The sequence below is a fragment of the Ictidomys tridecemlineatus genome, chromosome X (assembly GCF_052094955.1).
Source record: "Ictidomys tridecemlineatus isolate mIctTri1 chromosome X, mIctTri1.hap1, whole genome shotgun sequence".
NCBI lineage: Eukaryota > Metazoa > Chordata > Mammalia > Rodentia > Sciuridae > Ictidomys > Ictidomys tridecemlineatus.
The window spans coordinates 109,482,686-109,554,774 of record NC_135493.1 but is presented as its reverse complement, the minus strand read 5'-3'; the positions used below and the strand labels follow the sequence as shown (position 1 = coordinate 109,554,774).

At 34.5% G+C, this 72,089-nt stretch overlaps 1 protein-coding gene across 1 annotated transcript; it reads left to right on the top strand.

Moving 5' to 3' along the window:
- The first annotated feature begins 40,178 nt into the window (after positions 1-40,178).
- Ddx53 (DEAD-box helicase 53) lies at positions 40,179-42,593 on the top strand. Its single transcript, XM_040288093.2, has one exon. It carries the CDS (start codon positions 40,273-40,275, stop codon positions 42,526-42,528), a length of 2,256 nt encoding a protein of 751 aa, XP_040144027.1. The 5' UTR covers positions 40,179-40,272; the 3' UTR covers positions 42,529-42,593.
- Positions 42,594-72,089: the final 29,496 nt, after the last annotated feature.

Below are 72,089 nucleotides of genomic sequence, written 5' to 3'. Positions count from 1 at the left end.
TGTGTTTTTCATTTCAGGAATGACACTTCCCATTGCAGACCAAACTTGCAATAATTACACTGGCCTGTATATTTCTGCTTCCCTCGGAAATTTCATTTTCCATTTCTGACATTGGTTGTGCTCTTATCAATTCTAGTAAGAGTTTTCTCATGTAGTTCTGAAAAAAAAAATAGCTCCAAGTTTCAGTTGACTACAGGAATACAGTGAATACAAATTTCCTAATACCCCAAAGATCAGGGGCTTTTGCTCCTCCCCCAACTTTGTCTGTAACCACAGATATCACAATTTTGATTTTGATTATACATATTCAGATACTGTTCTTTAGGGGGGAATTGTTATTTGGTTTGTTCATTCAGAACATTAAAATCAACTACAATTGTCACTGGTATCAGAACAGAGCATGAAGCCTAGTCTTCCTTGAGCTCATATTGTGATTACAAAGGAATGATTTACAAAATGCCTGATGCAACCACTCTTGACCTCAGTTAGGGCAGAGATCCATTGGGATGGGTGTGTGTTCTTTACCTCTGTCATTAGGAAGAGGGTACAATCAGAGAGGGCTGCAATCTGAAAGGGATCAGTCAGCTAATGGATTCAGAAGTGTCAACCAATAATGAGTGGTCAATAAAACCATGATTTGGAACCATCTGGAATGGAGGAAGTAGGTGCATATCAAGAAAAGCTGTAATTACAAGGAAATAGGAGAAAAAGTGGATCTGGATTTATTCCACATAGAGCACTGTACCTGAAAGTCATTTGTATGAACTTTCAGGCTCACTTTTCAGTGGAAAAACTAGATGTGTTGACAGACAAGGGAAGGAGGTCAAGAATAATGGACAATGTAATTAACAATGTCTGATTTATAAAACAAGTGATGAAACCAAACACATATGCACTAATAATAAATAAAACGTGTGGTAAATCTGGCTTCAACTCTAGTTTTGCCTCCAAAAGGAAAGGTGAAAACCTTGGCCAGTGCAACCTTACCCCTCCTCTTCTCTCAGTGCCTTCGTCTAGGATCTCACTACTTCTCTTCTATGTCTTTTATTTATTTACATGCCAATTTGGAGTGGTCTCAGTTTTGTGAGATTGATAATTAACCAATTCCACAAAACTCTCAGCCTGTCATCAAAAGTCTAAAATTTAATAGCTCCTGCCATTTCCAATTAGCTCCAACTCAGCTCTGTGCTGTGTTGAATATAAGCAGATTTTCTCTCTTCCTGTATTCCTTGGAAACACAGATTCTAATAACTTTAGTTATCTTAGAATGGTTCCTCTCTCTGAACAGCAGTGTAGGAGATGGACTTCTCACTTTGATTGCTCTAAATTTCTGAAAGGTAGAACAACATTCTAGCATGTGTTTTATTCAAAAGAACCCTAGTCCCAAAGTCACTATATCTAATTTTCTTGTCACACAAAAATTTTCTCAGCTACAGTGAAGTTTGTAATTTAGTCACTTTATACAAGATCATGTGTGTACTAGAGTAAAATGAATCCTATTTTCTGGAAGAAGAAGAAAAATAAAATTAGAAAATGGTCTCATGGCATTCATTCCCCATCTACAGGATCAGCAAACTGTGGAATTCATGATTCATTTTGTCTTCTGAACACTCACTGTGGGATTCTCGGGATCACTGAAGTAGGTGCTAGGAAAGGGTGATGATAGAGAAATTGGGAATATTTCTGAGTTAATTTCTCATCTCAATGGACAGACAGTACTAACAAACCCACACATTTTGTCCAAGAAAAACATACAAGCTCTGTAAGTTATTTATTAATTCTCCTTCAGCATCAAACACACCCTTCTGTATAATGGTTTGTGATGTGGGGGCTGGGACTCTGACATTCACATTTATGTTTTGTTGATTGGAGCCTTACAAGGGTCTACTGGAGACTGCAAAAAAGAAGGGATTATCTCCTTCCTGTCTGCTTTCTGTGAGGATTTCTCTACCAATACTTCTTCACCACTGCAGTGGCTGTGCCATCCCATGATAGATGCTGAATGCAGTTTGCAAGTTTTTCTAATCCTATAGAACCAGCTTCATTACACTCCCTGTATAAACACCAGAACCAACCTTCCTTAGAGGTCTGGGCTTCCCCTCCATGGAGATCCTCCTTTGAGTGACTAAGTTTTAAGAATAAGTATTAAGAATTCCAACCTCTTCCTTTTGTTTTCCTAGAATCAGGGATGGGAGCTGCTACTTGTAGTTTTTCCTTTAGTGATTCCTTAGTGTTTTCTTTATATCTTGTTAACAATTCTTTATACCTACATACAGATTTTTCCTCTTAAAATAACTAGAGATTTATGCATCCTCACTGAACCCTGACTGATACAAAATCCCAAGTGTACCCAGCTTTTATGATGCAACAGGTTTTTAGAAACCTTCTGGAACAGTCGGATTGCTACAAAAAAATGCCACTAAGTTCACATACAGGTGAATTTTCCCTTGTCTAGCCAAATGCAACATCTTTAGCAATTTCAGGGTGAGTATACATAGTCATGAGATTTACAAAGACAGTAACTTATAGCATGTGGTGATATACAAAAACTCAAAACTATGTATACAAATATGGGACTTCATGCCAATTAGTTCCCAATTGATATCCCAGTGCTCCACAGAAGACACAAAAGGTTTTCAACTTATCTTTAATAAGAACATGCCGGATGGTGTTACTAGGAGGCCCCTGGACCTGTAGACATTTCCTGGATCCCACAGGTATGCCCATTCCCTATTTTTATGTTTTAGTTCCATGACTCAGTTTGTTTTACCTGTTGGATTGAGACCTAAAATAATTTGCCAGCTTTCTTTCCTGGAAACCTGGATCCTGTTTTTTTTTTTTTCTTAGTTTGTTATATATGGCAGCAAAATGCATTATAATTCATATTACACATATATAGCACATTTTTCATATCTCTGATTGTATATAAAGTATATTCACACCATTCATGTCTTCATAAATGTACTTAGGGTGATGATATCCAACGCATTCCATCATATTTTTTACCCTAATGCCCTCTCCCTTCCCCTCACACCCCTTTTCTCTATCTAGAGTTCTTCTAATCCTCCCATGATACCCCTCCCAACCTCACTATGAATCAGCCTCCTTATATCAGAGAAAACATTCAGCATTTGGTTTTTTGGGATTGGGTAACTGCACTTAACACTATATTCTCCAACTCCATCCATTTACCTGAAAATGCCATGATTTTATTCTCTTTAAATGCCAAGTAATATTCCATTATGTATATATACCACATTTTTTTATCCATGCATATACTAAAGGGCATCTAGTTTGGCTACACAATTTAGCTATTGTGAATTGTGCTGCTATAAACATTGATGTGGCTGTGTTCCTGTAGTATGCTGTTTTTAAGTCCTTTCTGTATGGACCATAGTGGGATAGTTGGGTCAAATGGTGATTGTATTTCCAGCTTTCCAAGAAATCTCCATACTGCTTTCCATATTGGCTGTACCAATTACAGTCCCACCAGCAGTGTATGAATGTACCATTTTCCCTACATCCTTACTGTTGTTTGTCTTCATAATAGCTGCCATTCTGACTGGAGTGAGATGAAATCTCAGAGTAGTTTTAATTTGCATTTTTCTAATTTCTAGGGATGTTGAACATTTTTTCATATATTTGTTGAGTGATTGTATGTCCTCTTCTGAGAGGTATCTGTTCAGTTCCTTGGCCTATTTATTATGGGCTATTTTTTTGTTTTGTTTTGTTTTGTTTTGTTTTGGTGCTTAGCTTTTTGAGTTCTTTATATACCCTAGAGATTAGTGCTCTATCTGATGCACAAGTGGTAAAAATTTGCTCCCAAGATGTAGGCTATCTGTTCACCTCACTGATTGTTTCTTTTGCCAAGAATAAGCTTTCTAGTTTGAATCCATCCCATTTATTGATTCTTTTTTTTTTAGGTATAGATGGACACAACACAATGCCTTTTATTTTTATGTGGTGCTGAGGATCAAACCTGGGTCCCGCCCATGCTAGGCGGGCCCTCTACCGCTGAGGCACAATCCCAGCCCCCATTTATTGATTCATGATTTTAATTCTTGTGCTATAGGAGTCTTATTAATGAAGTTGGGGCCTAATCCAACATAATGGAGATTTGGGCCTACTTTTTCTTATAATAGGTGCAGTGTCTCTGGTTTAATTCCTAGGTCTTTGATCCACTTTGAGTTGAGTTTTGTGCATGGTGAGAGATAGGGGTATAATTTCATTTTGTTGCATATGGATTTCCAGTTTCCAGCATCATTTGTTGAAGAGGTTGTCTTTTCTCCAATGCATATTTTTGGTGCCTTTATCTAATATAAGATAATTTAGGATAATTGTGATTATGTGGGTTAGTCTCTATATCCTCTATTCTGTACCATTGGTCTACCAGTCTATTTTGGCACCAATACCATGCTGTTTTTATTACTATTGCTCTGTAGTATAGTTTAAGGTCTGGTATAGAGATGCCACTTGCTCCACTCTTCTTGCTAAGGATTGCTGTAGCTATTCTGGGTCTCTTATTTTTCCAGATGAATTTCATAACTGCTTTTTCTATTTATATGAGGAATGTCATTGGGATTTTGATTGGAATTGCATTAAATCTGTATAGTGCTTTTGGTAGTATAGTCATTTTGAAATTTTTGCATTTTGAGAATGTAGTATCTGTTGTGATATTTCCTTTTTCATCACTTATGTTAGTGATTTTAGTTTTCTCCTCTTTGTAGCATGGCTAAGGGTTATTTTTTCAAAGAACCAACTTTTTGTCAATTTTTTAAATTATTTCTTTTGTTTCAATTTCATTGATTTCTGCTCTGATTTTAATAATTCCCTGTCTTCTACTGCTTTGGGGATTGATTTGTTCTTTTTCTAGGGCTTGAGATATAGTGTTAGATAATTTATTTGTTGATTATTTTCTTCTTTTAAGGAAAAACCTCCATGCAATGAACTTTCTTCTTAGTACTGCCTTCATAGTGTCCAAGATATTTCGATATGTTGTATCAGTGTTCTCATTTGCCTCTAAGAATTTTTTAATCTCCTCCTTGATGTGTTTTATAATCCATTGTTCATTCAGTAGCATATTAGTTAGTTAGTCTCCAGGTGTTTGAGAAGTTTTTATTTTAGCATTGATTTCTAATTTAATTCCATTGTGATCTGATATAATGCAGGGTAGTATCTCTACTTTTCTATATTTGTTAAGAGTTGCTTTGTGGCATAATATATGGTTTATTTTAGAGAAGGATCCATGTGCTGCTGAGAAGAAAGTGCATTCACTTGTTGAAGGATGAAGTATTCCATATATGTCAGTAAAGTCTAAGTTATTGATTGTATTATTGTGTTCTATAGTTTCTTTATTCAGCTTTTGTTTGGAAGATTTATCCAGTGATGAAAGAGGTGTGTTAAAGTTACCCAGAATTATTGTGCTGTGGTCTATTTGACTATTGATTTTGAGGAGTTTGTTTGATGAACATAGCTGTACCATTGTTTGGGGGATATATATATATATAATTATTACCTCTTGTTGGTGTATGGTTCCCTTGAGCAGTATGTAGTGTCCTTATTTGTCCCTTTTGATAAACTTCAGCTTGAAGTCTACTTTATTTGATATGAGGATGGAAACCCTTGCTTGCTTCCATAGTCCATGTGAATGGTATGTCTTTTCCTAACCTTTCACCTTCAGTCTTTGTATGTCTTTTCCTATGAGATGAATCTCTTGGAGGTAGCATATTGTTGGGTCTTTTTTCCTTGATCTAATCAGCTAGCCTATGTCTTTGGATTGTGAGTTTAGGCCATTAACATTCAGGGTTGTTATTGAGACATGATTTGTATTCCCAGCCATTTTTTTTATTTTTGTTATTTAACTTGACTTGTTTTTTCTTTTGATTAGCATTTCCTTCAGTGTAATAACTCCCTCTGCTGATTTTCATTGTTGTTTTTCATTCCCTCTTCACAGAATATTTTGCCAAGGATGTTCTATGGTGCAGGTTTTCCAGCTATAAATTCCTTTAACTCTTGTTTACCATGGAAGTTTTTTATTTCATCATCAAATGTAAAGCTAAATTTGGTTGGCATCCATTTTATTTCAGAGCTTCATATATGTTTTTCCATGATCTTCTAACTTTCAGGGTCTGGGTTGAAAAATCTGCACATAACATAATTATTTTCCCCCTATATGTAATTTGATTCCTTTCTCTTGTGGATTTTAATAGTCTCTCCTTATTCTGTATGTTAGGAATTTTCATTATAATGTGCCTTGGTGTGGATCTCTTGTGACTTTTATACATTTGGTGTCTTGTAAGCCTCTTAAATTTGATTTTCCAATTCATTCTTCATGTTTGGAAAATTTTATGATATTATTTCATTGAAAATATTGTTCATTCCTTTGGTTTAGAACTCTATGCCTTCCTCTATCCTGATAACTCTTAAATATGGTATTTTTATGGTATCCTATATTTCTTGAATAGGTTTCTTACCATTTTCATGGCGTGGTCTACATTCTTTTCAAGATTATATATTTTGTCTTCATTGTCTGAGGTCCTGTCTTCCAAGTGGTCTAATCTGTTGGTGATTCTTTCAGTTGAGCTTTTAATTTGGTTTATTGTTTCTTTCATTTCAAGATTTCTGTTTGGTTTTCTTTAGAATATCTATCTCCCTATTAAAGGAATATTTTGCTTCCTGTAGTTGCTTATGTAGCACTTTGTCAAAATGATCTTTTTCTGTCTGTATTTGCTCTTTTTTATCATCCTTTAATTCACAGAACATTTTAATTATGTACATCCTGAATTCCTTCTCTGTGTTTCATCCTCTGTGCTTGCCTTGCATTCTAATAATGTGGTATCTTGATTTGTTTAAGACAATATTTTCCTTTATCTTTTCATGTTGCTTGTATGTCTTCCTTTCAAGCTCTGTGGATCTGAGGTGTTACCATTTTTTTACCCTATAGACTTATAGTGCCCCTATAGGGTTCCAATACCTTACCTGGCTATCCAGTGTTCCAAACTGGTAGTTACTCTGACTAAAGATGATGATGGAGATGACCCAAGATGGAGGCAGCTGCTTTCAGAGATAGGGTGTTGGGTCAGGCAGGGAGAGCCGGGTGATGGTGTTGGAGGATGAGTTCAGAGACTGAGTCTGTGGTGTGCAGCATGTGGCTGTGGCTGTTTTCAGAGCCTGTGTAAAGTTGCCCAGTGCAGGTGGACTACAGCATGCGGGAGACTATCTCCAATTGCTGTAGAGTCCCAAGATGGATGTGACCAGGGGAGCCTCATGTTAGTAGATGGGGGTCCACATGGGAATGGCGACCAGAATCCTGTGCATGGGCAGTAGCTGAGTATCTTCGTGGGAGCAATGTCTGGGAATTCTGTCCTGGTGCTGATGCCAGTGATCCTGCTGAGGCACCTGTGAGACCTGTGTGGGCAAGTAGTCAGGAGTTGGGAGTCCTTTTGTAAAACTGAGGCCTGGGCCACACAGGCGGCCATGATTCCTGTGCAGGATCAGCTGTGGAGGGGTCCTCTATTGTTCTCAGCATAGCAGTATTCCCACTATTTGAGACCTGGGTCATGGAGCAACACAGAATGCTGCCTCCCTCTGGCCCACCATCTTGGATTCCCCCAATCAGATTCTGGTTCTTCTATGTGCTCCATGCTCTACCTAAACCCACATCAACTCCCCTGAAAAAAATTATAACCCCAATATTTTTGTTGCCAAGACTCTACCAACTGCCTAAATCCTCTGATGACAATGACAGTCCAACTCTTAACATAAATTTACTAAATCCTAAAACACTCTCTTCAGTTTAGCCAATATTTCTAAGGCAACTGGTTCTCTGAACATGTCCTTGTTCTTCCATGCTCAAAGACAGATGCCAAGAAAGTCTGCCAAATAATACCAATGAATTTGTGACAATAACTCCCATGATCAGTTCCCTTTTGAGCACAAAACTCATCTTTAAAGCCAATGGGATCTACAGTTCAAGGTATTGGGAAAATCCTCCATGCATGACTCAGGGTGTTTAAAAGGTTTTTTGGGGTTTTTTGTTGTTGTTTTGGTGGGAAGATATGATGTGACTCTCCAGCAAGTTTTTAAGAGTGATCTGGGCAACAGGTGAAGGGGTAAAGAAAATGTGGCATGTATACACACTGGAGTTTTATTCAGACATAAAGAAGAATGGAATTATAACATTTGGTGATAAATGGATGGAACTGGAGAACATCATGCTAAGTGAAATAAGATAGACTCCAAAAGTCAAGTGTTGTATGTTTTCTCTCATGTGTGAAAACTAGAGAGGAAAAAAATGAATAAAAACGGGAGCTCATGAAAATAAAAGGGAGACCAGTAGTGTAGAGGAAGGGGATCAGGGGAAAGGAGGAGGGGAGGAGAAATGGAGGTGTTGGGGAATTAAGTCAACCAAATTATTTATGTGTATCATGAATAAAGACTAAATTAAAAGAGATTTCCCCAGTAGTAGACCCAATCCCAGTCTAACTTTGATAACAATTAAGAAGTGATATTCATCTCACACTTCACTTCTCAACTTCAAGAAATAGTCAATGCTATGATCATCTCTGTTTCCCTCCTAGGTTCCCAAAAATGTGGAGGAAAGGGCTTAGAATTAATTCTAAGATATCTCTCAAATTCTTATTTTTTTCCTTATAATTTTATCTACCATACTACCTCTTGATTGATTGGTTGGAATACAGCCAGATCCATTCATTTACATAGTATTTATAGCTTCATTCCCACTAAAAGGGCATCATTTAATAGACATGAAAGAGAGTAGAGGGTCATACAAACAATAATAATCACTACTATATGGCCTTTTACAGAAAAAAATTTGTCAACCCTTATTTATAATCATTTAGAGATATATATTCCATTTTTAAAATTAGGAACAACTTAGTTTAGTTAACTAAAGCTCTACTGGTATATATTATAGGATCATGGTGCAGGACAGATGAAACTAATGATTTGATAGTAGCTGATGATATTTGAAACCTTAAAAATTGCTTGTCATTACCATTTCCTCAGAGTTTGCACTGCCATTCCTGTGTTAAGCACTCTAACCTGTGGTATTTCATATGCATTGAATAAACATAACACATTACTTATTTTATTTTTATAGATAGGAAAACATACTCAGAGAAGTAACATCAGCAAGATGATATAGGCAATAAATAAATGGTGAAAGCTAGATAAAAATCTTAAGGTAATCTATTATACATATTTTCTCAAAGCTTAATGTCCATATGTATCATTCCATGGACCTTGTTAAAATGCAGATTCTGATTCAGAAGGTCTGGGATGGAACCTGAGATTCTTCATTTTTAACAAATTCCCAGGTGATGCTATTGGTCTGCAGATCATACTGACAAAGCTGCATTTCATACTGTGCCTTGTTGAACCGACCTAACTTGAATATGCTCCAACCTTCTCACAAAAGCAAAGCCTAACTAACAAAATTAGTGACCAGTGGTGCAAGTACTGATTTAATAACAGTAGCATTAGGATTACCTAACATTCACATTTTATTATATACATGTTATGTCAATCATCTAGTTTTACATTCACAACCACCCTGGGATACAAATATCATTTTGATATCATTTTATGAGAGAGAAAACAAAGGCAAAATACAGTTCAGCAACTTATCCAGTGTTGCACAAATGTAAACAGAGGAGGCAAAAAACCAAATTTCACTCTACCTGATAAATTGCTATACTCTACATCTTACTTTTCATATATGATTATATAATAAAGACAAATGTTGGCTCAATTTATGAGTGGAATCAGCCTCTTTTATTTCCCAGCCATTCTTACCTGGACTAAGAGAAGCCTGATTCTTCCACCAGGCCTGACCATGATATGAATTTTATCAGCAACACTGGCCTAATTTCCAATAGGGCTAGAATCAGCTGCTCTCATATACACAGTATCAAGTGTTCCTCATGTGTTATGCCTCACCTAAATACCACCCTATGTTGAAACAGTCTGAGAAATAATCTTCTGTCCTGTTTCCTTCTACCCAACCTTCCAGTGTTTCATTGGCAACAAAAATCCCACCACAAACCATAGCCTCTTTGGGTGGTACCCTGAATTCCAAGGATATATTAGCACCCCTATGTTCACGGTAGCTCTATTCACAATAGCTAAGATGTGAAAATAACTTAAATGTCCATCAGCAGATGAATGGATAAAGAAAATATGGTACATATGCAAAATAGAATAATATTAAAACTTTAAAAAGAAGGAAATTATGCAATATGCAACAAGATGGATGAACCTTGAGGACACTGTGCATAGTGAAATACACCAGTGGCAGAAAGATAAATACTACATGTTTCTGCTTTCATGAGGTATCTAAAATAGTCAAATTCATCAAATCAAAGAATGAAATAGTGGGTAACAGAGACTGGTGGAAGGGGAAAATGAGGAGTTAGTAATGATCAGGCACAAAGTGTTAGTCAAGTAAAATCAATGATCTGTAGAGATCTGATGCATAATATTGTACCTATAGTCAACAATAATGTACTGTAAATTTAATTTGTTAAGAAGATGGATCCCATGTTAAATTTTCCTACCATAATAGTGCAAAAATTCTTCCATGTTTTGAGTTATTTCTGTCACTCATGAAATATGTGTCACAAATATAATGTTCAGATCAAAGTCAAACAGTATAGAAAATACCACTTGATGCTCTCTTGGAATGATCTTTAAATAGTCAGACAAATTAATTAATTTTCTATCATACTTGGTTGGGGTTGCAATCTTTTCCAGCAAATTGACACAGAGACTCCATAATGAGAATAAAACTATATGAAACACCATTTCAGCAAAAACTGAAAAACCAAAAGTAATCATATTTCTGAAGTAATGGTTATGTTGAAAAGAGTAAATGCCATCAAATGCATCTATTTTCTTGTCAAGTGCTATAATAAGAATGGCAGGAAAACAAGATGCCAAATTAATCCTCTCTTAAAAGCTGATCCCTTTCTTCCATCAATTTTCTACCTGTATCATTTAGGATTATCAGTAAACTTTCAAAGAGAAGCTCTGTCTGTTGTTAATATTGTCTCTTTGTGTTTCTCTGCCCCTACAATGATTCATACTAAAGACTTAAGTTACCTGCTATCTCTCTGTGTAGTAATACAGACTGCAAAGAACTGAGCATAAGTTTTTGCCCCAAATCCTCAATTTGAATGGTTTTCTCAACTACAAGCTGTTCTGAAATCCCAAAGGAAGGCACTAGAAACTTCAGTCACACCAGCTTGCTTTTTTAAAAATCCCAGATTTTCACAACTGAATATTTTTATTGGAAATAGTTTTCTTTTCTTGCTGTCCTCATATTTCTTTAGCCTACTGTTAATTTGCACCATGTATAGACAGGAAATCTGAGTTTAGGAAATCTTAAAACTGAGGACTTGGATGTACAAATATTAAAAAAAAACTTATTTGTATCTTGGTTTTCTCAATTGTAAACTGTTGATTTTAGAGGGAGAAATTGGATAATGAAATTAAATAGTATGTAGAAAGGGAACAAAGTGCTTAGCACCTGGAAATTCAAATGGTTCCACATATGATTTAAGAATGGATTGAGATATACTTCATATACCATGCAATTCGCTTAAAGGATGTTATTCAATAGATTTTAATACATTTTTAGAGTTTTGCAAAGATTAAACAATCACACTCTATAACATTTAATTATCCATAAAGAAGCCCTATAGAAATCACTACTCAACACCTTTCTCACCTTACTTCCAAGCCACTTTACCCCCTGTTCTCACATACAATATTAGGAAGCCAGTAATCTACTTTCCATATATATTCTGCTATTATGGATATTTCATATAAATTGAACAATACAATATGTGTTCTTTTGTTACTGGCTTCTTTTACTTAATATAATGGTCTCAAAAGTAATCTATGACTTGTTCATGATCTTGAAAACAAGCTGCATTTTTATCATTCCTTCATGTTTTATTGTAAAACTAATTCCAGGGGCTGGGGCTGTGGTTCAGTGGTAGAGTGTTTGCCTAGCACGTGTGAAGCACTGGGATCGATTCTCAGTAAATAAAATAAAAGTATTGAGTCCATCTACAACTAAAAAATATTTAAAAAAAACTAATTCCACACCATTGACAATGGATAGTAAATATATAATACCATACAACATAATATGATCCATTTTTTAAGGAAGATGGGTAAAAGAGTAACCTAATACATAATTTTTAACAAAATCATTGGTTAAATGAGGATTATTCAATATATAATAAAATAATTTTTGAATAAATTGTACTTTCCTAAAGCAATAAAGAAGTGATCTCTGATATAACACTAATCAATACTTCATTTATTTTTATTGCTGAATATTATTCCATTGTATGGATATAGTATTTTATTTTTCTATAAATAAGCTGATGGACATTTGGAATATTTTAACTTTTGTGGTTGTTATAAATAATATTGTAACTTACATTCATGCACAAGTCTTTGTGTAAGCACATTTTCATTTTTCTTCTATAATACCTAGAAGAGGTATTGCTGGGTCATATGGTAACCACATTTGAAAAATTTGCCAAAGTGTTTTCCAAAATTACTGCACTATTATGCATTCCTACCAGCAATGTATGAGAGTTCAAATTTCTCCTTCACAGTCTTGCCAACACTTTTTATTGTCTATATGATTACAACCATTCTACTTGGTATGAATTACTAAATCATTATGGGTTTGATTTCCATTAACTTAATCAATAACATTTGACCATCTTTTCATGTGCTTTTGGCTATTTGTCTATGTTCTAGGATGAAATGTCCACTCTAATCCTTTGCTCATTTTTCAGTCAGGTTACTTGTCTTTTTATTATTAAGTTTTAAATGTTCTTTATATTCTCTGGATATAAGTACATTATAAGAAAAATTTGTTTTTGCCCATTCTATGCATTAATTTTCACTTTCTTGAGAGCCTCCTTTGAAGCACAAACAGATTTAATTTTTATAAAGCACAATTTATTTTTCCTTTTGTTACTTTTGCTTTTGGTGCAAATAAAGCTAGTTTTACTTATTCCTTCACATCTGGATGCTTTCATTTCTAATTCTTATCTAATTTCCCTGGCCAAAACTAGACCAATGTTGTATAGAAGTGATTAATGCAACACTTTTATCTTGTTCATAATTGTAGGTGGAAAGGATTTTCTTTCACCATTAAACGTGATGTCAGCTGCGGGGGGGGGGCGGATTTTGCTAGATGCCTTTACATAATTGAGAAAGCTCTTTTCTATTCCTCTTTTGTTGAGTGTTTTTTTATCATGAACATGCTTGATTTTGTCAAATATTTTTATTTCTCTTTATTGGTTTTATTTTGTGTTTTTAATACTGGGGATTGAAATCAGGGGCATTTTACCACTGAACTACATCCCCAGCACTTTCTGATTTTATTTTTATTTTGAAACATAATCTTACTAAATTGCTTAAGGATTCTCCAAGTTCCTGAGACTGGCTTTGAATTCCAATTCCCCTGCCTCAGCCTCACAAGCCACTGGTATTACAGGCATGGACCACCATGCCCAGAATTTTTTTTTTAATATTTGGATCCTTGCAGATGATGTAATTTTTAAATCTGTATTATGTTGATAGAATATATTACCTTAATTTTTAGATGTTAAGACAATCTTAAAGTCCTGGTGAATAAACACTTGTATATATTGCTATATTTGATTTTATATAATTTTTTTTATTTTTCTACATCTAGAATCATAAGGTTATTGATTTATGGTTTTCTTGTGACATTCACCTGATTTTTTAATCAGGGTTAACCTCAGACACAAGTATTCCATCATCTTCTCTTTTTGAAAAGAATTTTAAAGAATATTAATTATTCTTTAAATATTTGATAATATTCACCAGTGAAACAATCTAAGTCTAGGTTTTCAACTGTGAGGAGGGGCAGAGCCGCCGCCCATGCCTACAAGGTAGGCAGACCTGTGACCTACCAGGAGAACAGGCCCAGCGGCCCGCCGGCGTGGTAGACACAGCACCCCAATTGGAGGAAGGGCCCAGCTGCCGCCCGCAAGGTAGGCAGACCATGCGTCCCAGCGAAGGGGCCCAGTGGCCCGCCAGCCTAGTTGAAAGATCACCCCAATTGGAGGAGGGGCATAGCCGCTGCACGCGCCTGCAAGGTAGGCAGACTTGCAACCTGGAGAACAGGCCCAGCGGACTGCCAGCATGACAGACAGATCACCCCAATTGGAGGAGGAGCACAGCCACCGCTCACCCCTGCAAAGGAGACTTTGCAACTATACAAGAGCAATATAAATATATAGGGAGAAAATTCAATAACACAACAGTTTCACCAAGCAGAAAGAAACGCAAGCAGTATGAAAAGACAAGGAAAGAAAGGAACACAAGCAATGCAGGTCAACTCAACTTTAGAAGAGGTAATAGCTGCAGCAGATGCAATGTCAGATAAAAAATTAAGGATTTACATGCTTCAGATGATCTGGAGTCTCAAGCAAGACATTAGACAGCAAAATCAGACAATGAAAGATCACTTCGACAATGAATACATAAACAAATCGAAGAAGCAAAAGATCAACTATACAGGGAGATAGAGGTTATAAAAAACAAACAGAAATCCTAGAAATGCAGGAAGCAATAAACCAACTTAAAAACTCAATTGGGAATACTACCAGCAGAGTAGAACACTTAGAAGATAGAACATCAGACAATGAAGACAAAGTATTTCAACTTGAAAAGAACATAGACAGCTCAGCAAGATTGTTAAGAAACCATGAGCAGAACATCCAAGAAATATGGGATAACATAAAGAGATCAAACTTAAGAGTCATTGGGATACAGAAAGGTATAGAGGTCCAAACCAAAGGAATAAACAATCTGTTCAACGAAATAATAAGAGAAAACTTCCCAGACTTGAAGAATGAGACAGAATCCCAAATCCTAGAAGCCTACAGGACGCCGAACGTGCAAAATCATAAGAGAAACACACCTAGACACATTATAATGAAGACGCCCAACATACAGAATAAGGAGAGAATTTTAAAAGCTTCAAGATAAAGGAAGCAGATTACATTTAGGGGTAAACCAATCAGGATAACAGCTGATCTTTCAACACAGACTCTGAAAGCTAGAAGATCCTGGAATAACATATTTCAAACGCTGAAAGAAAATGGGTTCCAACCAAGAATTGTGTATCCAGCGAAATTAAGCTTCAGGATGGAAGATGAAATTAAAACCTTCCACAATAAAAAAAGCTAAAAGATTTTGCAGCTAGAAAACCATCTCTTCAAAACATCCTTGGCAAAACATTACAGAAAGAGGAAAGGGAAAATAACAATGAAAACCAACAGTGGGAGGTAGTACAATAAAGCGAAAAAATAATCAAAGAGGAAAAACAAACCATGTTAAGTAACATAAATAAACAAATATGGATGGAAGAACAATCCATATCTCAATAATAACCCTAAATGTTAATGGCTTAAACTCACCAATTAAGAGACACAGGCTAGTGGAGTGGATCAAAAAATATATTCAACAATATGCTGCTTACAGGAGACACATTTGATAGGAAAAGACATGCATAGACTGAAGGTGAAAGGTTGGGAAAAATTATCACTCATATGGACTTCGGAAACAAGCAGGAGTGTCCATACTCATAACAAATAAAATCAATTTCAAGCCAAAGTTAATCAAAAGGGATAAAGAGGGACACTACATACTGCTCAAGGGAACCATACACCAACAAGACATAACAATCATAAATATATATGCTCCAAACAATGGTTCAGCTATGTTCATCAAACAAACTCTTCTCAAGTTCAAGAGTCTAATAGACCACCATACAATAATTATGGGAGTCCTCAACACACCTCTCTCACCACTGGACAGATCTTCCAAACAAAAGTTGAATAAAGAAACTATAGAACTCAATAATACAATTAATAACCTAGACCTAATTGACATATATAGAATATACCACCCAACATCAAGCAGTTGCATTTTTTTCTTAGCAGCACATGGATCCTTCTCAGAAATAGATCATATATTATGTCACAGGGCAACTCTTAGACATTATAAAGGAATAGAGATAATACCATGCATCTTATCTGACAATAATGGAATGAAACTGGAAATCAATGATAAAAGAAGGAAGGAAAAATCATGCATCACTTGGAGAATGAACAATAGGTTACTGAATGATCAATGGGTTATAGAAGACATCAAGGAGGAAATTAAAAAATTCTTAGAGATAAATGAAAACACAGACACAACATATCAGAATTGATGGGACACAATGAAAGCAGTTCTAAGAGGAAAACTCACTGCCTGGAGTTCATTACTTAAAAAAAGGAAAAACCAACAAATAAATGATCTCACACTTCATCTCAAAATCCTAGAAAAAGAAGAGCAAAACAACAGCAAAAGAAGTAGAAGGCAAGAAATAATTAAAATCAGAGCTGAAATTAATGAAATTGAAACAAAAGAAATAATTGAAAAAATTGACAAAACTAAAAGTTGGTTCTTTGAAAAAATAAATAAGATTGACAGACCCTTAGCCATGCTAACAAAGAGAGAGAACTCAAATTACTAGTATATGAGATGAAAAAGGCAATATCACAACAGACACTTCAGAAATACAGAAGATAATTAGAAATTATTTTGAATCCTTCTACTCAAATAACATAGAAGATAGTGAAGGCATCGATAAATTTCTTAAGTCATATGATGTACCCAGATTGAGTCAGGAGGATATGGACAACCTAAGCAGACCAATACCAATTGAGGAAATAGAAGCCATCAAAAGATTACCAACTAAGAAAAGCCCAGGACCGGATGGGTATACAGCAGAGTTTTACAAAACCTTTAAAGAGGAACTAATACCAATACTTTTCAAGCTATTCCAGGAAATAGAAAAAGAAGGAGAACTTCCAAATTCATTCTACGAGGCAAACATCACCCTGATTCCTAAACTAGACAAAGATACTTCAAAGAAAGAAAACTACAGACCAATATCACTGATGAATCTAGATGCAAAAATCCTCAATAAAATTCTGGCGAATCGGATACAAAAACATATCAAAAAAATTGTGCACCATGATCAAGTAGGATTCATCCCTGGGATGCAAGGCTGGTTCAATATACAGAAATCAATAAATGTTAGTCACCACATCAATAGACTTAAGGATAGGAACCATATGATCATCTCAATAGATGCAGAAAAAGCATTCGACAATGTACAACATCCCTTTATGTTCAAAACTCTAGAAACACTAGTGATAACAGGAACATACCTCAATATTGTAAAAGCTATCTATGCTAAGCCTCAGGCTAGCATCATTCTGAATGGAGAAAAATTGAAGGCATTCCCTCTAAAATCTGGAACAAGACAGGGATGCCCTCTCTCACCACTTCTGTTCAACATAGTTCTCGAAACACTGGCCAGAGCAATTAGACAGATGAAAGAAATTAAAGGCATAAAAATAGGAAAAGAAGAACTTAAATTATCACTATTTGCAGAAGACATGATTCTATACCTAGCAGACCCAAAAGGTTCTACAAAGAAACTATTAGAGCTAATAAATGAATTCAGCAAAGTGGCAGGATATAAAATCAACATGCATAAATCAAAGGCATTCCTGTATATCAGCGACAAATCCTCTGAAATGGAAATGAGGAAAACTACTCCATTCACAATATCCTCAAGAAAATAAAATGAAATAAAATACTTGGGAATCAACCTAACAAAAGAAGTGAAAGACTTATACAATGAAAACTACAGAACCCTAAAGAGAGAAATAGAAGATCTTAGAAGATGGAAAAATATACCCTGCTCATGGATAGGCAGAATTAACATCATCAAAATGGCGATATTACCAAAAGTTCTCTATAGGTTTAATGCAATGCCAATCAAAATCCCAGTGGCATTTCTTGTAGAAATAGATAAAGCAATCATGAAATTCATATGGAAAAATAAAAGACCCAGAATAGCAAAAGCAATTCTAAGCAGGAAGTGTGAATCAGGCAGTATAGCAATACCAGATTTCAAACTATACTACAGAGCAAGAGTAACAAAAACAGCATGGTACTGGTACCAAAACAGGCAGGTGGACCAACAGTACAGAATAGAGGACACAGAGACCAACCCACAATATTACAACTATCTTATATTTGATAAAGGGGCTAAAAGTATGCAATGGAAGAAGGATAGCATCTTCAACAAATGGTGCTGGGAAAACTGGAAATCCATATGCAACAAAATGAAACTGAATCCCTTTCTCTTGCCATGCACAAAAGTTAACTCAAAATGGATCAAGGAGCTTGATATCAAATCAGAGACATGGCATCTGATAGAAGAAAAAGTTGGCTACGATCTACATACTATGGGGTCAGGCTCCAAATTCCTTAATAGGACACCCATAGCACAAGAGTTAATAACTAGAATCAACAAATGGGACTTACTCAAACTGAAAAGATTTTTCTCAGCAAAAGAAACAATAAGAGAGGTAAATAGGGAGCCTACATCCTGGGAACAAATTTTTACTCCTCACACTTCAGATAGAACCCTAATATCCAGAGTATACAAAGAACTCAAAAAATTAGACAATAAGATAACAAATTACCCAATCAACAAATGGGCCAAGGACCTGAACAGACACTTCTCAGAGGAGGACATACAATCAATCAACAAGTACGTGAAAAAATGCTCACCATCTCTCGCAGTCAGAGAAATGCAAATCAAAACCACCCTAAGATACCATCTCACTCCAGTAAGATTGGCAGCCATTATGAAGTCAAACAACAACAAGTGCTGGCGAGGATGTGGGGAAAAGGGTACACTTGTACATTGCTGGTGGGACTGCAAATTGGTGCAGCCAATTTGGAAAGCAATATGCAGATTTCTTGGAAAGCTGGGAATGGAACAACCATTTGACCCAGCTATTCCCCTTCTTGGACTATTCCCTAAAGACCTAAAAAGAGCATACTACAGAGACACTGCTACATCGATGTTCATAGCAGCACAATTCACAATAGCAAGACTTGAACCAACCTAGATGCCCTTCAATAGATGAATGGATAAAACAAATGTGGCATTTATACACAATGGAGTATTACTCTGCATTAAAAATGACAAAATCATGGCATTTGCAGGGAAATGGATGGCATTAGAGCAGATTATGCTAAGTGAAGCTAGCCAATCCCTAAAAAACAAATGCCAAATGTCTTCTTTGATATAAGGAGAGTAACTAAGAACAGAGTAGGGACGAAGAGCATGAGAAGAAGATTAACATTAAACAGGGATGAGAGGTGGGAGGGAAAGGGAGAGAGAAGGGAAATTGCATGGAAATGGAAGGAGACCCTCATGGTTATACAAAATTACATATAAGAGAAAGTGAGGGGAAAGGGAAAATAATACAAGGGGGAGAAATGAATTACAGTAGAGGGGGTAGAGAGAGAAGAGGGGAGGGGAGGGGGGATAGTAGAGGATAGGAAAGGCAGCAGAATACAACAGACACTAGTATGGCAGTATGTAAATCAGTGGATGTGTAACTGATGTGATTCTGCAATCTGCATTTAGGGTAAAAATTGGGAGTTCATAACCCACTTCAATCTAATGTATGAAATATGATATGTCAAGAGCTTTGTAATGTTTTGAACAACCAACAATAAAATTTTTTTAAAAAAGGAATATTTGGCCTTTGGTTTGGGGAGATTGGCTTATTTTGCTTAGCATGATATTCTCCAGCTCTATCCATTTACCAGCAAATGTCATAGTTTCATCCTTCTTTAAGTCTGAGTAATATTCCATTATGTATATACATTTTCTCTTGTTCCTTTCTTCATTCCTCCTTATAGTATATTGATTTCTCTCTCCTTGGTGAGTCTAGCTCAAGGCTTGTAACTTTTTTTGATCTTTTCAAAGAACCAACATTTGATTTTGCTGCCTTTCTCTTCATTCTTTCACTTATGTCCATCCTAAATTTTATTACTTTGCTCCTTTTGCTTTATTTCAAGATTAATTTGCTCTTCTTTTATGCTTTCTTAAGGCAGAAGTTTAGGATAATTTTTTATACCTTTCTTCTTTTTTGATCAGTAATTTATACCTATTAGTTTCCCAGTAAGTACAATCTAATCGTATTTTATACTTTGTGCTATATTGCTTTCAATTTCATTCATTTCAAAGCCTTTTATACTTTATTTATTCATTGATTCATTGCTTATTTAAAAATACATTGTTTAATTTCCACATATTGGAGATTTCTAAAATTTACTTCTATTTTTAATTTCTAACTTAATTCCATTGTGACTGGAGAAAATATTTTGTGAGATTTCAATTCTTTTAAATTTCCTGAAGTTTGTTTTATGACCAAGCATATGGTTTATCCTGGAGAATGTCTCATGTGCAGTTGAGCAGAATGTGTATTCTGCTATTATCGGATATATAATAATCTATACTGTTACTGTTAGGCTTATTTGATTTATACTGTTATTTGAGTCTTATATGTATAAATGTAATGTTCTAAATAAAATTATTATCCTCAAAGATAAATACTGAGCTCTCTGTTCTCATAAACTGTCTCTACCTCTATGATTAGGCAGAACCTCTGATTTACTACACCAAAGCTGGGGATAGGGACTGTTGCCAGAGCAACATCTCTGCAAGCAGAGCACAAGCTAGAAGTGGTAGACTCTGTTATTATTGGCTTCCCTGTCCTAGTGTGGAACCTCTATCCTATATCTGGTACAAGGACAATCAGTACCTAGTATTCTCATCCTGCTACACAGAGGGTAAAGCTTCTACTATACTAGTGGAGGCTAGGCAGGGGAATATAATCCTTATTATGTATGCCTACTTGGAACAGAGATTCTACAACATAGAGCTGGTATGGATAAATGATTCCAGTGAACTTCCCTTCCCCTATGGAAATTAGCCAAAGACTTAAAATTGGGGGTAGAAAGAGACCTGTCTTCTAGCTGCATCAGTCTACAGTAGAACTTCTATAACACTGTGCTGAGAGGAAAAGGGAAAGATGGGAGCGAATTCTGGCTCCAATGTCACAAATTCTCACTATTCTTACTAAGATTAGTAGGTTTTCTCAAATGTTTCTCCATTTGCTTTATGCTTTCAGGGAAATTTTGATAAAACTTAAACAGGTGTTTGCTTCATAATTTTCACCATTTAAATGGTTTCACTGGGAAGAGAGCATGATGTTATTGTTTGGATATGGAATGTCCCACAAAAGTTCAAGTGTTGGGCAATGAAGCAATGTTCAGAGGTTAAATGAATAATGATTACATCATGAGGGCTATAACATCATCAGTGGACTAATCCATTTGATGGATTGATGATTTGAATGGACTACTTGGCCTAAATGTAGGCAGATAGGGTATAGATGGAGGAAATAGATCACTGGGGCCACAACTTTGGAGACAATATCTTGCTCCTGGCCCTCTCCTCCCTTCCTCTCCCCTCCTCTCCGTTTCTCTCTTCTATCCTTCCCTCCTCCTCCTCCTCCTCCTCCTCCTCCTCCTTCTTCTTCTTCTTCTTCTTCTTCTTCTTCTTCTCTCTCTCTCTCTCTCTCTCTCTCTCTCTCTCTCTCTCTCTCTCTCTCTCTCTCTCTCCTCCCTCCCTCCCTCCCTCCCCCTGCTGCTGTGAACTGAGCAGCTTCCTTCTGTCACCTCCTGCCATGATGTTCTGTTACCTACAGCACAAAGAAATGGGACCTAATGAAAATAGACTGAGGATCTAAAACTGTGAGCCCAAGACAAAATAAACATTTTCTCTTCTAAGTTGTTCTTATCAAGTGTTTTGGTCACTGTGACAAAAAGCTGACTAACACATGTGTTGAGCAGCCATTCTGTTGATTACACTTCAGATGTAAATTCTATTGAAGCCAATCTCCACCAGTTTACCTGGTGAGTACTTTCAACAGGTTACTTAATTTTCTGCAAGTCAGTTATCTTATCTACAAAATGGGATTATTAATATTACTTCTTTGAGAAGGTTTTTGTAAAGATTAAAAGTAAAGGCTGGGACTGGGGCTCAGTGGTAGCACTCTTGCCTGGTATGTGTGAGGCACTGGGTTCAATTCTTAGCACCACATATAAATAAAAAAATAAAGATCTATCAACAACTAAAAAATATTTTTTAAAGAAGTAAAGCATTTAGAACAGCATATAGCACATAGTAAGTACTATAAATATGTTAGGTGTTATAATTTTCACCACTAATATGGATAACATTTTATCATACAAGGTCCAGGTATGATAACATCATATTATTTATATACAAACTAACATCATTGTTTCTAACCATCTTAAGGGAAAATCTTATAAAACATACTGAATGGAATCACTGAGGTATCATATAAATTCATTAATCTTTAAAGTCTGTTCTTAGAGTGGATTCTTATACCTCATTCTTCTCTTGTAGCACTTCAGATAGTCTGAGCCTACCACAGATGTGCTGGTAAATACTTACCGACTAGCAAAATTCTGTTGATTGCTTCTTGCCCTTAGGAAAATATCAAAACACTTTACCCTGGCACTCAAACTCTCATGATCTTGTCCAATCCTCTTCATTACTATGATTCCCTACCTTCCCATTTCTAGTGAACCTTATGCTCTCTGCCCCAAGAGTCCACAGAGCTCAGATGTTCTTGGCTCTCTCAAGGATCTTTAAATTTTCATACACTTCTTCCTCTTCCTAAAATGATCTCTGCCTACCTATCTTTTCCCTAACCATAACTTCCACCCATGCCTCTATTCCAGGTACACAGTCATTTTCTTTAACTTAGTAAATCTCTCATCTCCAATGTCCAGTCTTTGAATATACTTTCTATGGCTTCCCCAGGCAAAGGCATATCCTTAGTATTCTCCTAGAATTCTCTTGTTTTCTCTCTAGAAGCATTAACATATTGTAGTATAATGCTCTACATAGGAATTTCGCAACCAGATTAGTGAAATTCTCCTAAACTATGATGCTGGGCTATTTACTCTTGGCACATAGTAGGGGCTTACAGAAATTTGTAGTGCACTTCAAAAATATCCTTATTTACATTTTCTTCCAGGCAGATAGTTTGTATTTGCCTAGCCCTTTTAAAGTTAAGTATCATTGAATGAACATTATGGCAAATAAAATATGAACCGAAGGGCTGGAGATGTGGCTCAAGCGGTAGCGCGCTTGCCTGGCATCTGTGCGGCCCAGATTCGATCCTCAGCACCACATACAAACAAAGATGTTGTGTCTGCCGAGAACTGAAAACTAAATATTAAAAAATTTAAAAACATATGAACCAAAGTGGCATATAATTTCAACGGGGGCATTTTAAAAGTCAATGTATAATTATATCAAAATGGATTCTCCTATCATGTATGATTTAAAAGGAACTGATATTTTTTTAAAGCCAATGTATTGTTTGTCATGTTATATTTTCCCACCTTACTGATCATGAAAGCATATTAAAAAGATGAAACTTGGTTGTGAAGGACCACAATCAGTGGAATATAATGTCAAACCATGTAGACGTACAGGCTAAAAAAATCAAAATGTGTGTTAAGTCACTTCAATATAGAGGCTGTTACCATATCATAAACTTGCAATGCAATAAAAAAACAGTGAAGCCCACTATTTTTAATTTGTCTATAATGTAGTAAATCATTCTTCTTGCTTCTTCTTTGGAATTTATACTATTAAATAAATAATAGTATTTGACCTAAATGAATTATCTACATCATTCTTCTAGAAGTCTGCAAATTTGAGTACAAAGCAGAACTTTCTCCTCTTATAACAAATGAGACACCAGGAAGACTTTTCTACTATCCTTACTTTTTCTTTCTCAGAAGTAGCATAATAGATTGAAAGTAACATATAATATTTTCCAAAAAAGAAGTATTAAAATATTCTGTAAAAATTCACATTCTGAAGTAAGTACTCTTAACATACAACTGCATTTAACTTCAAAATTCACCATAGGGATAAGCATTTTTTTTTTACATAAAACACAGATTTTTACCCCTACAAAACCATTTGCTATGGAGAATAGACTGAGGGAAGTTGACTGGGTTGGGGGGATTGTAGGCAGCATATGCAAAGCTGTTGACATTTTTCTTCAGAAATGATTGCAGAGAATTGTATTTTAGAGTTGAGGACTGTCAAAATGACTTATTTAGCTAAACAAAATTAGAAACTTTTGAGAACTATGATATAAAATTTTTAGTGCTCAGCATATCCAAGTAGATAAGTGAATGAATTTATGAATAATCTATTTTATTTCTGATTCTTTATTGATCATTTTTCCCAGAGATAACTGTTTTGCTCAGCCACTTATCTTTGTACATATATCAATGCTTGCACTTTTTTTCATTGAATTTTAATCATTTGATTATATATCTCTCTTTGCTCTGGGAGATAAATGTCTTATTTATTTACCACCCCTAATACAAGGAAGGGTTTCTGGCATATAACAGATTTAATATTTCTTTTCAGGGATTAAGGGCATGAATGAATGCTTATTTGGCTATGTGACTTCAAATAAATAATATTTAATCTCTCTAGAGCTGAGCTCTCCAATACAATACCCATTAGCTACATGTGGTCAGAAAGCATTTGATATGTGGCCATATGAGTAAAAAATATATGGAAATTTGAAGACTTAATACTTAAAATGTGAAAATTATACACTAATAAAATTTTCATATTGATTATATATTAAAATGAAACTCAACACCAGAAAAACAACCAAATCAATAAATGAGCAAATTAACTAAATAGACATTTCTCAAAATAAGAGATACAATTGGCCAATAATTATGTGAAAAAAATGTTCAATATCTGTAGCCATTAGGGAAATGCAACTCATTCTAGTCAGAATGGTAATCATCAAGAATATAGATAACAATAAATTGGCAAAGGTACAGGGTGGGGAGGAACTCTTACACACTGTTGATGGGAATATAAATTAGTACAGCCAAAATCAACATCAGTATTGAAGGCTCTCAAAAGAGTACAAAGGGAACAACCATATGGTCCAGCTATACCATTCCTCAGTATTTGTTCAAAAGAATTGGAGTATCAAACTACAGACATATATGCAATCCCAATGTTTATTGCAGTGCATTCACAGTAGCCAAGTTATGAAACTAGTCTAGATGTTTGTCAAGAGATGAATGGATAAGAAAATGTGGTATACATATACAATGAAGTTTTATTCAGCCAGAAAAAATAACAAAATTATGTCACTTGGAGAAAATGAACAGAATTGGAGAACATCATGTCAAGTAAAATAAAACAGACTTAGAATGTAATGGGTAATATGTTTTCTCTAATGTGGAAGCTAGATAGAAACAAAGATCTTCTGAAAATAGAAGGGAAGCCAGTAGGTTAAAAGGAGACGACTGAGTAGAGGGACAATGAAAGGGCATGGGGAAGTACTGGGAAACAATGTCTACTAAATTATGCTATATACATGAATGTATGTGTGTGTGCTTATTTAGGTCTACTCTTAGGTTCTATATTCAGTTCCATTATCTGTATATAGCTATCCATTCACCAAAACCAGACAGTATTGAATACTAGAGATATGATGAGTCTTTAAATCAGGTAGACTTTTTTTTCTCCAAATTGAATCTTTCCTGTTGAATTTGTTTCACCCATTGTGGTTCCTTTACTTTTTGTATAAATTTGATAATGAATTTGAGTATATACACAAATATTTTTGATGAAATTTTTACAGTAATTGTATAAATTTGGGGAGAAATTAAATATTTGTTATATTAATTTTCTACTCCTTGAATATGAGAAACCATCCTAGATATTTTGCTGCTTCTATAAGCATTAAAATGTTTTTCAGCATATAAATACTGTACATATCATTAGATTTACATCTAGTCATGTCATTATTGTTGAGTTGTTATAACTGATATTGCTGCTTTTAATTCTGGACCCAACAAGTTCATTGCTAGCTTACAGAAATTAAATTGATTTTTATATGTTGATCTTGTATCTGCTAACTTGTTGACCCTACTTGTTGGTTCTAGAAGTGTTTGTTTATTTATTTTTTTGGTAGATTCCTTGAGATTTTATATGTAGATTTGCATGTAGTTTTATCTCTTCCTTAATAATCTGTTTTGAGTTTATTTTGCTATTCTTTCTATAGTTCCATGAGATAGGAATTAAATTGTTGACTTGAGACCTTTCCTCATTTCAATATAACTATTTAGTTCTACAAATTACCTTCTCAGAACTGGTTTAGCTGTACTCCACAAATTTTGATACATTATGAATTCCTATCATTCTATGTATTTAAAATATGCCATTGGCATTTACTTTTGTTATATTATGAATTCATATCATTCTATGTATTTAAAATATGCCATTGGCATTTACATGTAAATAATGTAACCATGGATTATTTAAAAGTGTTTTCTTTAATTTCCAAATGCATGAACATTTCCTGTATTGGGTCTATTACTGATTTCTACTTTGATACCATGGTGGCCAAATAAAATAATTCATATTATTTCAATCTTTTAAAATCTGTTGGGGTTTGTTCTATGTCCCAATATATAGTCTATTTTAGGAAAAGACCTATGGGCCTTAAAAAATGTGTATTGTGCTATTATAGGGTGAAGTTTTCCATAAATGTTGATTATATCCTGTCAGTTGTTGGTGGTTATAAGGTTTATATTCTTGCTTATTTTCTGTCTAGTCATTCTATCAATTGCTGAGAGAGGGATGTAGATATTCCCAGTTATAATGGTAGATTTATTCAATAACTCCTGAGGGATTCATCATTACTCCTTTCAGTTTTTTTTTCATATATTTTGAAGCCCTGTTATTAGAGGTAAACTTATTAAGGATCTCTTTTTTCATGGTAAATTGACGTATTATAATGGCATAATATACTTCTTTGTTCCTGCTATTATTTTTAGTTCTAAAATCTACAAATACTAGCATAGGTATCTCTGTATTCTTTTGATTAAAGTGTGTGTATATATATTCCCTACTTTTACTTTCAGCCTACACATATCATTATATTTGAAGAAAATTGCTTATAGGCAATTTATAGCTAGATTTATAATATCTATTCTATCGATTTATATTCAACGGTACATTTGGTAAATTTAAGTGGTTTACATTCAGATTACATTTGCTTTTAATGCAATTGTAAATATAATATAGCTAAAATCTGGCATATTTTTCTTTTTTCTTTTCTTTTTTTCTCTGATTTCTGTCTCTCAACTTTCTTTTCCTGACTTCCTGTGAGTTAGTTGTAAAGTTTTTCTAATTCCTTTTTGATGTATCTATAGTACTTTCAGGCATATTTGTATGGCTTTTTAGTGGTTGATCCATGTATTATATATGCATTTGCTATCATTTGAACTGCTGTTTCCTTCTAGGTAAACTGTCATTTCTATATTCAGTAATTTTTTTTCATTATCTTTAGCACACAGAAATCTGATTATCATGTGTTTTATCATGGACTTCTTTGGGTTTATTGTTTTAGAATGTTCTTATATCCTGAATTTCTTTATAACATTCATGAAATTAGAAAGATTTCAGTCATTATTCCTCTGAATATGTATTTATGTTCATATTCTTCCTTCTCTTCTGGAAGTCTGGTTCTATGAATATTAGACATTTTATTCTTGTCTACAAGTTCCTGAAGCTTTGTTAATTTTCTCCAGTCCATTTTCTCTCTGCTAAGATTAGGTAATTTCTAATGTCTATCTCCAAATTTATTGCTTCACTCCTCTCTTTTCTCTATTTTTTCCAATATTCATTTTTTCAGTTGTTTTTGGACACAACACCTTTATTTTAGTCTTTTATTTTTATGTGGTGCTGAGGATCAAACCCAGGGTCCCCACACACGCTAGGCAAGCACTCTATCACTGAGCCACAACCCCAGCCATTATCTCTATTTTTTTAATTAAGTTCATTTTAGAATTTTCACATCTTTGTTTAGTTTTTCATTATACCTTCTACTTCTTGCTAAGACTTTATATTTTTATTTGTTTCAAGTATGTTTATAATTCTTCATTGGAGAAAGTTTATGATGTCTTTTTAAAATTCTTTTCAAATAATTTCAATATCTATTTCTTCTTAGTGTTGGCATCCATCAATGGTGTCTTCTCATGCAAGTTGAGATTTTCCTGGCTCTTGATATGCTGAATGAACTTTTATTCTGTCCTACATATTTGGTATAGGCTTTGGGTCTTATTTTCATCTTCTATTTTAGCAGGCCTTCCCTGACACCTCATTGGTAAGGAAAGTGGAGTCCAGCCTCATTATGGCCAGGAAGGTGCAAAAGCCTAGGTTCCCCCATTTATCCTTTACCTACACTGTAGAGAGAAAGGGACATGCCTTATTATGTCAGGGTAAGAGTAGATTGCCAAGCTCCCCATGTGGTTTCAATTGACATAATAGGGGGTGGTGGTATGAAGAAAGGAATCTCATTATCTCTGGGAAGTATTAAAAATATAATTTCTTCCCTTGGTCTCCTTGGACACTACCCAGTGGGAAGGGGAATGGGCATGTCATTACCATTACAAATGGATGAGTATAGAAATATAGGCTCTCAACTTGGTCTCTGCTAATGGGAATGTGTGTGGGGTGTGTGTCGGGTGTATATGGGGTGTGTGTGTGTGTGTGTGTATGTGTGTGTGTGTGCGTGCGTGTGCATGGAATATGGGGTTTTATTTTGTCCATTAATTTGTGAGTAGGGACATTAATGTCAAAAAGTTTTCTTTCTTTCCAGACTAATCCTTTCCTTGGATTTTGGCTTCAAAGAACAAAATTTTCTTAGGATATTTTTAAATTTTTTGGCTGTGCATGTTAGTGTTTCTGGGTTGCATGCTTCTGCAGCACCTGGTCAATGTCCTAAAGTTCTTAGCTACTCTACTTTCTTCCCTTTAGATTTCAGAGTCTTGTATATGCATATATATGTATGTTTAGAAACAAGATAGTACTGTAAAGCCTATCAAATGCCTCAAAGAGAGTCAAAGACATCACCACAATCCACCTCCACAGTTTTTTCATCTTCCCAAACTATAGCTCTGTGCCCATTGAACACTCACTCTCCAGTCCCTTACCAGTCCATGGCTCCCTTCTACTTTCTGTTTCTATGAGTTTGACTGCTCTAAGCATCACACATAATGGAATCAAATTGTAAAAACATAACAGAGGCAATAAATAATTGAAGGTTAGTAATTTTAAAAATAAGTGCTAATATGTTAACATTTTCATTGGAAGAGGTTGTTAAGAATTACCCAAAGGAGTTTATTGCAGGTGCTAATCAGCTTACACTATTTTTTTTTTACTGAAAGGAGAATTAATTACCCCAGTAGCCTCACTTCTTCATATACCTAAATAATACATAACCTACTCTGTGGAGAATAAGCCCAATTTGATAGAGGAAGGTTTAATGCATAGCTAAAAATAGCATTGAAATCTCCTTGAAAGAATCCTTGGCAGTCCCCTCCCTCCTTTTAGACAAACTTTCCTTTTATGAAAGTGCTAATGAATGGTTCCTGTATCCTTGTGATTCTCTCCCTCATCCTACATCCTCCCACATATTTTGAAAGACTATTAAAGTTCATTTTCCTCCAATATTCATGATAAGTTACTTTCTTGAAATCTACTAGATCCTTAATAGAACAATTCCAATAATCTGCCCATGAAATCTTGGTTTCTTAGAGAACTTATTTTAAAAATTATGACAGTCCCCTTCAGCTTTAGGTAAAAAAAAAAGTAAAGTTCTCACTCTATCACGACAAAGTTCTAGTTGTTTCTCATCTCAATGGCTTTCCTTGAAATATATATTTATCTATTACCCCCAGAAAAGTGCCTTCCTGAAGGTCATTGATGATTCCTTCTTTCAAAATTGTAGTTTACTTACCTCCTGTCTTGTCAAAATATTTAACAAGCTTCAACAAGTAATTTTGCCTTATTTTCTTTATATTGCTATTCTCTTCTCTCTTCAATATTCCTTGTTACTTCACCTGCCTTCCTATTGTCCTCTTCTCATTTAATCACAAGAATTCTTTGGTTCCTTAAAATGTTCTTAAACATGTCTTTCTTTACTCTTTCTGTTCTCATCTGAACAGTCCATCTCCATCTCATTTACATATCCACTTGTACTTTCCTACAATATCTCATAGTGGACACAAATAAAATCAAACTCTTATTTCCCTACAAAAATGTCTTCTACTTCAGTATCCCTGTCACTGTCTACCAGATTCTCTGATTCAAGAGTCTCCAAGCTAAAGGACAGAGCCATCTTTGATTAAAACTTCTTTTAATCTTGTTTCTAGAATCAGGGACAAAACAAAGCATGCTTTTCCCTGAGGTGTGTTGCAGGGGGAAAGGTCTTAGAGTTAATCAGACCAACATTTAATTAAGCTATATTATTTAACATAATTTTGACTGAACTTGTAGATAATATAAAAATCTCTGAGATTTAGGTTTTCACATAAAATAGGAGGAAATACTTACTGTGAAGTTGTTATGATGATTAAATAAGGTAATACATTTTAAATTTTGGCATGTAGTAGTCAAAAATGTTACTTAATTCATGGACATATTCTTTATGTATTGCTTTTTCCAAATCCAAATTCCTAATGCCATACTCTGTTTAAGTCCCTCAGTCCAATGTACTTGAAATATAACAAAGACCACTTTACCCCATTTCCCTGCATTCTTTCTCCCTATGAACATACTTCCATAATTAATGCCACATGACTCCGTCATTCTAAATCTGCTATGATTTCTACCATATTAATATGAAATTTCTTTGATTGTCTTTAGGGTTTCTGAAAGTTCCTTTTTCCCCTTCCTCTTTCTCCTTAATCTACAACTTTTGTCTTAGTCCTCCCAGATGGCTTGATCTCTTCACAAAGGTCACCCTTGTTTCTTCCCCCCAAATTTAATGTCTTCATTATCTAATAGTATACCTCCTTTGTGACAGATCAGACCTTCCTCATACACTGCTGGTAGACTGCAAATTGGTGTAGCCAATATGGAAAGAAGTATATATATTTCTTGGAAAATTGGGAATGGAACTACCATTTGACCCAAAGGATTTAAAAACACCATACTACAGGGACACAGCCACATCAATATTTATAGCAGCACAATTCACAATAGCTAAACTGTGGAACCAATCTAGATGCCTTTCAATAGATGAATGGATAAAGAAAATGTGGCATATATACACAATGAAATATTACTTAGCAATAAAAGAGAATAAAGTCATGGCAATTGCAGGTAAGTGGATGGAGTTAGAGAAGATAATGCTAAGTGAAGTTAGCCAATCCCAAATAACCAAATGCTGAATATTTTCTTTGTTATAAGGAGGCTGATTCACAGTGGGATAGGGAGAGAGAACATGGGAGGAATAGATGATCTCTTATCTAGAGGGGTTGGAGGGGAAGGGAGGGGGTGTGGGGTTAGCAAGGATGATGGAATGTGATGATCATTACTATCCAAAGTACATTGTATGAAGACACGAATTGGTGTGAATATACTTTGTATAAAACTAGAGATATGAAAATCATGCTCTATATGTGTAATAAGAATTGTAATGCATTCCACTGTCATGGATAAATAAAAAAGTAAAAATAAATAAATAAATGTACTTGGCTGGTAGTAGTGGCAGTGATAGCAACTGAGAAGAAGAGGGAGCACAGGGAGAAAGAGGACAGTATGTCAGATAACAAAATATTTTTAAATTGGCTTGGGGGAACATGTGGATTAGAGAGGAGGGTTGATCTTGTTGAACATAGAAATTGCTCAGGCTCCCAAGGCAAATAAATAGTTCATGGAGAAACAAGATTGTTGCAATGGAAAACAAGTGGGGATGTGGCCCAGGAACTATTTATATGTGTTACAAAGCAGGAAGCAGAGACAGAAGATTGGAAACATGTAAAGAAAGTGCCAGCAGTCATGCATCATGACTTCCAGAGTGTACCTGAATCAGAGTTACTGAAATACGTGCTAAGAAAATATACCTTGCTTGTATAGGCTATAGATACCAATGGGAGGAAGATCCTTTGTTGCTGACACTCCATATTTTTCATATCTCTGGTTGTATACAAAAATATAAAAGCTATTGTGAAGATGCCTATAGCAGCCACACCAAATCATCTGCACTCCAGGGTGGATACCCAGTAGTTCACATTCATAGTGGTGAAGGTAAAATTTGTGGATGTTTATACCCTATACCCTAAAAGTGAATTTTACTGGAGGCCCCAGAAATCCAATATTCAGCCAAGACTAGCATCTTTCACAGTGAGCGATGTAGTAGACATCTGCTATTGAATGCCTGACCTAGTTCCTAGTTTTTTTTATGATTGGTACTAATGTTAAATACTGACTCTACCATTCCTATATAGGTGGCATTAGTGTTATAGATGTCAAAGTAGAGACTGGATATTTATCTTAAGGCTGTAATCTGTTGCTAACATTAGCAAAATCCCTCTCCTTCCCCACCAAGACAGGGCAGAAAGAGATTGGAACACTTCAAGTTCAGAGAGTAGGGATCCTGCTGCTGAGCAATACTCACAACTCAGCCAAGTAAGAGCAAATCTTACCCTACACATAATCTAGCCCCATACTGAGTCTTAACATTATTTTGGAAAACTAAGAGATCCAGAATAGCCAAAGCAATGCTGATCAGGAAAACAATGCAGGAGGCATCACAATACCTGATCTCAAATTATACTATAGAGTCATTGTAGCAAAAACAGTACCAGGCACAGTGGTACACATCTGTAATCCCAGCAGCATAGAAGGCTAAGGCAGGAGGATTGCAAGTTCAAAGCCAGCCTCAGCAACAGTGATGCATTAAGAAACTCAGTGAGACCCTGTCTCTAAATAAAATACAAAATAGGGCTGAGGATGTGGCTCAGTGGTCACATGCCCTCGAGTTCAAATCCCTAGTACAAAAAAAAAATAGACATGAATACCAAAGAAGTAGAAGACACAGAGACAAACCCACATACTAACAGCCATCTGATGCTTGACAAAGGTGCCAAAAATAAATGTAGGATAAAAGACAGTCTTTTTAACAAATGATGTTGGGAAACTGGACATGCATATGTAGAAGAATGAAACTAGATCCCTATTCTAATCCTGCACAAAAGTCAAATCAAAGTGGATCAAGACTTAGAAGTTAGACCAGTATCCTTGCAATTGCTAGAAGAAAACAATAGGGTCAAAATTCCATCATATTGGTGCTGACACTGACTTCCTTAACAAGATCCCTAAAGCTCAAGAAATAAAACCAGAGATCAATAAATGAGGTAGCTTCAAATTAAAAAGCTTCTGCACAGCAGAGGAAACAATAAAGAACATCAAAAGAGAGAATGCAGAATGGGAGAAAACCTTTGCCAGCTGTTCCTCTGAAAGGGAATTAATATCCAGAATATATAAAGCTAAAAAATAATCACCCAAAATCAAATGATTCAACTAAGAAATAGGCAAAATAACTAAACAAATATTTCTCAAAATAAGAAACACAGGGCTGGTGTTGTAGCTCAGCAGTAGAGCACTCACCTAGCATGTATGAGGCACTGGGTTCAATCTTCAGCACCACATAAAAATAAATAAATAGGGCTGGGGCTTTAGCTCAGTGGCAGAGTACTTGCCTACCATGTGTAAGGCACTAGGTTCGATCCTCAGCACCACATAAAAATAAATAAAATAAAGGCATTCTGTCCATCTACAACTACAAAAATTAATTAATTAATTAAAGGTGAAAAAAAAGTAAGAAACACAAACAGCCAACAAATATATGAAAAAAATTATTCAACATCTGTAGTGATCAGGGAAATGCAAATCAAAATTATACTAAGATTTCACCTCACTCCAAACAGAATGGCAATTATAAAGAATACAAATAATAATAAATGCTGACAAAGATGTGGGGGAAAGGTACACTTTACATTTATGGTGGGACTATAGAATACTTCAACCACTCTGGAAAGAAGTATAGAGATTCTTCAAAAAACTAAGAATGGAACTACTATGTGGCAGAGCTATCCCACTCCCCAATGTTTACCAAAAGAAGTAAATTCAGCATACTATAGCAATACATCCACCTCAAAGTTTATATCAGCACAATTTACAATTGTCAAATTATGGAATCAGGCCAGATTTCTATCAGTAGACAAATGGATTAAGAAATTGTGGCATAAAGAAGAATGAAATTATGACATTTGCTAGTAAATAAATTGAACTGGAAAATATCATTCTAAGTGAAAGAAACAAGTCTCAGAAAATCAAGTGTCATGTGTGTAAATTTCTTTCTTGTGTGTAAACTAGAGCCAAATAAGGAAAGGAGGGAGGATCAACTATTATAATCATGTAGGAAGATCAGTGGGGTAGAAAAAAGAATATGAAAGGGAGGGAGGAGGAACAATAAGGGGGAGGAATTTTGCCTTTATGTGTAAGTAAAATAAAAAATCATTAATAAATAAATAAACAAACAAATAAATGGGAGACTAGTAGTGCAGAGGAAAGAGACTAGAGGGAGGAGAAGGGGAAAATAGGAACTTAAATCAAATCCCATGACTGTATGATATTGTACAAATGAACTCTACTAATATGTATAAATATAATGCTCTAATAAAAATAATTTGTGATCCTCATTTCATATTAAAAGGATATTTTACAAAAAAGAAAATAGCATGATGTTAGAATTAAAAAGATCAATCGAATAAATTTAGATATGTGTTACAAAAAGCTTTAAATGATTTTTTTAAAGTTTTGATGTGGAGCAAAGAAAATAATCAAGAATATCCTTGAACAAGCATTTAAGAGCCTCCATAATTATTTTCTACAACTATCATTTCCATAACATGATGATCAATATTTCAAAAAGTCATATAATAAATCATGTAGAGTTAACTTTGTGCATGTTTCTGTGCATTTGTGCACGATATATGTTTTACTATGTTATTCTTCAGATAGCAAAACCAAAGCAAAGGAAATTTGGAACTTGCTCAAAGGCTCACAGTGAAGAAGTGGTGGGCATGAGATATGAACTCATTATTTTGGTTCCAGTGTTTTTTACTGCTCTCCCACACTGCTGCCAAGGTATAGTATGGTTCTATGTATGCACAAAATAAACATACCAATATATGCAATGATGATAGCCTCTTTGGCCACAATACATCATATCTGTTAAATAGAATTATGAAAATATATATACATATTGTATATATACAGAATATATGTGTGTATATATATATGTATAGATGTGTATACACACACACACACACACATATATATATATACACATACACACACAATACATATAATCCCATGGAGACTATTTTAATGAAGGGTGTTATAAATTATAAAGTGCTATATACATGTAAAATCAAATATAATTATAATAATCAATGCTAAATGGAATTCCATTAGTCAAGTTTGCCTTATATCATAAAATGATTATGAAATAAAATGCTATCTAGTTGATTTATAAAGCAATCTCATCTATAAAAGTATTTTAGGCCAGCAGCATTGCCTAATCTACAAGAAAGTTTTGTGGAAATTACAGTGATTGAAAATTAGGTTGATTTGCTGCCTGTGATATTTTACCCTCCAACTGCGGCCTATAAGTTCATGGGTACCACTCTAAGCAAAATGATGAAGACTATCTTTAAACACAAGCTGTCTTTTCTTTCATTACCTTTCTTCTTACCTTGGTACTAATTACCCACCTAGAAACTCAATTCCTTCCTTTGCCCACCTCTGCCCTATTAGAACTTGATATCCAATTTCTCCACTAAAAACCATATAACGAATAACTTCACATTTTTGTGTCTTGTTTTTTCAAGAGTATGTCAATAAGATACCATGCTACAAGTCAAAGGGGTATATATCACTGGAAACATTCAGACACAAAGGATAAGCTCATTAGATATCTGGATCACAGAATGTCACACTTGTGGCCCTTAATTTAGGTGACAACTGATTTTTCCAGCTGATAAGGCTAACCACAGATTGGTAACAAATGAGGAATAATCCCTCTCAATACCTGCAATAGTCAGGAAAGGCTTCCATCAGTTCTAGATCATTCCAGTTATTCACTACAAAGAGTTCCACCTCAAAGGGTGTTATTCTGCACTCAAATTTTACAACTACCCCTTCTTACCAAAATACAAGCTTCCTTCATTTCACTTTCACATTTTCTATTCTGTTCTATCACACACATAAAGCAACAGGAAGAGAAGCAAATCACTTCAGAGTAGAGAAGTAAGAGACCTTACCCAAGAAATAGTTTGAGAATTTTATCTAATATTTTTATGAATATTCTTGATCAAGTCTAGAAAGATTTTAGGCAATTAATTTCATTGTCCCCATAATGAAGAAGGAAAAGATTACCTCTGATTTGTCCAACAACTCTAGAATTATGTAATATTGAGTATTATAAATGAAGTAATTAAAGCATAAAGATAGAGAAACACAATACAAACTTCAATATTATGGTCTAGATGGGAGGTGTTCCCCAAAAGCTCATGAGTGAGAAAATTGAAGAAAGTTTAGAGGTGAAATGATTGGGTTAGGAGAGTCTTAACCTAATCAGTGTGTTTAAATGTAGGCAGTCAGGGTGTGGCTAGAGTTGGTGGGTGTCTGGGGATGTGCTTTTGGGATTTATATTTTTCCCTTGTTGAGAGGATTTCTTTCTCTCTCTCTTCTCTCTCTTCTGTCTCCTATCTCCTCTCTCTTCTCTCCCCTCTCTTTTCTCTCGCTTCTCTCTTCTCTCTCTCCCCTACTTCCCAGTACCATGTCCCCAGCTGCTTTCTTTTCCCACATACTTTCACCATGATGATCTGTCTTACCTCAAGCCCCAAGGAATGGAGTCAGCTTGTATATGGACTGAGACCTCTGAAACTACAGGCTCCAAAATAATTTTTTCCTCCTCTATATATGTTGTTCTTGTCAGGTATTTTAGTCACGGCAGTGAAAAAGTTGACTAAAACATTTACTAATAACAGCCATATTTTGATTAAACAAACTCCTTTTTTTAATAGTTAATGAACTAAAAGATAGTAGGATCACTTTATAACTAATATCATTCATAGAAAAGATCAGAGGGGTTTTGATGTTATTTAGTTAGAATACATCTGATTAAACAATCAAATGAAAATGAACATTGGTCAGATAATGCATATTATCTAGACCAGTGTTTTCTAAGTTGTAAAGTTGTATTAAAAAGAACTTTTCTAGTTGTACAAAATGTTAGTAAGAATTGCATTTATTTGGGGACTGGGCCTTTGAGAGTTTTTTGAGTTTAGTAACTCACTTCCAAAAAACAGAATATGGAAAAGGAGAAAAATGTTTTACATTGGAGAATACTTGGGTAACACCACTTAACCAAGTAACCAAAATAAACATTACTAACAACTGTTCATGATATCAGGTCCACATCTCCCTAATAAAATATGATAAGAAAAGAACTTCAGCCATATAGTTTTTTGAATTCTGTAACCCCAATTTAATCATGAAAAATTACAACAGGTATACCAAATTTGAAAGAACATTCTACAAAATATGTGATCATTATTCCTTAAAACTGGTAAAGTTATGAAAAATAAGGAAAGACTGAGAAGATCTAACAACACACAACAAATAAATGCAATGTGAAGTCCTGGACTGAATCCTGAAACAAAATGAAATGCATTAAGAGAAAACCAGTAGTATTAAGTCTGGGGTTTAGTTAACAGTAATATACCAATAGTGATTGACAATATTAGAAGAAATCAAAACTGGTCAAAGGGAATGTGAGAATTCTTCATACTATCCACATAAATATTCTGTAAATCTAGAATTATTCCAAATAAAAAGTTTACTTTAAAGTTAATGAGGAGGTCCATTAGAAAATTCCTATGGGAAACTTTGGATTAAACAATTCATTTTACCAATACTTAAAATTATCTGAACTTCTACAAACTCTTAAAAGGTAGAGAATGCAGGGTGCTATATTTCCAGAACATATTTAGCCAGCAGCCTTCTTTTTCTTCAAAATGTATCTTTCAGTAAAGTTGCTGACATAGAGAAGTTTTCCCCAATGTGGCACAGATGCTATACTCAACCATGTTCAAATTTTTATCAACTTTCCCTAAAAAGGAAAAGACACTGTGAATATTAAATTTTCAGAAGGCTTGAAATTAGAGAATAATATGATGGACAAAAAAATAATCATTAAAATCATATTTAATAGGCCACATCAATTGACCAAATATAAAGGGAAAAATAATAAAGGATAAATACATAATCTACTTTTGTTAAATAAAACTAAAGCTAAATTAAGTATAAGATGAAGAAAAATGAACTTAAATACCCATCAGGTTACTATGAGCAGCAAGGAGTTCTTAGGCTGAATTAGTACAACCATTAAGTCAGTGAAGAGGCCTTAATAATATTAATAAGATCATTTCTGCCAATTTGATTTTTTTTAATTCTATGTGCTATGTTACAAAAGGTCATCAATGAATCATTTACAAAGGAGAAGGAACAAGATTATGTGCATCGAATAAACTGGGTCATAGCAAGAAACATTGAACAAACTGGGGATATTACTCTGATAAAAAGAAACCCTCAGGGGGATTTGACACTGGTCCTTAAATACACAAGGAGAATGGAACTTAAGTCTGTGACTTCAAAGGAGAAGAATGACCTAAGGAAGAAAAAAGTAGCATAATAGCTGCAACCACTAAATCATTTCATAAGTGGAATAATAGAATAGACATTCCTGAAATGAAGTGAGGGTCCCTGCCTCTGAGACTGCTAAATAGATGCTAGATGTCACCTGTCCAGATTGCTATCAGGTTGTTTTCTAGATTAGACCTAATAAATGAATTCTACACAACCTTCTCATGGAAAGATCTTGGAATATATGAAACCACAGGGAGAGAAAAAATCAAGAAATTCTGGGAAAAGTGGCAAACTATTAAAAATTATTTAAAGTACCTCATGTCTCAACGTGTCTCTTCTAATCATCATTCTTATAATAATATCTAGAAACTGTCTGGACAAGCACTGATGTTTAGCTGAATAATAAGGGAGAAATGCTGTCCTATATTATTCATCTAAGAGACTTTTGATGGTATGTTTTAAGTTACACTAGATAGAAGGAAGCAATGAATTTTTCTAGACTAAGTATTATTGGTAAGAACTGCATTTAAATGGGAACTGGGCCCTTGAGAGTGTACAAAAGAAATTCACTAAAATAAATAAACATACAAATATATAAACAAATAACATGATTTTAAAAATCTTTTTTCTCCTACAGAAATCATTGGCTTATAAAAAAGTCAATGTGTATAAGTTCAAGACCTGTTTGAAAGTTTGTCCCAAGGTGAACCAGAACTAATTTGAGGAGAATAAGCTAAATATCCAGAAACAAAATTAAAGAATCAAAATGTCTATATACATACACACAATGGAATATTAGAAAATAGTATGTCCTTTGTCATTTGTGACAACATAGATAGAACTGGAGATTATTAAGTCAAATAAAACAAGCACAGTAAGACAAGTATCATATGTTCTCATTCATATGCGGCATCTAAAAAAGTCAGTCTCATAGAAGTTGAGAGTAGAATAGCAGTTACTAGAGGCTAAGGAGACCTGGGGAAGGGAGGGATGGAAAGAGATTGGTCAATGGGTACTAAGTTAGAGTTAGATAGGAGTAAGAAATTCTGGTGTGTACTGAACAGTTAGATAACTATGGATAAAATTATACTTGTATATTTGAAAGAGCTAGAAGAAAGGATTTTGAATGTTTTCATGACAAACGATTCAGGTTTGAGGAGATAGCTAAGTTTAACTAAATTTAAATATTATATAATGTCTACAAATATCAAAATATCACAAAGTATCCCATAAATATATGTAATTTTTATGCATCAATTAAAAAATAAACTTTAAATTGTTTTAAGTTAATGACAAAATTCTCAAATTTGTTTAATTGTAGGCCGGGTTAGCTCATGAGAGTGTGTGTCTTTTTAAATTTTACATCACAAATGCCTGCTCACACATCGTAGTCTTGGCCCTGTGATTGGCCAATCAGTTAAAACCCCTCCCCCACATCAAACAGTGGTTCCCTAGGTAACGGTAACGGCTAACTACAAATAACTGCCACCACCGACCAAATCCGTTGGTTCCGCTGTGCCTGAGGAGAGGCCTAAATCCTGTCATTCTTCCAAAAGTATGTAGGCAAGAGGCCACCCCAACTTTACTATCACTCCACAATGTCTTGGGCTCCAGAGTGGAAGAGGGTGGAGTCTAATCCAAGAGATCCTGGAGGCAGCTGGGATAATAGGGGTGGCCATGGTGGAGCTCGAGAAGGTAGAGGCCAAGGCAGAGGAGGGCGACACAGTGGAGGCCAGGGTGGCGGAAGCTGGGATGGCAGAGGCCGAAGCAGAGATCCTGGCAGAAGCCAAGGCCAAGGCCAAGTCAGTGATTCAGGCAGAGGAAGAGACCAAGGCCGAGACAGTGATCTGGGAGGAGGCGGAGGCGAAGATAGTGATTCCAGCAGAGGCCGAGGCTCAGGAGGAGACAGTGATTCTGGCAGAGGCCGAGGCCAAGGTCAAGACAGTGATCCGGGTGTAGGTGGAGGCCCAGACCAAGACAGTGATCCTGTCAGAGGTGGAAGCCCAGACAGAGATAGTGATCTGGGCCAATGCCAAGGTCAACACCAAGGCAAAGACTATGGCTGGAGTAGTCTCTCAGACCATCTGGGGCCTAGGGCCACAGGATCACGTGAACTACCACTCTGTTTTAGCTTGAACAACAATATGGTTGGTGTAGTAATTGGTCGCGGTGGATCAAAAATAAAAGATATACAACATTTAACAAACACTAAGATACAGATCATAAAGGGGGATTCTGAAGCAGAGGTAAAAATTTTTGGTAGCCATGACATGAAAGCAAAGGCAAAAGAAGCCATAGAAACTCTTCTTAAAAAACAACAAAGCTACAATTCAAAATATGCTGATAATGCTGCATCCCAACTCCCTTCTGAAAGCAGTTTAAGCACAAATTACACTGTCAGAAGGGCTCAACCACTGTTAGATTGGGACCAAATCCGGGCAGAGTCTATGAAATGGGAAAAAAGAAAATGGGCAGATTTGCCACCAATTAAGAAAGATTTTTACATAGAATCCAAAGAAACAAGCTTGATGTCTGAAGCTGAGGTGGATAACTGGAGAAAGGAAAATTTCAACATAATATGTGATGACTTGAAAATTGCTGAGAAACGCATCATCCCTAATCCAACTTGTAAATTTAAAGATGCGTTCCAGCAATATCCTGAACTGCTGAGAAACATAACAATGGCTGGCTTCCAAAAGCCAACACCAATTCAGTCACAAGCATGGCCAATTATTCTACAAGGAATAGATCTTATAGGAGTGGCCCAAACTGGAACAGGCAAAACATTGGCCTATTTAATGCCTGGGTTTATTCATCTCAGTTCTCAACCAATACCTAAAGAACAAAGGAATGGACCGGGCATGCTAGTTCTTACACCAACTAGAGAATTAGCTCTTCAGGTGAACTCTGAATGTTCAAAGTATTCATATGAAGGTCTTAAAAGTATATGTATATATGGTGGTGGAAACAGAAAAGAGCAAATACAAGCTATTACAGAAGGTGTAGATATCATTATTGCAACTCCAGGAAGACTAAATGATCTGCAAATGAATAATTTTGTCAACCTAAGAAGTATAACCTACTTGGTCTTGGATGAGGCAGACAAAATGTTGGATCTAGGGTTTGAACACCAGATAATGAAGATTTTACTAGATGTGCGCCCAGACCGACAGACAATTATGACAAGTGCAACTTGGCCAGATACTGTGCGTCGACTTGCACATTCTTATTTGAAAGAGCCTATGATTGTTTATGTGGGTACTCTAGATCTGGCTGCTGTACATACAGTGAAGCAAAATGTAATTGTTACCACAGAAGAAGAAAAACGAGCTCTTATCCAAGAATTCCTAAAAAACATGTCACCCCAAGACAAAGTCATAGTGTTTGTCAGCAGAAAACTTATTGCTGATGACCTATCAAGTGATTTAAGCATCCAAGGCATACCTGTACAATTACTGCATGGTGACAGAGATCAGAGTGATCGAGAACAAGCATTAGAGGACTTCAGAACTGGAAGAGTGAAGATACTGATTGCAACTGATTTAGCATCTCGAGGTCTTGATGTTGATGACATCACACATGTATATAATTATGATTTTCCACGGAATATTGAAGAATATGTGCACAGAGTAGGACGTACTGGAAGAGCAGGGAAGACTGGTATTTCAATAACCCTTTTCACTAAAAGTGATTCAAAGACTGCCAATGAATTAATTAAAATTCTAAAAAGAGCAAGTCAGATTATCCCAGAAGATCTTGCAACTATGGCAGAAGAATACCAACTTCATGAAGAAAAAAAAGACACAGAAAGAAGATCAAGAAAATATCAAGGAAAATCCAAGAAGTTTAATTAAAGTTTTTTGTTGAAAAACTCCACCAGGCTAAAGGAAGACTTAAAGCATGTTAAATATATGCAGTGTTCAAGAGACACAGTATTAGAAATATACTGGAAGTCTGAAGAAACAATCAATTCTTGAATAATACTGCTAAGCTTTTACAGCTGTGCATGTTCCTTAATAAACAATATGTTTTAAAATGAGAGTGATAGATTATTATGTGAGCAAAAATTAAATGTTAGCTATTGCTTAAACTCTAGTTTTTTGTTTTGTTTTGTTTTTTAATAGCATTCTATGTCCTTCTGTCTTCTCCAAAATACTTGGAAGAGGACAAGCATGGTGATGGTGTTTTTGTTGTTGTTGTTTGTTTTAAAATAGTTGTACTAAATTGAAGCATAGCTTTCATCAAGTTTATCCCAGTTAAAAGATTCTCCTTACCCACCCCCAAACCATTTATTGGTGCCATACCCATAAAAAATGTCTCCATTACCAATCCCCAAATTTTAGTTCATCAAAAAACAAGTGCTAAATTTTAAAACATTTAACAATTCTTATCAGCTAGATATAACCAACAGAGCAAGGTGTCTGGCTTACTAGAAATCAGATCCTTGTGTCATTTTTTGAAACTAAAATTTGTTTAAAATTCTGGGGCAGTTATTTGCCTTCTCTGCACTTTAATTTCTCCACTCATAAATTGAAGTGGTTATATTAAATAATTTTGGGGTCCCCTTCACCACTAAACTTCTGTGATATAACTAAAATTATATACCCCAGTCTAGTATTCACATTTTATTGTTTAGGGAAAATTGTATCCTTGCATAATAAATTGAAAAGAGAAACTCTTTTTAATTATCAGAATACTACATTCTGCTTTTTAAATTGATTTTTGTAATGTGTCTGGAAGGTTTTCTTTTATTTGCTTTTTCTTTTCATTATATTTTTAATTCAATTTGTCTTGAAAAGGTCAAAACCATATATTACACACACATCAGGGGAATGAATACGAAAGCAAAAAATATATCATGCACTGGGGAAAATGTTAAAATCTCAATTGACACTTTGCCATAAAAAACAATTTTAGTAAACTTCTTATTTAGAATTCTCTCTTGTGCTCTCTTTAGAAGCAATATATCTCTCACAACTGCAAAACAAAATCTCCACAATAATGCTAAATAAACATAAAATTCAGTGTTCAGCCTTAACCTGTCTATCAAAATAAACAAAAAATAATACAAAAATCTTTTCCCTAACATGTCTAAGCTATGTCCACAAATAGGTCAGAAATTAAATGAAAGAGGCAAACATTTTAGGTACAGGTATTTGAGGTTTACACTCTGCCATTAAAGGCTTTTATGTGGGTCTTAGTATCTCCTGATAAAATTAATAACAATGGTTAACATTGTTGAGTAACATATATCAAGTGCTTTTTACCCCCTTAACAGGTAATATTACCCCTACTAAACAAAGGATGAAAGAAGGCCAGAGTAGCTAACTTGTCTAAAGTTACTGACACTGGTTAAAGAGAAATTAAGCAATATTTTAACCCAGAAGTACATGATTACAATATTTACATTCTTTTTTAGTTCAATGTAGTATCTATGTGGAAGACAATATACTCATCCTGAGGTTGCCCAAAATTTAGATGTAGTGAAATAGAGGTATAAGCAATTTATTCTACTGTAAAGGTGGTCTATATAGAAGAACATGAAACAAAAAAAAACAGACTCAAGTGGTCTGTTCCTATTAACTCAGAGGATAAATGAGAAATGTTTGGCAAATGAGTATATGTTACTTGCCAGAATTCCTTTTAGGGGAAATACTGTACTTGTTAGAAAAATGATGCAATATGAGATAGTGATATTCTTCAATCATGTTTAAATAACAATAACAAAAATTATCACTCAATGTCTCTGGGTAAGAAAAGGAGAGAAGTATGCATTTCTTCTAAAACACAGGATGAAAAGAAGAGACAGCTTACAGAAAAAGGTAAGTAGAGATAGAACAATAGTCTCAATGATTTTGCTCCCAAGGAGACCATGATATATTTAAAGACAGTATTGGTTGTTACAATTTGGGGTGGGAGTGAAGATAAGGTGCTGCTAGCTAGTGGGTAGAGATGGTTAAACACCCTACAAGGACAACTGCATATGACAAAGAATTATCTGGCCAAGAAAAATAGCACTGAGATGGAGAATCTCTGAGTATTTGTAAAACAAAACAAAACAAAACTAATTGCACAGTAGCCAAGATGTAAATTAAAAGGAAAAATAGAAGAATTCTAAATAAGATTTTACAGGTTATTCAGAATAAAACCCTACAAACTTCCTACAGTTGCTATCATCTGCTCAATGGTTCTCTCCTAGAGCTAATTTTTCCATGTCTAAAGACAAATTTGGTTTTCACAACTAGGTTTGATGGTTAAGTATTGCTATATCCTGGGTACAGTCCAAAGGGTGCCACTAATAATCATACAATGCATAGGAGAAGCTTCTCTTATAACAAATAATTATCTGCACCAAACAATAGTATCATAATTGAAAAAGCATGCAATAGATTAAGCAAATAACAACTGAAGAAAACAAAATTTAAAAAACCAACCTAGAAGGGACTTTAGAGAGAAAAAACAAAAAGATACTTATTTGAGATGTACTGTGTAATATAGAAAACTCTACCAACCTTGCCATCTTTGGTATATTCTACAATTCTTAACTGGAATCGATTTTTCCCATGAAGGGACACTTGGCAATGTCTGGAAACAGTTTCAGTTATTCTTACCAAGGATCAGGATTCCTACTGGCATCTAGAGGGTAGAGGTTAGGGACAAACATCTTATAATGCAAAGGACAGCACACTGCAATAAAGGATTGGGAGACTAATGCTTAGAAAGGTCACATAGCTTTTCCAAATACAGAAAAGTGGGAAAGTAGCAGACAGCTTATAGTGCTGAAAATAATAGATTTATCAAAGAAGTAGGCTATAGTGTACAAAAACAGAGAAGATGAGAAACATATTAGGGAAAGCATAGAGTTATTTAAGTTTATATTAAAGTAAGAACCCTATACAGACATTTTTAACACTACACAATATTTCAATGTTTGTCCTACTCTTCTCCCTGGTCCTTAGGTGCCTCTGAAGCTTTCAAGCATTAGAGAAGCCGCATAGTAAACTGAAAGCTTGTAATCAGACTTTTCAGAGGTCCTTTAAAAAATTAGCCTAAATAGTTTTGTTGGATATCTGATCACTTAGTCATTTAATAAAATACAAACTATGACAACAATAAAAGTAAGAAATGATCTGAAGAAAGACTGAAGTAAAGCCTTCAAGTTCCTGACTAGGGGAAGGGATGGGAATTTAGGGGCCATGCAAGATAAGCAAAAGATCCTACCAGTATAATAAATTTCAAATTTAGTAACCAATTTATAATATATGAATTTCTGGGAATAAAAGTATTAAGTGTCACTTTAGCTATAATCAGGGTAGCAGATACTGGTAGTTTATACCTGACCAACAGCTGTCCCCACCCCTCCTTCCTATTTCTCTTCTTATTTGCTGGTTTAAGGCACTTCCCATTTTAGAGGTTGTAAAACTTAGCAAGTCACTTTCCAAGCTGCCCTGTGGATAAAGCATGGGCATGTGACACACACCTGGCTTATAGGACTAGAAGAAAATCTGCTTGGCAGCTTTAGAGAAAGTTGTTTTTGTTGCAAACAGAAACATGTGAGGATTAAGTTCTCCTTCCTGCTTTGGTACACCATAATGCAAAGGCATAATGTTGTGACTGTTGTTTTTAGACAATGAGGAAGTCTATCTAAAGAAGAATAGCAACATGTGAAGCATGACCTAATTGAAATTTGGAAAATACCTGCATCCTGGATGGTATAGCCATGCTACTGAATTAAGCAACTCTACTTGGAAGTTATGGAGGTGTGCCACTCAGATCTTCATTCAATGAAGATCTTGCTGATTAGTTGCGAAGAGTGCAGTTAGCTGACAGCCCCCAAGCTGAAAATAATCCAAGATAGCATCTGAGTCAAGGCCAAAATCTTGCAGGAAGCCCCAGTTAATAACTGAACATAGTAAACACTAGGGTACTGTCATTTCTACCATACATAAGAGTGCTCTATGGGTCATAACATGGCAGAGCTCTTGTTAGGCTGGTTTTAATTTCTTAGAGCCTCACTGCAGTCTTAGGCTCTTCCTACTCAATCCTCCTTCCTTTTCCTTTGTGTTCATGGGCATCAAACCTGAATTGCATTCAGAAGGATTTCCCTGACAACTGCTGATAATTTTCCACCTTAACTTTCATGGGTGTTACCTCCAGTAAATTTGTTGGACTCAACTAATACATCCAGGAATCCTCTACTTCTAAACTTCACATTATATGAAATAACAAATTGATTAAGACACAGTGATTCAACTATATAGCCAGCATCCCAATATCTCTCAAATATAAAATTAGAAAAACACATATAAAATATCTTATATTGAAGCAGAGAATTTTCCAATGAGGTATAATTTACTTGGAGAGTTGACTGTAAGCAAATTAAACTCTTCCACCGGATGCTTATTTGATAGGGACATTAAAAATGCAAGATTCTATAGGGAATTGCTGTAATTTTATAGAAATTGGGAGCATATAAAAAAGACCAGTTTTTGAACAGTCAGCATCAGTTAGGGGAAGAAGTGAGAAGCCAGAGTAGAAAACTTAAACTACAGTCAGGAAGAGACACAGTATCAAGGTCATCTGAACCAACAGCTTTAACAGCATCACACTTGGATGCATCTAGAGTACATCTGGCTCTGACAGATTTGAAATGTAGCCAACCAGAGAATTTCTTGCAGCCAACAATCTAAAGGGGCTCAGGGTGAACAATTCTACCTAATGGAGACACATGGCCAAAAGCAATGGGAATCTTCTCTTGGACACAAGTAAATTAAAAAAAAAAAACCTTTTCATAAAGAGGGGAAAATAAATAGAGAGAGAGGCATAGGCAGGCCATGTTTGCTTTCCTACCTGAGCTTTAAAATCAAAATTTTAAAGTAAAAACCAAGTGTTTTTACACAAATATTAATAAAACATTTTTTTCTCTCCCCCTCCCTTCTTGCAACTCAAATGTCCTTTCTGTAATTAAAAAAATGGTAATTCAGGATTTCTTGTTGTATTGATTGAATAAAAATCTACAATTAAGTAGAAAGATGAGAGGAAGGCTGGTCTTCTCTCTATGTTGACTCCTTTAATTCACTTCCAAATTACCACCAAAGTTGTTCAGTGCTGCTCAAGTTCACAGAACAACTGTAATGTTTGATGTCTTCTCCCCATGTAGCACAGAAATAAAATCTAAAATCCATCATTGCTTCTACCATATGTAAATGTTAGCCTTCAGGTCCCCTCTCCTACTGCAAACTTCTGTTTTCTTCTAGCTCTTCTACCAGGGTAAAATGTGTGCAGTTATATTTATTCAGCTTAAATAAAGTCCATCCAATCTTTCTAAGCTTACAATGTGAGATGAAATTTCAGCAATAAGTATGCCAATGTGTTTAGGGTTCTAATCAAAATTTCACTGGAAACCCATTTCTTATATTCAGCAGAATCCCTTTGAAGCTCAAACTAATTGATTTTAGGCTTGTGTTCTTTGAGGATCTATATGCTATTTTATATAATGTTTCAATTTTCTCTGGAATGAATAAATGTGGCATTTCTGGTTTTGTTTTGTTTGTGGGCCCTCCTCTCTCTCTCTCTCTCTCTCTCTCTCTCTCTCTCTCTCTCTCTCTCTCTCTCTCTCAGTCTCTCTCTCTCTCTCACACACACACACACACACACACTTTTACAGTGTCTTTTATGAAATCAAATATGACATTTCATTCAAACTTAACTGGTGTCTCGTGTATAAGGGAGTGTAAAATAACTAAAGGGAATATGTGCTTTCTGTTTCTAAAAGAGTCTCTTTCTAGCCTTCTATAAAACATACATATACATACACATACACACACTGTGTGTGTCTGGTTTTCCTGAGAACACAACCTTCCTTACTCTTGCCTCCTCCAGACCTCATTCTGTCATATGGAATTCAGAACATCATGCAGTATTCAGATTAAGCTGAATGTATTGTTCATGTACATGAAAGATATCAAGATCTCTGTCTCATTGCTGGAAGATATCAGTTGCTGTCCCCAGATTCAAAACAAGATAATGGTTAAGGGTATAGTTTTTAGGAGTCAGAAAGTCCTGAGTGTGTCTCAGTTTAGCCACTTGCAATTAATTAGATGAGTTTAGGCAAGTCATATAAAGCATTAAATTGTGGTTTGTTCAACTATAAAATGTGGATGGCAATTTTAATTTGTACTTCACAGAGATTAAATGATACACATATAAAGCACCCAGGATAAAAAAATGTTAAGATTATATTCCATGTTTTTTTAAAACAGGAGAAGATAGTAAGAGGTAACAATCAGACCAATTCAATATGTCACTCCCAAAAATTAAAAAAGTTAATGTATTATAAAAGATGTCAAAAATGTGTCAGTTTCATTTTTGGAGGTGTTTCTGTGGGGAGGACACTCATTCAGTCTATCAATCAATTATAAATGTATGTTCTTGGCCTCTGTTTTTCTCTGCATGTCTACTCTATGTTCTCCCTCCACAGATTGCCTTTGCTTCTCTCTATGCACATGGTAGAAGATGGCAGATTCCAAAGCTCCCTGATGTATATTACATCTTTCAAATCATCAATCTGGAACAGGCTAGAATGTCTTAGCTCCAAGTTCATGTATGTAAGAGAGGTCTAATTTGGATCAGGTGTCCACTCATGATCCAATCAAATGTTGTGGGTGGGAGGGCTAGGGAGGCTCTCTAGCACAAACTTAGCTACTGGGAACCCATTTTGATCTTTGACAGTAGGTAAACTACAGGAAAAGGCACTTAAGAAGCTATAGTATTGAATTGTTTTCCTTATAAAGAAAACTCATATATTTATCAGGTTATGGATTCAGTTATCATTTTTAGCTGTCATGCAGAGACTATTATATTTCATTTTTAGAATTTCTTTAAAATATGAGCATTTTCTTACTATCTAGGGAATCAATTCATTGGTATATCCATTATTATTTATTCTACCACATATCTATCCCTTTCTTTCAGGAAACTTTCATAAGATCATCTGATGAGCAATCTCTAACTCTACTGAATTTTAATATCCATTTTCAAGGACAGTACTCACAATAATGTTTATATCATCATCATTTCCAAGGTTATTCTTGATAAAACTTGAAGCTGTTCAATTAATAAACTTTCATGTTTAAAATAAGACAACTCATTTTGCTTAAAGTTAACTGCCCTCAAAATACTTTTACATGAAAGTTTCATTGTCATCATTATCATATTTAGATATTTACATTTTAGCAGTAAAATTACATGTTGAGCTTTACACTTATGATTTATATAAGACTAAGTTGGTTCTTGGCACTATTTTTCAAATCAACCTAAACTACAAAGAAACTGATTTAGGATAACTCCCTCAACACAACATAGATTTTTTTTCTTATTTACCACATATCTAGTTAATTATCATATTGATTTATCATTGATGTGGTATCTCAATGTATCAGTTTTATATGCTGGGATTTAAGAAGTCCATGTAGAAAACTAAGTAAATATTAATCACATTGCTGCTTCACAAAAATATCTTAGAGTACAACTTTGGGGATGTTTATAGCAGCACAACTCACAATTGCTAAACTGTGGAAGTGAACCTAGATTCCCTTCAATAGATGAAAGGATAAAGAAATTGTGGTACATACACACGATGGAATATTACTTAGCACTAAAAGAGGATAAAATTATGGCATCTGCAGGTAAATGGATGGAGTTGGAGAATATCATACTAAGTAAAGTAAGCCAGTCCCAAAAATGTTCTCTCTAATAAGTAGATGCTGATCCATAACAGGAGCAGGGCATGGGAAAAATGGTGGAACTTGCATTGGACAAAAGGTAGGGAGGATATAGAGGGTGCATGGGGACAGGAAAAAGTGGAATGAGATGGACATCATTATTCTAGGTACATGTATAACTGCACATATGGTGTGACAGTACATTGTGTACAATCATAGAAATGTAAAGTTGTACTGCAATTGTGTACAATGAATCAAGCATTCTGCTGTCATATATACCCAATTAAAATACATTAATTAATTAAAAATATTATGCAAAGTATTACTTGAGGGTCAAATAAGTTTAAAGAGAGGGAAAATAAACTATATGGTTAAATGTGTACTAAACCATTGGAAGATGACATTTCAAAGACAAAATTGATTGATTCAGAGGAAATGTTTAATAGAATTTTTCCCAGATATTCTTTTGTTATCATATACATGGATCTTATACCTTTTTGAGACTTTCAATCATAGATGTCATGGCTAGGAGTTGAAGAGTCTACATACATGTGTCAACCCCAACTCTGAACTTTATAGTCTCCTACATTAACCATCATTTTGTGAAAAAAAAAAAGAAGAAATGGTATAGACCACTGCTTAAATTGCTAGAGTCAATGATTTCCATTATTGGAGTCAAGACCCATTGTTTACTCAGAAACATAATTTTGTAGGATTTTTATGACAAACCCTGGTGACTTTTTGAACTATAAGACAGACATAAACAGAAGACTTAGGCTGGGGTTTTAGCTCAGTGGTAGAGCTAGCCTAGCATGTGTGAAGCACTGGGTTTGATTCTCAGCACTGCATATAAGTAAACAAAATAAAGTACCATCAACAACTAATTTTTTTTAAATGAAAGACTTATGCTCCTATGAAAGATCCAGAAGGACAAAAAAAACCAGCTGGACTGCAAAAGATGGTCAAAACTTCTCCATCTACTGACTTACCTTGCAGTAACAAAGTAAGGAAATGCACACTCGCATAGCCCCGTGTTTAAAGTGGTGACAGAAATTAGACAGTATGGGCGCTCTGGCATGTATGCACATCCCGATCTACCACCTGTGCCCTGATCCATCTGACTCAGGAGTGCACAACAAAGTATTCATTGTTTTGCCAATAATCCCACCATTTATTGACCCTGTACTCTTTGATCATGTGCCCTGAGATAGATCTTGACCTCCTGGGATATAGCCACTCAATAACCACTGCAAAATTATGTCTAATTATGTTCCTGATAATACTGGTGAGAGAAATAGCTCTATGATGCAGATCTAGGATTGCTTTTAAGGAGCCTAAGTAATAAAAAACTCTCTGGCTTTGAAAAGAAAGATCTAGGTCTGATACAAGCTCTATCATATTATTTTCCTTAATTATAAAAAATAAATGAAATTGAAAAAATAACAGATGCCTATAATCTATATTTACTAAATGTTAATATTTTATATATTTTAGACTTCATTTAAAGAAATTAAAGATAGAGAAGCTAAAATTCTCCTACTTTATCTTATATACCTTCCTTGCACTGAGAATAATTATTCTCCTGAAGTTGGTGCATATTATTCCCATGTATACTTTCTATGTCTACTACTTACACATGTGCCTATAAACAATAAATAGTAGTATTTTTCATGTTTTAAATTTTACATAGTGCACTCCCACATAAATTATTTTGAAAATTATCTTTGCATATTATATAGTGAAAATTACTAAAGCTGATATTTATAGATGTGGTTCATTCATTTAAATTGTTGTAGAGCATGTCATCTTATGGCCATGTGAACATTTGTCTGTTACTCTATGGATAGATGTAGAGGCTATTTGTAGGTTTGAGGGGTTTTGTTGTTGCTTTTTTTGCTATTACAATGTTGTAGTAAATATTCTTACACAAATCTCTTCATAATTATATGCAGGAGTTTCTTTAAAGGCATATACAACACTGATATTCAAGTGAAATAAACCAATATGAGTACACCAGTCTTTAAAATTTGTGTTTCTTGTAATTGGTTGGTAATCCCAATAGTAGTTGTTAAATATTTTTTAATATCATCCCAGGATATACACCTAGAAATGCTGTTGCTGAGTCATAAAGAATGCACATCTTTGTCTTTACAAATATTGCTCATAACACTTCAAAGGAGTTAAACAAATTTATACTCTTAGTAGAAGTTTAATATGTGCATTCTTATTTCCTTTATCTGTAATATTGTTAGATTTTCTAACTTTCCCTGGTCTCGTAAGTGCAAAAGGGTATCATGTGGTTTTAATTTTCCATTTTGTGATTACTTGATAGGTGAAACATCATCTGTTTATCAGTTATTCCAAATTCTTCCTTTGTAAATTGCCTATTCATAGTGTTTATCACATTTTCTATAGGACCATCTATTTTTTTCTTAGTTGATTTGTATGTGCTCTTAATTTCTTCTGCCTATTAATCCTTTGTCAATTATGTGGTTTGGTAACATCTTCTTTAGAACTGTGGCTAATTTCACTTTATTGTGGTGCCTTTTATTCTAAAGAATGTCAACATTTTTTAGCCTTTTGAATTTGGATTAAACCATTATAACTACATTTAGCCATTTATAAAATGATTAAAATAATGCCTTCTTCACAAAATTGTTGTGAATAAAAATAATGAAATAATACAAGCACAGGGCCAGGAAACATACAATAAATAAATAGCTTTCTTCCTGTGGTCCTACACTCAAAAGGGTAAAAAAGAGCCCACAACTATTCAAGTATGTTCATTGAGTTATGATGAAACTATTTGAATGCTTGAACTAAAACATAACTTGACTAGATTATATAATTCACTTAATAAATATTTACTGAAGGGGCTGGGGCTCAGTGGTAGAGTACTTGTCTCACACGTGTGAGGGACTGGGCTTGATCCTTAACACCACATAAAAATAAATAAATAATATATTAAAAAATGTATTTGTTGAAACTTTCCTATGTTCCAGGAATAGAAATATAATGGGAAGCAAAACATACCAATGCTTGTCTGGTGGGGGAGATTGTAATAAGTAATAATTTGTTATTACTTATTACAAAGTCAGGATGAAGAAAAAGAAGACCACATATGGGGACTATAGTGGGGTACAAGCTCAGATTGGGTGGTTAGACAAATCACACCATGGAGGTAACCGGAAAAGAAACCCTGAAGAATTAAGAAGGGAAGCTGTGTGAAGCAAGTATGAACAAAGGCCCTGGGACCCTGGCATATTTATCAATAAAAGACAGTGAGGGAAGAATATCACAAGAGTAATCAGAGAGAGATCCAGAAGCTAGATAATGACCTTGGAGGGCACAATAAGGATTGCTGATTTTATTCTATGTACGATGGGACACCCTTGAAGGGCTTTGAGCAGAGAAGTGACGTGTTATAATTTACATTTTTAAAAGATCCATCCAATTACAGAATGGAGAAAAGGCTAAAAAAGTGTAGGAGAGGAAGTAGGGTGATCATAGCAGGCTGCTTTTGTTGCACTGAAGCTTTATAAAACCAATCTGATATTTTCCTCAGCACTCATAAAATAAGTTACCCTGAATTGAAATCTCAAATGCAGAAAATGATGTTATTTTTATTTACTCTTACTGGATGATCCATGTTCAACTGAAACCCATGAAAACATAAAAAAACAGTGGCAAAAACAAGTGACAAAACAATAGTGATGAACTTGTTTACCTATCATTTGAACTAGCCAGTTTGTGCATTTTTCTTTGGTTTATAGAAATCAAGGATTATTTATGATGTTTGCTACTTATAGATATTTTTAAGTGTCAAATGGCTTGGGCAAAAACAGTCATTTGCCAGTGATTAGTTTTTTGGTCATCATTACTTGGTGACAGGGAGAGGTCATACCTGACCTTGCCTCTCAAGAAATCCTGGCTATCTGATAATGAATTTTTCCCAATTCTCTCTCACTCTCCAAGGTGTTCTAATTGATTTTTCTCCATGTTGTTTAGAATCTAAGGCTACTTAATTAATGGGTTTCTTTTACACAAATAGAAAAACTCAGCATGACCAAAGTCAGACTGGTCAACAGCTCAGCTCTTCCCTGCCTCCCAGCTGGAACACCTTATTAAGTCTGATTCCCCAGCCAGTCTACAGGTTCTTCACATTGTGTTCAAAAAAGTATCTCCTTGTGCATTGAAATCACTCGTTCTGTTTCTTAGTAAATTACTCATAAATCAGATTTTCCCAAATTTTTATGGGAAAATGAATCATGTAGAGATTGAGTTAAAATACAGATTTAGATTTAGTAGAACTGGGATGAGAGCCAAGATTATGCATTTCCCAGGTTATGCTATTGTTGATCTAAGGATCACACTCAAGTGGCAAGGTCCTAGACTGAAGGCAATTTTATCTTGAAACATTATTGAAAATATGTGTATATATTTTCATATATAATGTATATTTATATTGTTTCCCAGAGAAATAGAACCAACAGTAGATTTTATATTTCTATAAATAAATATATTATATATAAATTAAGAAATTTATTTTTTTAAAGAAATTAGCTTACATGGATATAGATGCTAAGAAGTTCCATGATTTTGCCTACTATAAGCTGCAGACTCAAGAAAACCAGTTATGGAGTTCCAGTTCAAGTTCAAAGGCCTGGGAACCAGGTTGCTGATGTTAGTTTAATTCCTAGACCTAGAGCAGGAGAAGACTGATGTCCCAGCTTAATCAGTTAGGCAAAGAGCAAGAATTCCTTCCTCCACATCCTGTTCTATTAGGAACCTCAGCTAACTGGATGAGGCCCACATATATTGGGGAGGGCAATTTGTTTTACTCAGTCCATTGATTCAAATGCTAATCTCTTCTGGAAATACCCTTATAGAAATATCCAGAAATAATGTTTCATCAAATATCTGGAAAGCTATCAGTCATGTTGATACATAAAATTACCTATCACAATATTTTGTGTGTTTGTGTTTATATATATTTGTATTTACATATGTATATATTTACATATGTTTATATATTCATACATATATGTATGTATATTTATATGTATATATGCATACATTATACATATTTATATACATATAAATAATTACATGTAAATACATATAAATATTCATATACATATATACATATGAGAATATTTATATGTAAATAATATATAAAATACACTAAAATATACATATATACACATAATTATTCACAATATATTTAGAACACCAACTACTTGAGGATAAGTGTCAAATAGCTTGGGTAAAAGCACCATGATTTTTCTTTGACCATCATTATTTGGCTACATAGAAAGATCATATATATCCAATCAACTTCTAGTCCCCCCACCTTATAATAAAATATGATGTTAAAACCAAAAAAAATCATATATAAACTTCCAAGGTAAAAACCTAAAAATATATTATTTAAGAATGATGTGCATAATAAGAATTCACTGCTTTAAATTAATAACCTAAATAGCCATTTTCCCTACTATATGAGAAAAGAAGAAATTTTATTTGTCTTTGATGGAACTTCCTCAAGGTCAGTAAATCACAATGTTAAATGTGTTAAATCATTAGCCCTGGTTTTCAAAGTGTACTCTCAGAATCTTCAGCATCAGAACACCTAGAAACTTGTTTAAATTCTAAATTTCAGGCCCTACCCCAGAACTACTGAATCAAAATTGCTGTTAATAGGACTCAGATACCTGTGTTTTCATAAATCCCCAAGTGATCCTGAATTTTGAGACCCATAGTTCTAGAGGTCTGGTTACTTTATTTCTAGCTAAAACACTCATGATTTTCTTGAATTCACTATATAGGACAATTTTTTGTAAAGCCTTATACCCCTATAAACTCCATTTGCATAGTGTTTTGCACATATTAATTAATTAAATCTTAGCATAAGGGATATTAGTTTAATTCCAACAATTTACAATACACTATGTCTTCGTTCTTTACTAACAGCAACTATTACCTATTCATTGCATGAAAAAGAAATCCCAAAATGTGACACAGACATTAACATTTAAAATTTTAGGCAATTTATAGCAAGGAGTAAGCTCTCAAGAGGCCAACTTGATATTGCTTTGAGGGCCACTTCTCAATTTCCTATACAAAGAATATCTAGGCATTGTTCTTTCCTCATCTCAAAGTTTATTCCTCCTGGGAAGAATCCATATGAACCATGCCTTCTATATAATTGACTATTTATATGCAGCTATTACTGGCAAACTTTACCCTCATGAGAGCTACTAACCTACCCAAGCCCCGTTTTGGGGGTACATTATGAAGAAATATCACCAGATGAGTATCTAACTATCAAAAAACTACAGGTTGATTTTCTTCTTTTAAAAATTTTTTTCAGTTGTGGATGGACACAATGCCTTTATTTATTTATTTATTTATTTTTATGTGGTGCTGAGGATCGAACCCAGTGCCTCACACATGCTAGGTGAGCACTCTACCACTGAACCACAACCCCAGCCTTACAGGTTGGTTTTCTTAAGCCTTCTATAAAAATATTGTCAGCAGGTCTATATTTAGAGTTCTAGACCCCACCAAAACAATAGCACCAATAAAAACCCCTCAACTCCTCATACATAATTGGTAAATTCTAGTAAATTATAAGTGGCAAAGTTCTCCTGAGTTTATATTGTCATATCTAGTGCTGTCAGTGATCTTAAAATATCTAGAAAAAGTTTCATGTCATCATCTAGAATTAGAATCTATAACATTTCAACATCGGATATACTTAATAAATCACAAATGTTCCTGCATTGCAACTTAATCTGGACTTTGTTGCAAATTGTTTTTCATATCCTAACTTCTTTTGCTCACCATTTATGTTTTCGATATTTTTGTCTGATGTATGTATGTATGTGTGTAGATATATATATATATATATATATATATATATATATATATATATATATATATACACACTTACTCATCAAAAACATTAATCTCCTGAGAATGAACATATTAAATAGCCAGATTAAGATGGTAAATTAATGTAGCAGCTTTCGTAAAAATATAAAAACTTCTTAATAAATAATTTACTCATAAATTTATGATGGCTAATTTATTTTTATATGTACTCTTGCTTTTGTTTTTATATATTTTTCATTAAAATTTTATGTATTTATGGCATACTGTGTGGTGTTTTGATACATGTGTATGTTGTATAATACTGAAATTAGGGTAAGCATATGTCTCCTAAAACCTTTATCATTTATTTCTGGGGAAAATGTTCAATATTTTATTTTACTGACAACATGTCTGGGCCATGGTACCCATGCTTTTGGTCAAACATTATTATAGATGCTTCTGTGAAAGTAGTTTTTAGATGAGATTGACACTTAAATCAGTGGACTTTGAGTAAAGCAGATTACCCTCCATAATGTGGATGACCCTCAATCAATCAGTGGAAGACTTCAAGAGAACAAATCTGACCTCCTTGGAGTAAGAAATACTTTAGCAAGTACACAACCTGTGGATTTGAACTGCAAATCTTCTTTGTGTCTCCAGCCTACCAGTGTACTCCATCACATTTTGCATGTACCAAATGTCCACAATTATGTGAGCTAACTCCTTAAAAATCATCTGAGATTCCTCTCTTTCATTCATGTTTATTTCTGTCACTTATATATGCATGTATGCATATATATACAATGCACATACATGTATATGTGCATATATATGGATGTATAAGCATGTATGTGTACATATAAACATAAACACACATATCCTGTTGGTTCTGTTTCTCTGGAGGACCCTCATTAATACAAATCTGTTAAAGAATCATTTTTAAAAACTCATATCTCTCATCAAAATATAAAATGCTCATGTCAAAAACTGTATTAACTCATTATAAATGAGAAAACTAGTAAGATATTACAACAGGTTCAACAAAAATTCAAACTATATAGTTGAATCAGAAGTAATAAAATGAATTTACAAATAAATGGACGGTTAACTTTTTCCAGGGACTAAAGATAATCTCCCCTGGACAGAATATGCATGTCTATAGAAAAGTATCACACAAAGTTATTGAACAGCTCAAAGATAATAAAAAGCGCAGAGTCATATACATTCGGATAATTGGAAAAGTATGCTAGACAATGCCTTTTCACTGAAAAGTCTACTTTAAGGTCTTTCACATTTTTTAATACTGATTTTCCAATGAGAGAGAAAAATCCAAATACATATTTATACAAAAGTTTGTGTAAACACACTCTCAAATACATATATACACACACTTCCCAGGAAAATCATATCTGTCTCATGCAACTGTTTGAAAGCAGTGAAATGTACTTAGCAGGCAGTGATGCTCTCAATAAATACGTACTATTATTATGTTTTTTTCAATCAGATTTATTTCAAGATGTAAATAACATTTAGGGCCCAATCTCCCTCAATCTGAAATTTTGTTCTATCTTCTTCATTTCCTTTTCTTTCATTCTTTTCCCTATCAAAACCTGTACCCAGGAAAAGACAAAAAATTCTTTCACAATTAAATGAAAATATACATATGTTTTTCAGTGGTGATAGAAGAGATAGCATTCAAATGAGGAAAAAATCTTAAAGAAACAAAGTTCTAATGTTGGAATTTTAAACATTGACTCTGAAGATTTTGTTTTTAATTATATTTGTAGTTGTAGATGGACAGAATGCCTTTATTTTATTTGTTTATCTTTTTTATGTGGTGCTGAGGATCGAATCCAGTGCCTCATGCATGGTAGGCAAGCGCTCTATCACTGAACTACAGCCCCAGCCCTGACTCTGAAGTTTTGAAAGTATTTTAAAGTCAAGAAAGCCTTACTGAAATTCCTAAAATTACACTGTAGAATGGTAAGTCCTTCTGCTCCTGTAAGAAAGCTGAGGCTTGTGAATTCCACATAGTATTTTTATATGCTCACACACATACCTATATGTATGCATACACATATACACTGATGATGTTAGCAAGAAATCATATGTACAACCTGACCTTTTCTTTTGGCACTTAATGAAAAGCAATCTTCAAAATTCACCAGTTAGTATCCCTAAAGAGAAAATATACCCTGTAAAGCAATCACCCTGTTGTGTTGATCCATGTGCAATACCCCTCCCATAGAGAATTTCTTCCCTGAAAAAGAAATCAGTTTCTTAAAAATAAGACAGACTTTATCTGTCTGGTAAATGCTCAGCATGGGCCAGTGAGAAAAGAGGGAGATAAATGCACTAAAAGCAACTGTGAGGACCTCCCATCTCCTTCAGTGTGTTGATACTTAATTTCTTGGTTTTCTACCTACTGCTGCCAAGAAAAAGGCCTCTCTTCTTACTTGCCACCAAAAGAAAAGCTCATCAGTTTATCAAGATTTTTTCCCAGCTACAGAAGTTGAGAAAGTTGAATTTCATCTCCCTGACACATGTTGTTTTAGAAATAAATGGTTTCTATATCGCACATCATTATTCATATGCTGAACCTTTTGTTCTGAAACATCTGAAAAAAGGTTTGCAATTTGGATCATCCTTTATCATTGTGATTTTTGTCCAGCTATGTTTAAGGAGTTCCACCTACAAAAATTTTTCAGAAAATATTCAGCAATAAGGCTTCAAGGAGAGCAGAGAGATTAAAAAACCCTAATATTCTATCCCTCAAAAGTTCAAATTAGATAAATAATGCATTTTACATATTTTTAAATTTCTAGTTGTAGATGAGTATAATACCTTTATCTTATTTATTTTTATGTGGTACTGAGGATCTAAACCCAGTGCCTCACAGGTGCTAGGCAAATGCTCTGCCACTGAGCTACAACCCCAGCCCACAGTTTACATACTGAATAGCAGTTTGAAAGTGCTGAATGTCCAGTAAAAATAATTGTTTCTAAAACTGGTAAAACATGGCTTTTCTTAGAAAAGTTCAGGCTTTTGTCTAAAATTAAAAATATAGGTCTTTAATTCTATGTTACTTAAACTGGGAATATATATATATATGTCATTATGTACAATTCAGGTTAGATTCCTAATAAAATTTCAAGTTCTATCTAGAATTGCACAACAGAATAAGGATTGTGGTATCATAAAAGAGTTCAAAAACAAGGACAAAGATGATAAAAGGGCCTTTATAATAAGATCTGTTCAGAGAAACAATTTAAAAATGAATGAGCAATTTAATAAGCAAATTTAATTGCTATATATGACAATCACTACCTAAGGAATAGTGACTCTATTTGAAAACATGGACCAAGCTTCAAAAAAGTATTAAATTGCAAACAAATGGATCAAGTTAGAATTTTTTTTCTCTGAACAAGATGATAAAACCTTAACTTACACTCTACAAAATAATGAGCATTTTTCCATAGATTTCATTGATACCTTCATCCAGCAAATTTGCCTCCACCACCTGTTATCTCAGTCTCCTCATCTTCTCCATTCTCATTGCTTACTGTATTCCTGGCCTTGCTCTATCCTAAACCACCAGACATAGTTCTATTTCAGAGCTTATCAATTGCTGTTTCTTTCTGCCTGAAAATCTCTTCCTGCACAGAGATGGCTTTGTGTCATTCCCACTACCCTTTCAGTGAAGACTTTTCTGGCTGCCCTGTCTTTTAACAACTTCTATTACCTTTCTCTGATTTATTTATCCTTCTTGGCATATAATCACTGCCCAATATACTGAGTAGTATTCCATTATATGAAGGTATCAAATATTTTAAGCCATTCACCTAGTGAAGAAAATTTGGACTGTTTCTAGTTTTTGCTATTACAAAGCTGTTCATAGGAACATTCACAAACAACTTTTACTGTGAATACAAACCTGAATTTATCTAGAATAAATATGCTGAAATGGGATTACAAGGTCATATGTAAGAATATACTCATAAGAAAATGCCAAACTATTTTCCCAAGTAGTGATGCCAATTTTTTTTTATTCCACCAACAATGAATAAGACTTCTAAGACTTTTATTCATCCTTGTCAGCACTTACATTATCACTATTTTTCAGTGTAGCCACTGTAATGGGTGTATAGCAATATTTCACCATGCCTTTAATTTGCATTTCCCTAATGGAATAATGTTGGCTCTCCATGTGCATTTTTGTCATCCTTATATCCTTATTGATCAATTATCTATTTAAGAGCATATCTGCTATTTTAAGCTTCTTTTGCTCAATATTATTTTTTAACATTTTATTTGAGAAATAATTATAGACTCACAAGAAGTTGATGAAATCAGAGATAGAGTTCTTCAACCAGTTTCCTCTATTGGTGACATCTTACCTAACTGTAGTACAATGTTAACATCAGGAAATTGACACTGGTACAATATTGTCAACACTATTTGCTAGTTTGCAGACCTTATTAAGGTTTCATCAGTTTTTACATGCTTCATTTGTGTGTGTGTGTATGTGTGTGTGTGTGTGTGTGTGTGTGTTATGTTCTAGGTAGTTAAATTTGTAACCAACAAATCAAGATACAGAACGGTTCTATCTCTACAAAGACACTCATATTACTGCTTCCTGGTCAAACCAATCCCCCACCTCCTTTTTCATCCCCTAGTAACCAGTAATCTGTTCAACTCTACAGTTTTGACATTTCTAAAACATAATATAAATGGAAACACAATATCCAACTTTTGAGATTGTCCTTTTTCATTAAGAATAATACCCTTGAGATCCATCTGAGTTGCAAATATCAATACTGTTCCTTTATATCACTGACAACTATTCTATGGTATCGATGTGCCCAAGATTAATCATTCACTCATTAATAGATATTTGGGCCATTTCTGTTTGAGGCTATTATAAAAGAAGTTGCTATGAACATTTGTGAAGAGACACTTGTGTGAACATAAGCTGTCATTTCTCTGGGAAAAAATGCAAAGGAGATCAATTACATCAATTACTAGTTTGTATGGTGTTATGGTTTGGATATGAGGTGTCCTCCAAAAAGCTCATGTGATGGAAAATGCATGAATGTTCAGAAGTGAAATAATTATAAGAGCTGAAAATTTATCAGTAGACTAATTCATTTGATGGATTAATACTTTTAAGGGTAACTATAGGCAGGGGACACATAGCTAAAGGAAGCAGCTCACTGGGGCGTGCCCTTGGGGATTATTTATCTTGTTCCCAGACCCTTCTCACCCTCCCCCTTTGCTCTTTGGCTGCCATAAAGTGAGCAGCTTTCTTCCCCCACGCCATTCTGCCATGATATTCTGCCTCACCTCAGGCTCAGAGCAATGGACCTGACCAACCAAGAACTGAACTGCTGAAATGATGAGACCAAAATAATTTTTACTCCTCTCTTTTACAGTGATGAAAATCTGACTAACACATATGGAAAGTATATGCTTATATTTATAAGAAATTGACAAATACTTTCCAAAGTTGCCAAGAGATCCAGTTTCTCTGCATTCTCATCATCACTGGTGAGGTTTTATCGCTGGTTTTATTTTGGCCATCCTAATAAATGTCAATCTTATATTTTTAGTTTGCATTGCCCTAATCACTAATGATGTTAAACATCTTTTCATTTATTTTTTGGTGATATTAATATCTCTTTTTCTGAGATGTTTACTCAAGTATTTTGCATTTGTTGCCATTAGATTTTTTTTAAACTAAAGTTTTGAATATTCATACTATATTCTAGCTACCAGTCCTTTATTGCACATGTGGCTTTCAAATGTTATCTCCTAGTCTGCATCCTATCTTCTCATTCTCTGAACTGGATTTTTTATAAAGCAAAAGATGACCAATTTATCATTTTTTTTCTTTTCTGGATCACATCTTGTTTTCATGTTTAAAACCTCTTCACCTAACCTTAGTTCCAGAAAATTTTCTTCTAAGAGTTTTATAGTTTTACATTTAAGTCACTGATGCATTTAAATTTATTTTGTATGAAGTGTGAGATTTAAGTCAAGGTTCACTTTTTTAAAAATCTATGGATCTGATCTGGGCTGGGGATGTGGCTCAAGTGGTAGCGCGCTCGCCTGGCATGCGTGTGGCCCAGGTTCCATCCTCAGCACCACATACAAAGATGTTGTGTCCGCCGAAAACTTAAAAAATAAATATTAAAATTCTCTCTTTCTCTTTCTCTCTCTCTCTCAAAAAAAATCTATGGATATGAAAAGATTATCCCTCTTCCATTGAATTATTCTTGTTCCTTTGCCCAAAACTAGTGGACCATACTTGTGTGCATCTATTTTTAGATTTTATATTCAATTCCATTCATCTTTGTGTCTATCCTCCCACCAATACAATATTGCCTTGATTAAATTAGCCACAATAGACTTAATTTCTTCTTCTTCAAAATTGTTTTAGCTATCTGGCTCATTTTCCTTTCCATATAAATGTTAGAATACAAATACCCATCAATAAAAATGTTGTCATTTTGATATTGTGTTAAACATATATATTAATTTGAAAAGAACTTACCTATTTACTATATTCAGTTTTCGACTAAATGTATAATATATGGCTTTTAATTTATTTGTATCTTCTTGGATATAATTTATGAATATTTTATAATTTTCAGTATTCAGAGTCTGAATATTTGGCTAGATTAAAATCTAAGTATTTCTTGTTTTGGAGCTATTGTAAATTGAACTGCATTTAAAATTTGTTTTCATGTATTTTGATTTTTTAAATAATTATTTGTTCTAATTAGTTATATATGATATTAGAATGTATTTGACATATTACACATATATGAAGTATCATTTCTCATTCTTCTGGTTGTACATGATGTAAATTTACATTGGTTGTGTAATCATATAGGCACATAGGTTCCATTTCTAGTCTTTGAGGAAATTCTATACTAATTTTCATAGTGGTTGTATTAATTTACAATCCCACCAGCAACATAAATTCCTTTTTAGGTGGTGGAAAGGTTTCTGTATACCACTTGGAGTAGTAAACTACTGATTTTATGTAGAAAATAAAAGTTCCATATGTATATTCTACTATCTTTCCTATTCCCATTCTCCCTCCCTTCCATTCATTCTCCTTTGTGTACTCCAGTTTTTGATTATATATAGAAATATTATTTTCATGTGTTGATCTTGTATCTTGCAACATTATTGAGCTTGCTTATTTGTTCTAATAGTTTTGTAAAATTAAAAAACTATATTGTTTTCTTGTTGAATTTCGAGAATTCTTTAATTATTCTAGACAAAAACTAATGTTTGTTGGATATGTGATTTACAAATGTTTTCTTCCAATCGTTAGTTTGTTTTTCCTTCTTTTAATAATCTTTTTCACAGAGCAACAGTTTTTAATTTTGATGAAGTCCAGTTTGCCAAATTTTCTTTAATTGTACACATTTATTGTATCCTAAGAACTCTTTGACTAACCTCTGGCTATGAAGAGTTTTCAACTATATATTCTAAAAGTTTAATAGTTTTCCACTTAAATCTATTATCCATATTAATGTAAGTTTATAAGGGACAAATTTTAGCTTAATTTTTTTTGCATGTAGATGTCCAATTGTTTCAACATTATTTGTTAAAAAGGATATTATTTCTTTATTGAATTGTTTTTTTGCCCCTTTGCCCAAACTCAATCAAATATATTTATATGGGTCCATTTCTACACTTTATTCTGCTGTATTGTCTATATTTATTTTGTGCCAAAATTAATATTAATAAATATTGTGCCTTGATTATGGTAGCTTTCAATATGTTTTTAAACTCGATAGTATATTTTCTCTATGTTTTTCTTCTCATTTATATTTTAGCTACTATAGATCCTTTGCCTTTCCATATACATTTTAGAATCAGTTTGTATATACAACCTAATCAGATGCCACCAAGATGTTTGCTGGTGAGTCTGCCTTCTGGTAGTTGCCGCTCCGTACAATCCCTCCATGAATAATTCTTGCCAACATAATGTAGCAAACTTGAGGGAATGTCACTTCCATGAATTTCATTTTCTTTTTTTATTTTGAGAAAGAGTATTGTTAATTTGCCCAGGATGACCTGGAACTTGAGATCCTCCAGGCTGAGGCTCCAAGCACCTGGAATTACAGGCATGTACTACCACTCCCAGCTTCATGGTTAATTTTTTTAAAAGTGTGTCTTTTGTCTTGGTGACATTCTTTCTCTCTCTTGGTAACTTTGATGGAATAGTTGACATGTTGGAGGATCCCACATGCAGAGAAAGAATTATGTCCACCTGGCAAAAACCAAAAGGGAACCAATACCCTTAGTTCAACAACCCACATACACCATCCTGTGTGTTTGTGGAGCATGTAGGGAGATCATCTAGTCCTGATGTGGTATTAATGTATCTTTCACTCTTATTCATCTTAATGCAGTTTTTAAAATTAATTTTGCTGATCTTTCACAATATCAATTTTTATTTCATTGATTTTCCTCATTTATTGTTTTCAATTTTATTGATTCTTCCTCTTAGCTTTGTTTCTCTTTCCTTCCAGTTTCTTTGCATTTATTTTTCTCTCTTTTTCAAATTTCATAACATGGAAGCTTACGTTATTGATTTTAGGTCTTCCCTATTTCTAATATAAGCATTTAAACCTGTAAATATTCCTCTAACAGAAGTCAAATAGGTTGTATTTTCATTTTTTTGTAGTTTAAAGTAATTTTATAACTTCTCTGGAAACTTCCTCTCGGGAAACATGGAGTATTTGCTCTTTGCTGTTTAAATTCCAAGTGATTCTTTATGTTATTTTTTTCTAATTTAATTACTTTATTGTCAAAGAATTATTAACATAGTTTTTATTCATTTAATTTTTCTAAAAATTTGTTAATTCTTGTTTATATCCCATTATAGAGTCTATCTTGATGAACCATATGCATTTGAGAAGAATTTACATTTAGCTGTTGATTGGTAGAATGATCCATAAATGACAATTATACATGACTGATTTACAATTTTGTACATTCTTATGTGTCTTTGTTGATTTTCTATGAGTTCTATTGATTAGTGAAAGAAAATCATTTAGGTCTCTAAATACAAAATTGTGATTTGTTTTCAGATTATTCCCTATATTTTTAGGGCTTTTCCCTTCCTTTCTGGTTTTTATTAGATTTTTTTGAGAAAATTTTATTTTATTTTTTTATTGGTTGTTCAAAACATTACAAAGCTCTTGACATATATTTCATACATTAGATTCAAGTGGGTTATGAACTCCCATTTTTACCCCAAATACAGACTGCAGAGTCACATCGATTACACATCCACAATTTTACATAATGCCATATTAGTAACTGTTGTATTCTTCTACCTTTCCTATCCTCTACTATCCCCCCTCCCTTCCCCTCCCATCTTCTCTCTCTACCCCATCTACTGTAATTCATTACTCTCCTTGTTTATTTTCCCATTCCCCTCACAACCTCTTATATATAATTTTGTATAACAATGAGGGTCTCCCTCCATTTCCATGCAATTTCCCTTTTCTCTCCCTTTCCTTCCCACCTCATGTCTCTATTTAATGTTAATCTTTTCTTCCTGCTCTTCCTCCCTGCTCTGTTCTTAGTTGCTCTCATTATATCAAAGAAGACATTTGGTATTTGTTTTTTAGGGATTGGCTAGCTTCACTAAGCATAATCTGCTCTAGTGCCATCCATTTCCCTGCAAATTCCATGATTTTGTCATTTTTTAGTGCTGCGTAATACTCCGTGGTGTATAAATGCTACATTTTTTTTATCCATTCATCTATTGAAGGGCATCTGGGTTGGTTCCACATTCTAGCAATTGTGAATTCTGCTGCTATGAACGTTGATGTAGCAGTATCCCTGTATTACGCTCTTTTAAGTTCTTCAGGGAATAGTCAGAGAAGGGCAATAGCTGGGTCAAATGGTGGTTCTATTCCCAGCTTTCCCAGGAATCTCCATACTGCTTTCCAAATTGGCCGCACCAGTTTGCAGTCCCACCAGCAATGTACAAGTGTACCCTTTTCCCCACATCCTCGCCAGCACTTGTTGTTTGACTTCATAATGGCTGCCAATCTTACTGGAGTGAGATGGTATCTTAGGGTAGTTTTGATTTGCATTTGTCTAACTGCTAAAGATGGTGAGCATTTTTTCTTGTACTTGTTGATTGATTGTATGTCTTCCTCTGAGAAGTGTCTGTTCAGGTCCTTGGCCCATTTGTTGATTGGGTAATTTGTTATCTTATTGTCTAATTTTTTTAGTTCTTTGTATACTCTGGATATTAGGGCTCTATTTGAAGTGTGAGGAGTAAAAATTTGTTCCCAGGATGTAGGCTCCCTATTTACCTCTCTTATTGTTACTCTTGCTGAGAAAAAACTTTTTAGTTTAAGTAAGTCCCATTTGTTGATTCTTGTTATTAACTCTTGTGCTATGGGTGTCCTATTAAGGAATTTGGAGCCCGACCCCACAATATGTAGATCGGAGTCAACTTTTTCTTCTATCATACGCAGAGTCTCTGATTTGATATCTAGCTCCTTGATCCACTTCGAGTTAACTTTTGTGCATGGTGAAAGGAGAGGATTCAGTTTCATTTTGTTGCATATGGATTTCCACTTTTTCCAACACCATTTGTTGAAGATGCTATCCTTCCTACATTGCATGGATTTAGCTCCTTTATCAAATATAAGACAGTTGTAGCTTTGTGGATTAGTCTCTGTGTCCTCTATTCTGTACCATTGGTCTACCCGCCTGTTTGGGTACCAGTACCATGCTGTTTTTGTTACTATTGCTCTGTAATATAGTTTGAAATCTGTTATTGCTATACTGCCTGATTCACACTTCCTGCTTAGAATTGCTTTTGCTATTCTGGGTCTTTTATTTTTCCATATGAATTTCATGATTGCTTTATCTATTTCTACAAGAAATGCCACTGGGATTTTGATTGGCATTGCATTAAACCTTTAGAGATCTTTTGGTAATATCGCCATTTTGATGATGTTAGTTCTGCCTATTCATGAACAGGGTATATTTTTCCATCTTCTAAGATCTTCTTCTATTTCTCTTTTTAGGATTCTGTAGTTTTCATTGTATAAATCTTTCACCTCTTTTGCTAGGTTGATTCCAAGTATTTTTTTTTTTGATGAGATTGTGAATGGAGTGTTTTTCCTCATTTCCATTTCAGAAGTTTTGTCGCTGATATACAGAAATGCCTTTGATTTATACGTGTTGATTTTATATCCTGCCACTTTGCTGAATTCATTTATTAGTTCTAGTAGTTTTTTTGTAGACCCTTTTGGGTCTTCTAGGTATAGAATCATGTCATCAGCAAATAGTGATAATTTAAGTTCTTCTTTTCCTATTTTTATGCCTTTAATTTCTTTCATCTAATTGTTCTGGCCAGTGTTTCGAGAAATATATTGAATAGAAGTGGTGATAGAGGGCATCCCTGTCTTGTTCCAGATTTTAGAGGGAATGCCTTCAATTTTTCTCCATTCAGAATGATGCTAGCCTGAGGCTTAGCATAGATAGCTTTTACAATGTTGAGGTAAGTTCCTGTTATCCCTAGTTTTTCTAATGTTTTAAACATAAAGGGATGCTGTACTTTGTCGAATGCTTTTTCTGCTTCTATCGAGATGATCATATAGTTCTTATGTTTAAGTCTATTTATGTGGTGAATAACATTTATTGATTTCCGTATATTGAACCATCCTTGCATCCCAGGGATGAATCCTACTTGATCATGATGCACAATTTTTTTTATGTGCCTTTGTATCTGATTCGCCAGAATTTTATTGAGGATTTTTGCATCTAGGTTCATCAGAGATATTGGTCTGTAGTTTTCTTTCCTTGATGTGTCTTTGTCTGGTTTCGGAATCAGGGTGATGTTGGCCTCATAGAATGAATTTGGCAGAGCTCCCTCTTTTTCTATTTCCTGAAATAACTTGAAAAGTATTGGTATTAATTCTTCTTTAAAAGTTTTGTAAAACTCTGCTGTATACCCATCCGGTCCTGGGCTTTTCTTGGTTGGTAGTGTTTTGATTGCTTCTTCTATTTCATCCATTGATATTGGTCTGTTTAAATTGTGTGTATCCTCCTGACTCAGTCTGGGCAAATCACATGACTTAAGAAATTTATCGATGTCTTTACCATCTATTTTATTGGAATATAGGTTTTCAAAATAATTTCTAATTGTCTTCTGTATTTCTGTAGCATCTGTTGTGATATTGCCTTTTTCATCCCATATGTTAGTAATTTGAGTTCTCTCTCTTCTTCTCTTCATTAGCATGGCTAAGAGTCTGTCGATTTTATTTTTTCGAAAAACTAACTTTTAGTTTTGTTAATTTTTTCAATAGTTTCTTTTGTTTCAATTTTGTTGATTTCTGCTCTGATTTTAATTATTTCTTGCCTTCTGCTACATTTGCTGTTGTTTTGCTCTTCCTTTTCTACAGCTTTGAGATGAAGTGTGAGCTCATTTATTTGTTGGTTTTTCCCTTTTTTGAGGAATGACCTCCAGGCGATGAATTTCCCTCTTAAAACTGCTTTCATTGTGTCCCATAGAATCCGATATGTTGTGTCTGTATTTTCATTTATCTCTAAGAATTTTTTGATTTCCTCCTTTATGTCTTCTGTAACCCATTGATCATTCAGTAACATATTTTTCATTTTCCATGTGATGTAGGATTTTTCCTTCTTTCTTTTATCATTGATTTCCAGTTTCATTCCATTATGATCAGATAAAATGCATGGTATTATCTACACCCCTTTATATTTACTGAGGGTTGCCCTATGGCATGATATATGGTTTATTTTTTGAGAAGGATCCATGTGCTGCTGAGAAAAAAGTATATCCACTTGATGATGGTTGATATATTCTATATATGTCAGTTAAGTCTAGGTTATTGATTGTGATATTGAGTTCTATAATTTCTTTATTCAACTTTTGTTTGGAGGATCTGTCCAATAGTGAGAGAGGTGTGTTGAAGTCACCCATAATTATTGTGTTGTGGTCTATTTGATTCTTGAACTTGAGAATTTGTTTTATGAACGTCGAAGCACCATTATTTGGTGCATAAATATTGATAATTGTTATGTTTTGTTGGTGAATACTTCCTTTTAACAGTATATAATGTCCTTCCTTATCCCTTTTAATTAACTTAGTCTTGAAGTCTATTTTATTTGATATGAGGATGGGCACCCCTGCTTGCTTACGAGGACCGTGTGCATGGTATATTTTTTCCCAACCTTTCACCTTCAGCCTGTGTATGTCTTTTCCAATTAGATGTGTCTCCTGGAGGCAGCATATTGTTGGATTTGGTTTTTTAATCCATGTTACCAGCCTATGTTGTTTTATTGGAGAGTTTAAGCTATTAACGTTTAGAGTTACTATTGATATATGGTTTGTACTGCCAGCCATGTTTGATTATTTATCTTTTTTTTTTTTTAATTTAGTTTGTTTCTCCATGATTAGCTTTCCCCCCACCCTCTGTAATTACCGAGGCACTTCCCACTGATGGTTTTGTTTGTTGTTTTTCATTTCTTCCTCGTGTAGTGTTTTGCTCAAGACGCTTTGCAATGCTGGTTTTCTGGCTGCAAATTCTTTTAGCTTTTGTTTATCATGAAAGACTTTTATTTCATTGTCGTACCTGAAGCTTATTTTTGCTGGATACAGAATTCTTGGTTGGCATTCATTGTCTTTCAGTGTTTGAAATATGTTGTTCCAGGATCTTCTCGCTTTCAGCGTCTGTGATGAAAAATCCGTTGTTAACCTTATTGGTTTACCCCTGAATGTAATCTGCCTCCTTTCTCTTGTAGCTTTTAATATTTTCTCTTTGGAGAAAATTTTAGAGTTTCACCTTTGTTCTTCTATTTTTGCATATCCTTAATTATTTTGAATGGCTGCTCTAAGAATTAAAATATACATATGGAACTTTTATTTTCTACATAAAATCATATGATCCAGCTATATCACTCTTCAGCATTTATTCTGAAGAATTAAAGTCATCATACTACAGTGTTACATGCATATGCATGTTTATAGCAACACAATTCATAATAGCCAAACCTTGGAACTAATGTAGGTGTCTATCAATAGATGAATGGATAAATAAAGTACACACACACACACACACACACACACACACACAATGGAGTTTTATTTAGCCATAATAAAGAATGAAATGGTCATTTGCAGGAAAATGGATGAAACTAGAGACTATTAGGTTAAGCTATGTGGAGAGCCAATGAGCACCCAGTCATAAGCTGATCCTGTACTGTTGGCAAAGCCAAACCTGGGAAGCATTCCTTACCAAAGGTGAGGATGATATCATCCTTGACTCTCAGCTCTGATGCTAACAATTATCAGATATCCCAGGACAATGGGTACAGCAGGATAATTGCAGAATGTTCTTAACACTGCAACAGTAGGATAGGTGCTACAAAATGTTTCTAGTTCTGGAAATTTTTAGTGTACAAAGAAGCATCTGACTACTTACAAGCCTTGACCAATGTACAATGCTTCTATAGTTTAACTTCCTGATTATGAAATCCTATATAATAAACTTGTGGAGCCAGTTCTAGATCACTGTTTCTCCATCAGAGTATAGAGTCCTCCTGGGCCTTGTGCATGTGAGGCAAGCACTCTACCAACTGAGCTATATATCCAGCCCTGGCCCCACTTTTTGTGAAAATATTTCTGTGTCTTCTTTGTCTTTGTGTTTTTCTTCATCTCCCTTCACCTCTAGTCGAGAATCCTTTGTTGATGCTATGTGGGTTACAGCAAAAAGGGCTCTAGAAACAACACTGAATAA

Coding starts and splice junctions, on each gene's coding strand:
- Ddx53 (XM_040288093.2), top strand. CDS start 40,273: ATGTCTTGGGCTCCAGAGTGGAAGAGGGTGGAGTCTAATCCAAGAGAT.